This window comes from Bidens hawaiensis, unplaced genomic scaffold, assembly GCF_021521415.1.
Source record: "Bidens hawaiensis isolate Kalapana, Puna unplaced genomic scaffold, B.hawaiensis_p1.1 tig00017496_1, whole genome shotgun sequence".
Classification (NCBI taxonomy): domain Eukaryota; kingdom Viridiplantae; phylum Streptophyta; class Magnoliopsida; order Asterales; family Asteraceae; genus Bidens; species Bidens hawaiensis.
In genome coordinates this window covers 167,208-225,663 of record NW_027492651.1, presented here as the reverse complement: position 1 = coordinate 225,663, position 58,456 = coordinate 167,208, and the positions used below count along the sequence as shown (strand labels likewise).

Genomic DNA, 58,456 nt, shown 5'->3' with positions numbered 1-58,456 from the left:
TCCTCCTTGTGACCACCCTCCGGCGTGAGAATCAGACTAGATTGCTCTGAATATAAGTGTATATTAAGAGAAATAGCTAGAGATGATAAGATAATAACAGATGATATAAGATAATGATACCGTTCCAAGGTGTTGGAGTATTTATAGCCGAAGGTAGGTTTCCAAGCAGGTACGGCCAGCTGTATAATATTCCTTTTCCACAAACTACAGGCTACGCACATGCCACGATGGGAGTTGGTGAGTAGGCAGCGGCTGATAGTGACATGGCCAGCTGTATAATATTCCTTTTTCACCAACCATGGGCTGTGTACGTGCCACGATGGGAGTTGGTGGGTAGGCAGCGGCTGATAGTGACATTTTGTACTAAAGCGTGCTCCTCCTCGTACTGTTGTCGGTGAGCTGTCACCCTGTGATTGGTTCATGGGCTGCTTTGGTCAGATCTTGTCTATTTTGTCCATACCTTGGCAGGTATAGTACAAAAGATCTTCCAGAAGCGTACGGACTGGCTCATTTGGGCGGGAGTATTCCCGCCCTGCTCATTCCTTCTTCAGGTGACATTACTGAATTATTAAGAGTTAGTGCCTTGTGCGTGTAGCCTTACTATTAGTGCGGGTAGCCTTCCCTCATGGCTTGTATCCGCAGCTGCGGGAACAGGCGGGGTACTTTACCACTGGGAGGCTTTTCCTGCGGGAACAGCTGGCGTACTATGCGTAAGGTCTTCATCTCTCTGAGCATGGTGGGTCCTGCGGATCCAGTTGGTCTTTGCGCAGACGTCCCTCTTCAAGGTGAGTCTTGCGGGTCTAACTGGGCTCTGCTGGGACCTACCTCTTCATGCCTGGCCTGGACCTCGACCAGCTGTTAGGAAAAACAAGATAATAGGCCAAAATAACCCTACGCACCTGTAGGGTCGACAACAGGCCGGTAGCCGCCAAACTCATCACCCGAACCTAAGGGATATCCATCCAAGAGGTCAGGGAGATGGGAAGGAGGTAGAGATTGGCTAGAAGCCCCAACCCTGAACATACCTGATGAACCGGCCGGGGACGAGGTAGTTGCCGGTGCCGGAGGCACGGTTAAAGCCGCTGCGGTAGAGACCATCGGAGGTGAACTCACTGGAGGTGAACTCACAAGCGTGGCCGCCGCTGCGGAGGAGCCCGCAGAAAAAATCACCGCCGGCTCAGTGAAGGTTGCAGTGAAGATGGCACTGACAGCCGGCGGAGATGACGTCACAATTGGAACAGTTGCCTCAACGGGATGAGCAACTGAACCAACACTGCAAACAGGCGAAGGTGCCTGGGTCATCGCTGTAACACCCCGACCAAAGGCGGATTATACATCGGGGCGCCACATATTGTTTCATTACTCGTGACACTATTGGGTGTCAATATTTAATAAATACATTCATTCGCGCACGCGCAAAGTAGACATAAGATAACATAAATCATCATAAATCAATATATTATAAATCATAATATTCGAACAGTAAAAACTTGTCTTGATACATTTTAATCTAGGTCCAAAATAAAGAAAACTTCCTATGTGTCCACAAGCTCCAAAACAGCTACTGCAAACCTGAACATGTGTTAAAATAAACGTCAAACACTTGCGTGTTGGTGAGAAATCAAGTTTAATACAATACATAGATAACAATAAATCTGCGCCCAACACGTGTATGTCTGGTGTTTAACAAGGGTGCAATCAGATTGTGATCAAGCCTAGATAGATCATAGCTAATAGTTCATAGTTCAATCCGTGCTCCCAATTGAGCACAAAAACGAGAAAACATCTGTGCAAGTGTAAACAAAGAAAACCGTAAACGATAGGTCTCCCGTGTTCATCTAATGGATCCATGAAAACTTCGGAATAGGCCGAACAAAGCGGTTAATGATACACACATACAAATAAACAGCCAAGTAAACGTCCTCAACACATGGGATACTGCGCGACTAAAGTTCATAAACAAGTTTAAGACTCTAAGTTTGTACGAACACATGAACATCCCAAAACATTAAAAGCAAAAAGGGATTAGGTACGAGATTACTCACTTGATAAACGATGCGGTGTAAGATAAAGCAAGAACCAACTTTAAACAAGCACAAGTTAACCTATAATTAAAGATTATTGTTTTAATGATTGGTTTTAAGTCTTGATTATAAGTTAGCATAATTAATAAGTAAATTATTATATATAATATATATTACCGGAAAAGCAGGGCAGAACAGGGAGGAAGACGGAGGCAGAGAGGGAGGCGGCAGAGAGATCAAGGAGGAGGTTAAAATAAGTGTTTGTGTGTGAAGTGTTAGGAAAATAACATTATTATTTATAGGGAAACCCTAGGGAACACAATCCCTAGAAAAGGGGAAAAGATCTCCAAGGCAAACAGAACAAGACAAACCAAAAGATAACAAAAGATATGACGGCTGCAGGAAAAGAGAAAAAGCAAAAAGGGAAGACTGACAGGGAACAGTAAACAGGCATGGGAGGTGTCAGAAAAAGGTACTGGTCAAGCATGGAAAAAGCAGATCTCAAAAGATAATGTCAGTCACTTTTTCTGCCAACCAATGGGGTTGGCGCGCATGCTACGCCGAAAGTAACTTTTCAGACATAAGATAGGTCAGGTCAACAGCACAGAAGATAAGACAACATAAAAGCAAACGGCTAGATTAAACAGAAGGAAACTCAAAGGGTTTAGCGCGAGAAGGCTCGAGCGCACGCGCGAGGGCGAAGGCTGACAGAACAAACCTTAGCGCGCCGCGGGGAGAACTATTATCCTTAGCGCGCCGCGGGAAGAATTACCATTCTTAGCGCGCCGCGGGAAGAACTTCCGTTCTTAGCGCGCTGCGAGAAGAACTACAATTCTTAGCGCGTCGCGGGAAGAACTACCGTTCTTAGCGCGCTGCGAGAAGAACTACAATTCTTAGCGCGTCGCGGGAAGAACTACCGTTCTTAGCGCGCTGCGAGAAGAACTACAATTCTTAGCGCGCTGCGGGAAGAACTACAATTCTTAGCGCACTGCGAGAACAGTTCGCCTCGCGTATCGCAGGAAACAACTGGTCTTCGCGCAGGCTTCCTTGCAAGGAGTCTGGCGCGTGGAGCTGCGCAGACAACCTTAGGCGGGAAGAAACAAAGGACAAGCAAAGAGTTAAGAGAAAAAGGGGTTCAAGGCGTAAGGGCGGAACGACGACAAGAGAGAGAAAGAGGCGGGACGGCAACAAGAGGGAAAAGAAGGCGGAGAGAAGAAGAGGGACGGGACGGCGGAAAGGAAAAGAGAGGAAGAGGCGGGAAGGAAAACATTATTATTAAAAATAAAGTATAAGTATAAATAAATATTAAATCATAAAAGAAAGAGATCGGATCGGAGAAACGGGTACCTGGGTCGGGTCGGATCGGGTCAGATGTCACAATCGCCTCGGATAGGTTGACCAAACCTACCGTCGTGGGTCCAGAACTGCTCATTCCCGCACCACTTTGGAATGCGGTTGCATCCACGCCTGCATGAAGATAACAAAATATTAAAAACAATGGCGGAAAGAATTGCGGGTAAGGTAAATAAAAAGTATACTTACGGGTTTTCTTAATCTTGAAGGTTCTGATGGGCGGGTACGAACCCGATGGAACTGGCCTCTTCATGCCAGTCACCGTCATAACGCTTGGCTGCTCGGAGGTGACAGCTGTCCCAACCCCCGTGACAATGGTCTCACCAGGGTTCCCCGCCGCCTCCTCACTTTCGGTCTCCGAGTCGGACCGATTTCCCTGATCGGCGGTGGAGGCGACCTTCGCCTTGCCCTTCACGCCGGCAGCTTTCTTCTTCCTCACGAAGAAAGGCCCATCTGCGGATCCCTCATCAGAAGATGATAAAATTAGGGAAACTCCAGCAGAGGTTTGAGCATGAAGAGGGCGAGGGTTAAAGAATCCCTTACCTGGCCGCGTGGCGCTCAAAATCTCGTGGCCCGGCGGGTAGACCTCCACGAACCTATCCACCGTTTGCTCCAAAATGGGCAACTCGTTCTCGTCGAGATCACGTGTACCCAGTCGAGCAGGACCACCAGTCTCCCGCGGTTGCAGAAGCGATTGCAAGTTGTTTCCCTCTAAAAATAAAAGAGAAACAGTTAGAAGAAAAACCCAAAATCAGCAAAAAAGACGGAGCATACCGTAGGGAGTAGAATTCAAACCGTATTCGAGGATGATAGGTACTTGCGGCGTCCCAGAACCGGCATCCTTCCATACCCGGCTCATCCCAAGCATCACCGTCCCAGACTCCGCAAAGCGGTAAACCGGAGTCTGGATCTGGGAGATCTTGGTAAACCATTCAGTCTCCTGGTAGTTGGAGGCGTGAAGGTTGGGGAGTGCTCTCCCGTTCTTAAACGCCATCGCTATGGGGACGACGCGAGCGGAGATATAGAAAAACTCCCGCTTCCAAGACCGAAGACTGCGCTCGGTAGCGCAGATCTTCAAACCCTTGATCCGAGTGACCAAGGTATACCAGCCCTGGATGCACCTCCAGGAATAGAAGGTCATCAGGCGGTCGACGCGGGGCTCAACGCCCAGAATGTGGCACACCCATTCAAAGTGGCGAACCTTTGCGATCGCCATCGGGTGCACCTCCGTCAAATGTATACCGTGTTTCTCCAGAACACGGTATACGAACTTCGTTAATGGGAATATGAGATTCCCATATATGAAGGATGAAGCATAAACCCCTATCTTACCCTTGGGGGCATCATACACCGTCTGGTGAGGCTCCGGAAACTCAGGCTCGTAAGGATCGAGCATGAACTTCTTGACGATATAGTTGTATAGATCGACAGAGAGAGCACACTGGCACTCGCCAGCAGTACTCTTGTCGTCCTTGTCAGACGCGGACATCGGGTTCTCAGGGTATACGTCGGACTCTTCGGCAGTAGCCTCAGGATCATGAGTAGAAGACATTTTGGAGGTATGAAAGAGAACGATTTCAGGAGAATGCTGGAACGGAAAAGTTAGAGTATTCGCCAGAAATCGTTTAGAAGAAGAAGAGTGAAGTGAAGGTGTGAATTAAGATACACCCTCTCCCCCTTTATATACTCATCGCAATGAATGCGATGAATTTAATGCGGAGGAAAGAGAAAGCGCAGGCGCAGTGAGACGATGACACGTGGAAAGCAAGCTGGCAACAGCAGTCGACAGGACGCGTGCCGTAAAATTCGCGCCCACGCGCCTGAAAAAGCGTCTGGAATGACCATATACTGTCACGTCGCCATAACTTCCTGCACGTCCTGAAACTGTCAGAAGAAACCGTCGGACGACGCTAACGTCCCTTCAACAGTTTGGACTGTTATTATCCTTTCACCAACTCTTCGAATTTCAAAAAGATTCAAAAATTCAAAAATTAGAGGGAATATACCCCCTTACCTTGGAAAGCGAGAAACCATAGGACGAGTGCGGGTACAGTGTCAAGGCGAAACCCTTCACATACTTAGCACTTGTAGGGAATCGAAGCTAACAAGATACCTTGGTAACCAAGAAACCGTAAGACAAGTGCGGGTACAGTGTCAAGGCGAAACCCTTCACATACTTAGCACCTGCAGGGAATTGAAGCCAAGAATACCTTGGAAATCAAGAAACTATAAGACGAATGCGGGTACAGTGTCAAGGCGAAACCCTTCACATACTTAGCACTTGCAGGGAATTGATGTGACATCTGCCCTATCCGACCCGACCCAGGTACCCGTTTCTCCGATCCGATCTCTTTCTTTTATGATTTAATATTTATTTATACTTATACTTTACTTTTAATAATAATAATATATTTTCCTTCCCGCCTCTTTCTCTCTTTTCCTTCCCGCCGTCCCGTCCCTCTTCTTCTCTCTATCCGCCTTCTTTTCCCTCTTGTTGCCGTCCCGTCTCTTTCTCTCTCTTGTCGTTGTTCCGCCCTTTAGCCTTGAACCCCCCCTTCTCTTTTTGTTTGTCCTTTGTTTCTTCCCGCCTAAGGTTGTCTGCGCAGCTCCACGCGCCAGACTCCTTACAAGGAAGCCTGCGCGAAGACCAGTTGTTCCTGCGATACGCGAGGCGAACTGTTCTCGCAGCGCGCTAAGAATTGTAGTTCTTCTCGCAGCGCGCTAAGAACGGAAGTTCTTCCCGCGACGCGCTAAGAATTGTAGTTCTTCTCGCAGCGCGCTAAGAATGGTAGTTCTTCCCGCGACGCGCTAAGGATTTTAGTTCTTCCCGCGGCGCGCTGTGGACTGTTCTCTGTCTGCCTTCGCCCTCGCGCGTGCGCTCGATGCCTTCTCGCGCTAAACCCTTTGAGTCTTTTCTTCTGTATAATCTATGCCGTTTGCTTTTGTGTTGTCTTATCTTCTGTGCTGTTGACCTGACCTATCTTGTGTCTGAAAAGCTGACTGACATTATCTTTTGAGATCTGCTTTTTCCATGCTTGACCAGTACCTTTATCTGACCCTCCCATGCCTGTTTACTGTTACCTGTCAGCTTTTCCTTTGCCCCCTGCAGCTGCCATATCTTTTGATATCTTTTGCTTTTGGAATCTTTTACTTTTTGGAGATCTTTTCCCCTTTTCTAGGGATTGTGTTCCCTAGGGTTTTCCTATAAATAATAAATGTTAATTTCCTAACACTACACACACAAAGCACTTAACTCTCCTGTTCTCTCTTACTCCTTGCCGTTGTTCTTCCTCTGCCGTCTCCTCTCTCTTTGCCTTCGTCTTCCATCCTGTTCTGCCTTGCTTTTCCGGTAATATATATATTATATATAATAATTTACTTATTAATTATGCTAACTTATAATCAAGACTTAAATCAAATCGTTAAAACAATAATCTTTAATTATAGGTTAACTTGTGCTTGTTTAAAGTTGGTTCTTGCTTTATCTTACACCGCACCGTTTATCAAGTGAGTAATCTCGTACCTAATCCCTTTTTATTTTTAATGTTTTGGGATGTTCATGTGTTCATACAAACTTAGAGTCTTAAACTTGCTTATGAACTTTAGTCGCGCAGTATCCCATGTGTTGAGGACGTTTACTTGGCTGTTTATTTGTATGTGTGTATCATTAACCGCTTTGTTCGGCCTATTCCGAAGTTTTCATGGATCCATTAGATGAACACGGGAGACCTATCGTTTACGGTTTTCTTTGTTTACACTTGCACAGATGTTTTTCTTGTTTTTGTGCTCATTTGGGAGTACGGATTGAACTATGAACTATGATCTATTTAGGCTTGATCACAATCTGATTACACCCTTGTTAAACACCAGACATACACGTGTTGCGCGCAGATTTATTGTTATCTATGTATTGTATTAAACTTGATTTCTCACCAACACGCAAGTGTTTGACGTTTATTTTAACACATGTTCAGGTTTGCAGTAGCTGTTTTGGAGCTTGTGGACACGTAGGACGTTTTTACTTTTGGACCTAGATTAAAATGTATCAAGACAAGTTATTGTTGTTCGAATATTTTGCCTTATAATATATTGATTTATGTTATCTCGTGTTTACGTTGCGCGTGCGTGAATGAATATATTTATTAAATATTGACACCCAATAGTGTCACGAGTAATGAAACAATATGTGGCGCCCCGATGTATAATCCGCCTTTGGTCGAGGTGTTACAGATTGGTATCAGAGCTCGTTGACTTTAGGATAGGTGGTTAGACGTAACGGCCTAGAATACCTAAGAGTCCCTTCTCGCGCATGAGAGAAATCTCATGTTTGCGCGCTTATTGTTAATTACTCGTTATTTATAAATATGCTTGCGCAGACGCAGTATATGATTTTATGATTTATTCCGCGATATTTCGATTTTTGCTGAATTTCGATTTTTATTGATTTTACTTACATATTCGTTTGTTGGATTTGAAAATCCGAAAAGTAATGGTGATACATGAATAGTTGATTTTCAATTTCCATCTACGATTATGTTCTGAGGTTGGAGACTTGAAAAGTCATGGTGATACATGAATTGTCAACCTCCCATACTCATTTTCTTGTATATTTTATATTGAGGATTGAAAAGTCATGGTGATACATGAATCGTCAATCTCCAATACTCGTTTACTCGTCATTTTAAATTGAGAATTCGGAAAGTCATGGTGATACATGAATTGTCGATTCTCGATTCGAATTTGTTATCTGTATTAAGTTTGCATTCAAATTCATGTTTTATTTTAACTGTTGATGGTATCTAACCCCGCGAAACCAAGCTTTATAAGATTAAAACTTTGCGCTAAGATATTAACTAAAAACTAAAACTTTTATAGAATGCCTCCGCTATCTCGCCGATTTCAGAGAAAAGAAGCCTCGCGCAGGCGTAGACAGCAACGTTCCCAGGAAATGGCCGCCGCAATAGCCCAAGCTTTGAGCCAAAACAATACCTCCGGTTATAACATTAAGTCCTTTAACGCGGGTAACCCTCCAAAGTTCACAGGTCTTGAAGGAGCCACCGTGATGCTTCAGTGGCTTGAGAAAATAGAAAACACTTTCCTCCACACCTAATGCCCCTCAGACAGACGAACCCTATATGCTTCCAGTGTCCTGGAATCTAGAGCGCTTACATGGTGGAATGGAGTAGCTCATGCGCGTGGCGCAGAAGCTGCTTCTAGCATGACATGGGAGGAATTCAAGGAAATTCTGACACGAGAATTCTGCCCTCCCAACGAAGTTAAGCGCCTGGAGGAGGAATTTTGGAATCTTAAGCAATACAGCGGTGAAGCGCGCGAGTACGCGACGCGCTTCCATGAACTAAGCCTGCTTGTCCCTCACCTTGTTACCCCTTCCCGCCGAGCCATAGAGAAATTCCTTGGGGGTCTCCCCATGGAAATTCAAGATTCTGTATGGGCCAGAAACCCAGTTACCCTCTCTGACGCCATCGAATTGGCCGCTGTGCTCAGCGACAACCATGTCAGAGCAGGAACCCTGTTCCTGCGGGGAACTGAGAAAACCAAACTCACCAAAACTGTCCCTGAACCAACAGAAACCAAACCAGAACCCTCAAACCGTAACAACCCAAAGCGTAGGCGCAGACAAGTTTATGCGCTTACCAGCCCGCCCATTGTCCAGCAACCCATCTACCAACCTCCAGTTTACGCGCCTAACCCACTGTCAACCTACCCAACACCTCCTGTAGTCCACAACTATGCCTTAACCAACCCCGCACTCCCTGCCCCGCCAACTAAGAAACCTTACACAGGAACCCAACCCTTTTGCCCAACCTGTAAACTTCACCACCCACCTCAAGTCCCATGTCGACAATGTAACCGATGTGGCCGCGTTGGTCACTCTGCCGAGTTCTGTAGAGTCCCTTCCGCCAATCCAATTGCGCCAACACCACCAGTCTACCCGCAGAACCCACAACCAATCTACCAAAACCCACGACCCAGATCGTGCTTCAACTGCGGTGATCCTAGTCATTTCCGGAACGCGTGCCCGAGACTACAAGTTCAGATTACGCAAGCGAATCCGGTGAACCAGATTTCGAACCAAGTGACGCGTGGACGAGCTTTCAACATAACCGCGCACCAAGCGCAAGCGAATAATGATGTAGTTAATGGTACATTTTTGCTTAACGGATTTTATGCTTCTGTACTTTTTGATACTGGCGCCGATCGAAGTTTTATTTCTCGCGCGTTTGAGCAGAAGCTTGCGCGACCGCGCAACGATTTAAAAGAAAATTTTTCAGTTGAATTGGCTAATGGCGAAACTGTTTTAATTAACTCAGTGATTAAAGATTGGACGCTTAACCTTAACGAAAACGATTTTCTAATCGACCTCATCCCCATGCCTCTTGGAAGCTTTGATGTTATTATTGGTATGGACTGGCTCTCGAAGAATCGCGCCGAAGTTATTTGCGCCAGGAAGCTGATTCGCATTCCTCGAGAAAATGGTGATCTTCACATCTATGGCGAGAAACCCTCCAGTGGTCTTAAGCTTATGTCTTGCGCCGAAGCCCAAAGACTCATGCGGAAGAAGTATATTGCATTCTTAGCCCATGTGGTTAAACCTGCTGAAGAAAAGAAGCTTCGCGATATCCCCGTTGTGCGTGACTTCCCTGAAGTTTTTCCTGATGATCTTCCTGGTATCCCTCCCGCTCGTGAAGTCGAGTTCCGTATTGATCTTGTCCCTGGTGCTTCCCCCGTAGCTAAATCTCCTTACCGTCTTGCACCCGCTGAGATGCAAGAATTGGCAAGCCAACTTCAAGAGTTGACCGCTAAAGGATTCATTCGCCCTAGCTCTTCGCCCTGGGGTGCTCCGGTGTTGTTCGTTAAAAAGAAAGATGGATCGTTTCGCATGTGTATTGATTACCGCGAGTTGAACAAACTCACCATTAAGAACCGGTATCCCTTACCGCGTATTGACGACCTCTTTGATCAACTCCAAGGTGCCTCTTGTTTCTCCAAGATCGATCTCCGCTCTGGCTATCACCAGTTGCGCATCCGCGATGAGGATGTTCCGAAGACTGCTTTTCGAACTCGTTATGGCCATTTTGAATTCTTGGTCATGTCCTTCGGTTTAACCAACGCACCCGCCGTTTTCATGGATCTAATGAATCGGGTGTGTAGGCCTTTCTTGGATAAGTTCGTGATTATGTTTATTGATGATGTTCTGGTGTATTCTAAGACCAAGGCCTAGCATGAGCAACATCTTCGGTTGGTGTTGCAAAAGCTTAGAGCCGAGCAGCTCTTTGCCAAGCTCTCCAAGTGTGAATTCTGGTTTGATAAAGTACAGTTTCTTGGCCATGTTGTGAACAAGATGGGTATTCATGTCGACCCATCCAAAATTGAAGCAATCAAGAACTGGATTACGCCATCCACTCCTACCGAAATCCGTTCCTTTCTGGGCTTAGCTGGTTATTACCGGCGATTTATTTCGAACTTCTCGAAGATCGCTTTGCCTTTAACAGCTCTAACGCACAAAGGTAAACCGTATATTTGGGGCTCGAAGCAAGAAGAAGCCTTTCTGACGCTCAAGCGTTTGTTGTGTGAAGCTCCTGTTCTAGCGTTACCTGAGGGTAATGAAGATTTTGTCGTGTATTGCGATGCATCCAACCAAGGTCTCGGTTGTGTTCTTATGCAACGAGGCAAGGTTATCGCTTACGCATCAAGGCAACTTAAGGTTCATGAAAAGAATTATACAACTCACGACCTCGAACTAGGCGCAGTTGTTTTTGCCTTGAAGATCTGGAGACACTACCTTTATGGTACTAAGTGTATCCTCTACACTGACCATAAAAGCCTTCAGCATATCTTTGATCAAAAGGAACTTAACATGAGGCAACGCCGATGGAACGAACTCATCAGCGATTACGATTGTGAGATCCGGTATCATCCTGGTAAGGCTAATGTGGTAGCTGATGCGCTCAGCCGTAAACCCAGCCAGCTAAACTGTATCTTGCCGTGCACGCAGCTTCACTTCGCGCCGATCCAAAGCAACCTTGAATCGCGCATTCGTGGCGCGCAGCGCGCATCCATCAGTAATGGTAACCTTCGCGCCGAGTTAGCGTGTGGCGCGGAAGCGCACTTTGTCCCTAATCTGAGTGGAATTCTCTGCTATCTCAATCGCATCTGGATTCCCTTTGATGTGAATCTTCGCGCTGATATCCTGAGTGAAGCGCATAAATCTCGGTATTCTATTCATCCAGGCGCTGATAAGATGTACAAGGATTTGCGCATTACTTATTGGTGGCCCGGTATGAAAAAGGATATTGCTGTGTTCGTAGCTAAATGCCTGACTTGTTCCAAGGTAAAAGCTGAACATCAACGCCCATCTGGTTTGCTCGAACAACCAGAAATTCCTACGTGGAAATGGGAAGGTATAGCGATGGACTTTATTACCAAGTTACCTTTGACAGCAAGCAAACATGATAGCATTTGGGTAATAGTGGATCGATTGACTAAGTCTGCTCACTTTCTGCCCATTCGTGAAAACTACCGTGTTGAGCAACTTGCGCAGCTTTATGTCAAGGAAATTGTCTGCCGCCATGGTACTCCTTTGAGCATCATATCCGATCGCGATGGCCGTTTTATATCTCGCTTTTGGAAATCTCTCCAATCTGCGCTAGGAACTCGCTTGGACATGAGTACTGCATATCATCCTCAGACTGACGGACAGTCTGAGCGAACTATTCAAACTCTTGAGGATATGCTCCGATCTTGTGTTCTTGATTTTGGAGGTAATTGGGATTCGCACCTGTCTTTGATCGAGTTCTCTTATAATAACAGCTATCATTCCAGTATTGGTATGGCCCCATTTGAAGCACTTTACGGTCGTAAGTGCCGCTCCCCGATTTGTTGGAGCGAAGTGGGTGAAGCTCAAATCACAGGACCCGAACTTGTTCAAGAGACAACCGATAAAATCGCCAAGATCCGTGATCATCTGCTGACTGCCAGAAGCCGACAGAAGAGTTACGCAGATCGCAGGCGAAAGCCTCTCGAATTTCAAGTTGGTGATCTTGTTCTCCTCAAAGTGTCGCCTTGGAAAGGTGTTGTCCGCTTTGGGAAGAAAGGTAAGCTTGCTCCTCGTTATGTTGGTCCATTCAAGATTCTCGCGCGTGTGGGAAAAGTTGCCTACAGACTTGACCTGCCGCCCGCGCTCAGTAATGTGCATCCAACGTTCCATGTATCCAATCTCAAGAAGTGTTTAGCTGACGAGAACCTTCACATTCCACTTGATGAAGTTCAAGTTGATGAATCTATGCATCTCGTTGAGAAGCCTGTTGAGGTTATGGATCGCGAGGTTAAGCAAACCAAGCGCAGTCGCATCCCTATCGTGAAAGTTCGCTGGGAGTCCAGGCGCGGAGCCGAGTTTACATGGGAAAGGGAAGATCAAATGAAGATCAAGTACCCGCACCTATTCTCTGCGCAACCTACTTCGAGATAAATTTCGGGACGAAATTTCTTAAAGTAGGGGAGACTGTGACATCTGCCCTATCCGACCCGACCCAGGTACCCGTTTCTCCGATCCGATCTCTTTCTTTTATGATTTAATATTTATTTATACTTATACTTTACTTTTAATAATAATAATATATTTTCCTTCCCGCCTCTTTCTCTCTTTTCCTTCCCGCCGTCCCGTCCCTCTTCTTCTCTCTATCCGCCTTCTTTTCCCTCTTGTTGCCGTCCCGTCTCTTTCTCTCTCTTGTCGTTGTTCCGCCCTTTAGCCTTGAACCCCCCCTTCTCTTTTTGTTTGTCCTTTGTTTCTTCCCGCCTAAGGTTGTCTGCGCAGCTCCACGCGCCAGACTCCTTACAAGGAAGCCTGCGCGAAGACCAGTTGTTCCTGCGATACGCGAGGCGAACTGTTCTCGCAGCGCGCTAAGAATTGTAGTTCTTCTCGCAGCGCGCTAAGAACGGAAGTTCTTCCCGCGACGCGCTAAGAATTGTAGTTCTTCTCGCAGCGCGCTAAGAATGGTAGTTCTTCCCGCGACGCGCTAAGGATTTTAGTTCTTCCCGCGGCGCGCTGTGGACTGTTCTCTGTCTGCCTTCGCCCTCGCGCGTGCGCTCGATGCCTTCTCGCGCTAAACCCTTTGAGTCTTTTCTTCTGTATAATCTATGCCGTTTGCTTTTGTGTTGTCTTATCTTCTGTGCTGTTGACCTGACCTATCTTGTGTCTGAAAAGCCACTTTTGGCGCAGCATGCGCACCAACCCCATTGGTTGACAGAAAAAGTGACTGACATTATCTTTTGAGATCTGCTTTTTCCATGCTTGACCAGTACCTTTATCTGACCCTCCCATGCCTGTTTACTGTTACCTGTAAGCTTTTCCTTTGCCCCCTGCAGCTGCCATATCTTTTGATATCTTTTGCTTTTGGAATCTTTTACTTTTTGGAGATCTTTTCCCCTTTTCTAGGGATTGTGTTCCCTAGGGTTTTCCTATAAATAATAAATGTTAATTTCCTAACACTACACACACAAAGCACTTAACTCTCCTGTTCTCTCTTACTCCTTGCCGTTGTTCTTCCTCTGCCGTCTCCTCTCTCTTTGCCTTCGTCTTCCATCCTGTTCTGCCTTGCTTTTCCGGTAATATAGATATTATATATAATAATTTACTTATTAATTATGCTAACTTATAATCAAGACTTAAATCAAATCGTTAAAACAATAATCTTTAATTATAGGTTAACTTGTGCTTGTTTAAAGTTGGTTCTTGCTTTATCTTACACCGCACCGTTTATCAAGTGAGTAATCTCGTACCTAATCCCTTTTTATTTTTAATGTTTTGGGATGTTCATGTGTTCATACAAACTTAGAGTCTTAAACTTGCTTATGAACTTTAGTCGCGCAGTATCCCATGTGTTGAGGACGTTTACTTGGCTGTTTATTTGTATGTGTGTATCATTAACCGCTTTGTTCGGCCTATTCCGAAGTTTTCATGGATCCATTAGATGAACACGGGAGACCTATCGTTTACGGTTTTCTTTGTTTACACTTGCACAGATGTTTTTCTTGTTTTTGTGCTCATTTGGGAGTACGGATTGAACTATGAACTATGATCTATTTAGGCTTGATCACAATCTGATTACACCCTTGTTAAACACCAGACATACACGTGTTGCGCGCAGATTTATTGTTATCTATGTATTGTATTAAACTTGATTTCTCACCAACACGCAAGTGTTTGACGTTTATTTTAACACATGTTCAGGTTTGCAGTAGCTGTTTTGGAGCTTGTGGACACGTAGGACGTTTTTACTTTTGGACCTAGATTAAAATGTATCAAGACAAGTTATTGTTGTTCGAATATTTTGCCTTATAATATATTGATTTATGTTATCTCGTGTTTACGTTGCGCGTGCGTGAATGAATATATTTATTAAATATTGACACCCAATAGTGTCACGAGTAATGAAACAATATGTGGCGCCCCGATGTATAATCCGCCTTTGGTCGGGGTGTTACAATTGAAACCAAGAAGGATCTTCTGGGCCATGCTTGTGGAAAGGGAAATAACATCCCCGCATAGCGGGAACGTTGAGAACTAGATTGTTTGAATCTCCAAGATGGAATTGGTTGTTTAACATAATTGATCACTATGTCTAAAACTGCCAAAACCTCGTGGAGAATCTACACAAGTGAAACTCAACGCTCCTGACTTGCGAGGAGGTTACACACCTACCCGCATCATACCCAAAGATCAAGCAGAAAAGTCGGGAATTTCTACACGTGACATTAGGAAAACCGCGGGAAGAATCCCCACGGAAAACCTTAAAACTAAAAACCCTTTTCAAAACCGCTTGCTTAAGTCCAAAAGTTCACCTCACTTATTAACAATTCATGAGAAGAACAATGGACTGGGGGGACTTGAAGAGGTAGGTCCTAGCAGAGCCCAGTTAGACCCGCAAGACTCACCTTGAAGAGGGAATTCTGCGCAAAGACCAACTGGATCCGCAGGACCCACCATGCTCACAGAGATGAAGACCTTACGCATAGTACGCCAGCTGTTCCCGCAGGAAAAGCCTCCCAGTGGTAAAGTACCCCGCCTGTTCCCGCAGCTGCGGATACAAGCCATGAGGGAAGGCTACCCGCACTAATAGTAAGGCTACACGCACAAGGCACTAACTCTTAATAATTCAGTAATGTCACCTGAAGAAGGAATGAGCAGGGCGGGAATACTCCCGCCCAAATGAGCTAGTCCGTACGCTTCTGGAAGATCTTTTGTACTATACCTGCCAAGGTATGGACAAAATAGACAAGATCTGACCAAAGCAGCCCATGAACCAATCACAGGGTGACAGCTCACCGACAACAGTACGAGGAGGAGCACGCTCTAGTACAAAATGTCACTATCAGCCGCTGCCTACCCACCAACTCCCATCGTGGCACGTACACAGCCCATGGTTGGTGAAAAAGGAATATTATACAGCTGGCCATGTCACTATCAGCCGCTGCCTACTCACCAACTCCCATCGTGGCATGTGCGTAGCCTGTAGTTGGTGGAAAAGGAATATTATACAGCTGGCCGTACCTGCTTGGAAACCTACCTTCGGCTATAAATACTCCAACACCTTGGAACGGTATCATTATCTTATATCATCGTATATCATCTGATATTATCTTATCATCTCTAGATATTTCTCTTAATATACACTTATATTCAGAGCAATCTAGTCTGATTCTCACGCCGGAGGGTGGTCACAAGGAGGAACCCCCTCTTCTCAGTGACGAGCTCACGGTGTCTGTTTTGCAGGTTGAGAAGAATAACCATCTTTGCCGGACCTAACCCTCGTGGGAAACATCTACTTAACCCTAAGATTATCCTTAATCTGCCGGGGTCACTTAGTGTTTCTTCACGAGTCATGCTAAATATATTGTCCTTTTGCCGTTGTTGAATTAATCCAACCAAATATGAACTAAAAAATTTGACATAAACATCAAAATCATGTTAGAGATGTAAGACAAGAGTTTTACGTGTTTGACGCAAACATAATCAATTTTACGAGGCTTTTATTTTATTTTTTTACATACGAATGCTCCAATCTTACCAATCTACAACTTATAATATAAATCATGTAATAACTTTTTTTTTTCATTTATTATTTATAAAATTATATGTCTTTTAGTTTACAAACATAAATGAGTTAAACGTGTTCGTGAGTTTAATTAAACTGATTCATATCAAAAAGTAAACCCAAACCCGTAAATTTTGTTTTAGATTTACGCTGAGTAATCATCTACCTATTGTAATAAAGTAAAATGTTCTGGGACACGTGGCAACTTTCTAGAGCATCTAATGTGTGTTTTCCCGCTAAACTTACAACCCGCTTTGGATGATGCTGGATTAAAACACCCGACCCATGTTTTTTTAACCCACGCCGCTTTCTTTCTCTTCCCTGCTGCCGTATTCAATGTTTTCAGAAAAAAAAAACCCTAACTCCTATCTGTGTCTAACAATCAGATCTCTAATCTTCATGCTTTTGTATTTCGATATCATAATCATCGGTATCTGCTCGAAATATCTCATCAGCCACAGGTATTGTTTTCTTTTATTTTGTTTTCCTTTTTATCATAAACAATTCTTTCTTTAACCCTATTTGTTCTATAATCCGCCACAATCTATTCTTAGGTCAATCAATTAGGGTTACGCTGACATGATTTCAACAACTTCATTCGAAACTCTAAGAAACTCTTCAATGCTCTTCTGTTTAAAGTTAGTGCATTTACAAATAAATTGAGATGGGTGTTGTTGTTTCAATTAAAGATTTGGGTTTTGACTTCTGAGCACGGTTCAATCGATTGGGTGATTTTGATTATTTATACGAATTGAGTATGATTTCTGTTAAATGGAGACGAATCTTTTGACGATTGAATTCACACATTGCATGTAATACATGGGCTGTGACAATAGCATTGTCTAGCTGCAATCTTAACTTCTGTAACATTAAACCATCAAAGTTAGTCAAAAATATAAGCTCTTAATTAAAATTTACAATTTGATGGTTTAATTGCAGCTAGATACCCAATTTTGTTACAACATCGAACCTCAAGCTTCCAGTTGACCCTAAAGTCTTGGTTATCATGATCGGTCCCAAAACGGGATTGGCCCTATTTAGAAACAGACGAGCTCTTATGGATTTTGAAACTGAACTTGGGTCATCTATTATGTTCTTCCGTTTTTGAACCCGTAAATGGTAATTTCAAAATTCTAACTATAAACATTTTGTTCTTTTGTTTCCTTAAATTTTAACTTGCATAATGTTTTTGTATATTTTAGGATCTCATATATGAGAATTAACTCAACAACTTTGTCGAGAATGGCGTGTTATCTGAGCATGAGCACGATGTTGCTTTCTCTCGTGAAGGTCCAACTAAAGAATACGTACAACATAAATAAGCCAAAAGGTAAAAAAAACTATAATTTATATAAATTATCTTTTCACCACATAATATTAATTGTTATGGGATTTACAGGCTTTGGATAATGGAACATGCTTTCTATGGGAGCATAATTATGCATGTGTGGTGATGCCAAAGGCATGGCCAAAGATGTACACTGTATCCTTCACAGTTCACACCATTGTGCTATAACAGGTACCACATATTTGTCTGTATTTTATTTTGAATGTGATGACAATTATTAGGAATTGGCTAATTTTGAAGGATTAGCTTTCAATGTCCGAAGTTTTGGTTTCAGTTATGGCTGCTATTATTAGGAATTAGAACTATGATTGTGGGGTCCTGTTTGCTTTATGTCAACAAACTCCACAAAATAGAAAACAAAGAATGTGAAAATTTGAAGTCCCAAGACAAATTGATATGAGTATTTTGAAAAAAAAAAGCATTATAGGTGCATAAGAAATGAATTAAGAGTAATGAAAAGTAGTTTTCGTTTGTTGTGTTTTTTAGGTTTATGGGCCAAACTGGCTGAGTTGGGTGGTCGGCCGCTTGAATGTTTGAACCAATCCTTTTATTTCTTTAAAACCATTAATTGGCATTAAAGATTTTAAAACATAAATAAAAATGATTATTAAATATTAATACATATACATAATTGAATATTTCACAAATGTGAAAAAAGGGGTCGAGACTATCTGGTTAGCAGTTGCACAGTCGGGTCAAGGATCTAAACCATGGTCGGACCAGTAAACCGTCAAAACCATACCACATAATTCTCAAACTGGCCGACTTGCTTCAAATTTAGCGGTTCAATTGGTTGCAGCTGCTTACGAACACCCCTAATTATAAGAGTTTTGGATTTTGTCTCGGTTAGCTTTTGCAACCATTTAACAGTTTGGTTTCTAACACTAAAGATGGTATCACTTGGATTTTGTCTTAGTTATCTTTTTAATATTTTTGTGCATGATTAAATGGCAGGGTGAGCAGCTTGGGTAACAGGTAATATGATTTAGTAGCAGACTTGATGAGAGCTTTGATTTTAGAAAGATTGTTAAAAAACGAATTGATGAGGTAACCGATGAATGCATATTATTTATTTATTTTTGTCACAACATATAATTTGCGTTCTCATAATCTTTTTAGATTTGTTTTAGAGAGGGTGGCACATAATATACGCCTCAAGTTACTTGATGTCTCTTTTAATAAAATATGGAAGAAGGTAAATGTCAAATCTTTAACACGTGTGTGTGTGTGTTTCGGTTGCAGGCGGAAGGGGCTGGTGATCTGTCTTCTATTGCTGCATTATAAAACATGTTCGATGGCCTCATAACATAAATTGTAATAAAATCCTCAATAATGCACCATGCTATGTAACATGTGGTATGTATATATGTAAAACTAAATCCATTTTAAGATGGCATGTTTATAATTATGCTGGATTGGAGTTTATTACAATTCTCTTGGTTGCATGTTGTGATCGCTTTTATGGATCTTATGTAGCACCCTGTCAAAAAACATGCACACAAATGTTACATTTTAAGGTTTTATCCATGAATTACTCCAGCCAAGAAGCTCATCTATATACAAAGAAATTTTTTCAGAATTTTAAATTATAAATGCAAAACTTCGTTGTACACATATTATACATATGTCATATTTTTTCATATATATTATGTATTACTTTTATTTGTATTTTTATTATTTGCATCAACCGGTGCATTACACGGGTTCTAAATCTAGTATATCTAATAAAATATTAACATCACGAAGACCAAGACGGCTTACAAGTTACAATCCGCAGTTTTAGAAGAAAAGAAAATTCAAAAAAAATACGCGGAAGGGTTGCCTACAATATAATAATTTTCCTTTGGAAAAAAGCATAATATTGTGATGATTATTATTTACCTTTATTATTTTAAATTTGAAAACAACGAATATAAATATAAAAAGAAAATAAACATGGAGTCCACCTCCCATATTAATCAACCCTCGTATCAGTAATCTTCACGCAATTCAACCCCCTCTCTCCTGCTACAACCTATACATACTTATTTTATACACCCATCATATATACTTTGTATTCATAAAATCTTAGTTTTATTTCATTTTCTTATTCTTTTAGCTAGATACATATTTGAAACAAAACATGGAGTGTATTGAAGCCAGAGCATTGAAATCAAGCTTTTTACCGGAAATTATTGGCATGAAGTCATCTCAGCAAGCTTATTTTGATGACTTTTGGCGCGGATTTAACAACGTTGTGAATGTTTCCTCGGATGACTTGTTGGACCTTTCTGATAAAGAATTTAGTAATCCTGATTTGCTTGATGAAGCCTCCGAGGAAGAGTTTGCCTCGGTTTCATCGGATAGCAATTCGATGAATTCTAGCAAGGTTTCGAGCGCCGGCGACCTTGTGTCTCTCGCTGGCGACCAGCTTCCTGTGCCGGTAAGTCGGTTAAAACAACAATCATACCCAGTAAAAATCTCATCAATAGCAAAGCTATTAGCAGGGTCTGAAGAGGGTTAAATATAATTAATTAATTACTGTTTGTTGCATGTAAATTTGTAATTTTAATCTTTTGGTTTAGTTATTTGATTTATTTCATAATTAGGGTTTATTGCATGCATATTAATATGAATTTTAATTTTCATAAATTAAAAAGTATTTTATTGTTGTTTTAATTTTATATTGATTTTAATTTCAGATTGATGATGTGGAAAACCTTGAATGGTTATCACAAATTGTGGATGATTCCGTGTCGGAGATTCCGATATTATATCCGCCGGTGAAACTAGAGGAACGAGTTAACCTGGAGCGAGTTGACCGGGTCGCTATGAGCCGGTTTGAACCGGTGGTTAACGTTTCTGGCCCGAGTTTCACGGTTTTGGGATTACCGTATCCAGTTCCAAGGAGATGTAGAAGCGAAGTGTCGAGAAAACCGGGTCGGTGTGGTCAAGTGGATCGCCGGTCGCGCACACTTACTGAGTCGTCTTCGAGTTCGTCGTCGAGTCATGACTCGTCCATAACTTCTCCTATGCTATTTAGAAACCCGGTTTATTTCACGGAGCTTTTTGAAAAGCCGCCGGCTGCTAAGAAGCAAAGAAAGAGTCCGGCCTACCAGAATGGACCAAGTTCAAGTGACTCGGCGAGTCAACGTTCAAGTTCAAAAGACACCTCAATGGCGAACCGGTCCTTTAGGTCCCAAAACATTATGTAACGCGTGCGGGGTCCGGTTTAAATCGGGCCGGCTTTATCCAGAGTATAGACAGGCTTGCAGCCCTACTTTTTCTGTTGATGTTCATTCGAACAGTCACCGAAAAGTGTTGGAGATGAGAAAGAGAAAGGAAGTAGAAGTTGACATGGGTTTGAACCTGACAATTCAAAGTGGTTCGGGTTCTAATCAATTGATTGAACCGGTTTTGGTAGCCTAGAAGCGGTTCATTTACAATTTTGGTGGGTTGGTTTGAAGACTTTAGTTAGGTTGGTAAAGGTAGGTTAATGATGTATTATTATTTAGGGTTTATTTTTATTTTAAATTTCGGGTTGTCTTAGTTTAAGTTGTGCTATGCTTAGTCGTACTTTTTGCCGTAGAAGTTTTTATATTACTAGTTTTTCTTGTTTAGAAAAATAGTGCGTTGTAATCGTAGTTTGTTAAATCCCCATATGTCCTTTTCGAAATTCAAATTTAAGTCTAGCTTTGAATTATTCAAATACGCTTGTTAGTTTCTTGTCATGTCTCTGTCTTTGTTAATGACATTTGCTTACTATTCTGAGTTAGGTTTAGATACGTTTATTAACAAGATTGTCACGCTTGACCTATATATGGCATGACTTGTTGGTTCTATGATAAGTTAACCTTCATACATAAAAAAGGTTATTGATTCTTATAATTTTCTATATATATAGGTAACAATAGATAAACTTTAATACAAAATCATGCCATGTGTGAACCATGTTTCACTTTTTTTGCTTTGATGAAAATAAAAACACTTTAAACAAATAAGCTTTATAACTTTTTAAAAATCGATACCTTTTACAATTAGACTCCTACTCAAACTACGCTAATAATTTGAAAAAAGAAAATAGATAACTAAACCGATAAGGACACGTCTTATTCGGATAAATCAAACAATTAAAAATAAAATTAAACTAACTGTTGTCCTGATCTCATCTAAGCCTTCTCATGAGATCTAACCATACCACTCTAGTATCGTTTTGTTTATCACCCCCTTTTGGTATTTGCTTCCATTAATATGAGCATACAAAACTTCATAAGCTTATCTTTTGGTGAACTCTTTATGAAGATATCAGCTACTTGATCCAACATATTAATATATTGAAAATCAAGTGCTCTGTTCAACAGCTTTCTCGTATAAAGCAATAACAAACTTCTATATGTTTGTGCATGCATGAACCGTGGTATTCTACCAACAAAATCAAAGACACATTATCTCCATACATAGTCACTTTCTCGTGTGCAACCAGATGAGCCACGCAATCTCTTGTGCAACCATCGTTGTTGCCCAATATTATGCGTTAGTAGTTAAAAATGACACTGTAGGCAGTCTTTTGCCTCGGTAGTTGAAATTGACACTGTAGGCAGTCTTTTGCTACACCAAGTAACAACATTTGAACCGATCAAGAAAACATATCCTATCGTGCAACGCCTTGTTTAGATCTTTTGCATAATCGACATCACACAATTCCATTAATTCCACCTTTGACTCCCTCTTGAACTTAACACCATAACTGTGAGCTGATTTCACATATCGTAATTCTAACTAAACAACCTCGAGATAAGGTTCTCTTAGAGCTTGAACAAATCTACTTAAGACACCGACAACATACGTGATGTCTGATCAAGTCAAAGTCAAATAAATAAGACTTCCCACAATTTCTCTATACATAATCACATATTCGAATGCCTTTTTTGTTGATCAATACTTCAATACAATAATGAAAACATGATAAATAATAAACATGCGATAACGTGCTTACATGTTAGAGCAAAAAGAGTAGCAACAACAGAGGAGCGTAATAATCCAAACTACATGATTGTCAGCTTCGTTGAGTTCTCATTTATGATGTATAGTAAAGGATGGGGATTAGGGTTTATGGCAAAACCGATTTAGAGAGAGGGAGAGACACACAATTTTGGTGTTTGTGAGTTTAGGTTATGATGTTAAAACTTTATCTCTTTTTATATACATCTAAGGGGAATATTTTCCATCAACAATTACCAAACTAATATATAATAAGGTATAAATAATATTTTGATCTATTATCAAATAAATTATTAAAATGATCACACATAAATAAATATATATTAATATTTATTCTTACATTTTTAGCTCAAATTGACGTACTCAGTTCCATGGGTATGCATATCAGTTTACAGCTTTCCATACCGAACTTCATCGAAAGATTAACGGCATACCTATGCTTATGGACTATGAACCCATCAGTCTCATACTCGAGTTCTATACCTAGGAAGTGTTATCACAGTCAATTATGTATTGTTGAGAAAAACATACTAATGGTTAAACCCGATCTCTTTCAAAACCCCCATTAGATCTAATCGTACCACCCTAATATCATCTCGTTCATCATAAATTTTAATAGGTTTCTTGTAAATTTATTTTTTTCCTTTTTCTAGGCTAAATGAAAACATCACGAAAAAGAACATAAAATGTTATTAGGAGGTCACGAGCTAGGAGCCTCTTTGGTTTGGCGAGTCCGAGTTGATGTCACATTTTGTTTGTAATGCATTTGGCGCCATTTGTTTGTGGTGCAGCATTGGTTGTTATGTAAACATATAACACGTGACTAAAAACTGAACAACTTTCAAAATTTCAACATTTTTTTTTCATTTGATTATACACCAACAAGCTAATTACACTTTATACTTTAAAAATGACGAATGTATAGTAGTTTCGAAGAAAGATACAATATAAAAGAAAATATATCATAAAATCCAAAAGCTATGTTAAAGTTAAAAAGAAATGATGGTTATGATAAATACGTATCTAACATCTAAAACAAAAGATTAAATCTATTAATGAATTACAAAATAGCTATAAATTGTATCAATTAATTATAATATGAAACTTATCATAGAGTTAGATTATTTATATTGGACTAACTAGACAGAGACAAGATAAAGAGCTAGAAGTAATGAACGGAAACGGCTCAATAGTCTGGATCATTTGATAATCATCAAAGATTGTTTGCTCTAATTGTTGGACTCAAATCCTAACATCTCGAATCAGGATTTCAACCTCAACCATTTTTCCAATTTTAGCGACTTTTGTTTATGTCTTTCAATTGCAGAAACACGCAATCATTCATGCATTTTTTAAGCAGCTAAATTTTATTCACACACAATAAGTTTTAGTTTTTAAAATTTGACTCTAACTACTAAATTTAGATTTGCCCTATACGAATTACTACAACAGTTTAGTTAATCAACATTACATCGATTTTCTTTGAAAGTTTTCTCTTTTATATTTTATGTGTTACATCATCTACATACATGACAATTACCTAAATAAACTTTTTGCGGCAATAAACTAAAACTATTATTTTGTTAATACCATGTTAAGTAGTAATCATGTGATAGAACTTCACCATGACAATAAAATCAAATATCATTTATGTTATACCAAATTAAAATGAAAAAAAAAAAGTTCATATAAAGGAAAACTTATCATTGACATATTTGGAATACATGTAGTTGATAAATGTACCATGAATTTGTAATATCTTCCACATATGAATAAGAGAGCACAATTCAAAGTGAATATGATTCACCAATCAAGTCACTACTCCAATAACACAATTGTCTCCATGTCCCATTTCCAAATGTTGGCCAAATTACACCACGTAAAATCCATTATTTTTCTATCAAACTATTATAAAAATGAATTTAAAAACTCCGGATAAATGTGTTGAGAATTTGGACCCACCAACATGTTGCACTAAATCCGTTAAAAAAAGCTGTTATAAAAAACATGAAATCAACTATCCAAGCGTTATATGTAACGAGTCAACCAGACAACCAAAACAATAGTAACAATACAACCATATTTAGATTTGTTACGTTTCGTCAGTGTGAGTTAAACACTTACGCATGACTAATCACCATGGAAATGGCTCAAATTAACCTATAGAACTTCAAACCTTTTCTAATTTCCGTGAGACATTTATGGACAATCATCGCCTTTAAGGTCGGACACCGTCAATATACCATTGTGATGAAACATAGGCCATTGGGTCTCGAATATTAATTTTTTCTTAATTCCAAAAAACTTACAGCCCACCATATAAGCCATCAATATATCACACGTACATGATAGGCTATTCGCTATTGTTTTTTTTTTTAATTATTTATTTATTTTTATCATATTTCAAAAAGAAAATTAGTCATAAACTATATATCTTCTCATACTTTCTTTGAAAAGATGGTTAAGCCTTTTATATTTAAAATGCAGGTTTTGGAGAAATCAGATTAATCTGATTTTGTAAGTACTCTAACAAACATGAAATTTAGTTACTAGCCCTAGAACGTAACTTTGTGAGCTCTTGAAAACAAAGTACGTGGCATTAGTTTTTATTTCTTGTGAGATTGTTAGATCAAACTTGGTGATATGAGTTATACACTTATACTAAAATCTTTAACTAATCAGTTAATTATATCTTAACTGAAATAAATTAGATTATTTTCTATAGCATAGCTTTTTAAAGTGTATCTATGCATATTTTCTCGTCTTTTGAAATCTTTTACTGATACCACTATTTATAAAATAACATATAAAAAACATTAGTTTCTTAATTAGACAAAAAAAAATGGTTAAAGAAGACACTTGCAACTTACAAGTTATTCATTTTAACCTTTATCTAACCCATTTGACCATCCCGATTTACGCGTTTAAATAAGTGTAAATGATTTTTCAAATAGCAACTAAATGATCAATGCTCAGGACTAAAGAACATAATATAGAGTTGCTTCCATGTCAAGTCAATATGTAACAATGTTTATGATCTACAATTAACATAAAATTAAGCCATGCATGAATCATGATATCAAAAGAAAGAAAAATCCTCTATATAACAATAAAAGAAATTATTTCACTTTATTTTTTAAAATCTCACTTTAATTTTTAGTGATAGAATTCCAAAAAGCCACTATATTTACAGGATATAAACATTTATAATTATTGTAAAATCCAACATCAATTAGTGACTCATCACCCATACCCTCACCCTAAAAGGACTAGTCATAATTGCTTTATTAATGTCATCAATTGATTGAATTATCAAGAGGGTCCAAACACCAACTAACTTGAATGGCCCATGATGGGCATTTGCCCTCATTTGCGTTTGTCTTGGCCTCTTGACCAGATTGGTGGCAAAGGTAGTGTACATTTGAAGCATGCCATGTGAGAGTGGGTGAGGGACCAACTAACACAAACTTACACCAAAGTGGTTACATATTGTGTCTTGATCAATGCTTAAAACTATTTCAAAAGCTATACAAAGCCTAGAGCGTGATCTTCATTCTTCTTTATGTAAAACTTTAAAAAATATAAAAGATTTCGGGTCTTACTAGGGACACCAAACGCTCCCTACGCCCGTATATCTGGTCATACGGGGGCCTATAGGTTGTTTTTAAGAAAAAACCCCGATGTCTTTAGAAAATCCGTTTAATAAAACATCAATGGACTATAAATTCATGCAAAAACTATTTCTGGGTATTCAGTTTTCATTCAAAGACTTTTTTTTTAAAAATAGATGAGCATATATACCTACAATCCTGATTATTGAGTAGATAATCTTGGACCCATATAACTTTTGCTCATATCCTAAGTTCCTAAGACCTTAAATAGTGTATTCGGCTATGTTTCAATCCTACTAAGCGACGAATCTATCAAGATCATATCTACTCTTCTATTTTATTATACCCTAACATTCTAATATTTCCGATTGTTGTATATTGAGAATTATTTGATTTTAGTAACAATACATTTGCAAAGTATTTTCATGGAAAAGTAACTCTATGTTGGCTCATTTATTTTATATATCGTAAACTTTTAAGTACGACCGGCGATGTTATACGGAACAGATTGTTGGGCCATCAAAAAGACACATGCGCGCAAGTTTGAGGTAGCAGAGATGAGGATGCTAAGGTGGATGTGTGGGCACACAAGGTTAGACCGAATAAGAAACGAGGAGTTTCGGGATAAACTAGGGGTAGCTAGTATATCAGATAAAATAAGAGAGGGCAGATTGAGATGGTTTGGACATGTAAAAAGAAGACAACAAACGGCTCCTGTGAGATCAGTGGAAACTATACTTGTAGAGGGGAGAAGGGGTAGAGGTAGACCCAAATTGACTTGGGACGAGAGGATTAGGTATGATTTATTAGATTTGCATCTCTCTGAGAACATGGTTCAGGATAGAACTTTCTGGAGACGTAGAATTAAGGTTAAGGACCAGTAGGAGGAGGGGTTATCTCTCGTTATAACTTTTTATTATACTATTTTCGTTATTAGTGTTTTCATTTCCTATTTAGGGTTATTATCTTTATCAGAATAGTTATTATTATTATTATTATTATTATTATCATTTAGCCTGTCCACTATAAATGTTGATTAAATGCTACCACTAGTATATTGTTTCTAGTATAGTATTAATATACTACTATTTTCTTTTCTTTTAATACACACACACACACATTATCTATTTATTTTGAGCTGGGGGTCTCATTGGAAGCAACCTCTATATCTTTAGGGATAGAGGTAAGGTTTGTCTACATCTCACCCTCCCTAGACTCTACAGATAGCTTTAGTTATTTATGGGATATGCTGGGTATGATTGTTGTTGTTGTTTGTAAACTTTTTAGTACGATATAAACATTTATTGAATATAATATTAGTAAGAACCTAAACCGGACCACATTATAACTAGTTAAACAACTTGTTAATTGTACGGGGCTTTCAAGGGACATCATACATCAACTAGTTTGGACACCTCCAGTCTGAATCTTGGATTCACCGGTGTATGTAATTCAATAAATATATGGTAAAAATAAATTTTTATAATATAAGCTAATTTTCGAATTATATATCCTTTTGTTTTGTCAATGAAGTTTAAAACTATATATTTATTGAAATGAAACAATAAAAGTCAAATTTGAAACTAGTATGTTGAGAAAGCAATAGAAAGTTATGGAGTCTTAAACATCCTTTTAATAATAATGATTTGAAGTCTCATAAAACACATAATTTAACATTAACATTAACATATTCCCATGTATGGCATGCATTTATAGAAGATAGAATGCGATCTTCGTTTGTGACTTAGTGGTAGGAGGCTTAGGTTTTCTGGTGGATACTTAAGTTCGAATCTCACTTGTGTCATATTTTAATGGATATTGGCAATGAAAGATTTGAGCTAGGCCTTGTGCAAAGGTTGTCAGTTCGAATCCTGAGCCCACCCGGGTTTTCGTCCCACTGTGTGCTACGCCAGAGAGTTCTGCTCTTGTGGTGTCACAACGGCTGTCAAGTGGCAGTTGGCGGTATGGTTTTCCGGGGGAACGCCCAAGCAAAACCCTGAAGCTCAGAGTGGGTTCGGTTAAGACAACATAATCTGGCAAGAATGTGGCATCGAGACTCTCCAAATTTAAAAAATACAGTAACATAAATATAAGAAATTCGACGTTCTAAAAAAAGAATGCGATCTTCACGTATCAAAAGATGTACCACACATTTATTACTTATTTAAGAAAACGAAGCTTGATATAAACTATTTTTAAAGTATGAAACAAATCAGAAATCAAATCCGTTGTAGTCTAGTTGGTTAGGATACTCGAGAGACCCGGGTTCAAGTCCCGGCAACGGAATATATATATTTTACTTTCTTCCCTTTCCCAAGCGCTAAATATATAATTATCACTCGTTTTCTTTCTTTTTCCCAATCAAAAACTCGAAGAAATGATCTCCAAACCCTAGCTCGCTCACTTTGTTTTCAATCTAATTAATTACTGCACATTTTTACTGCTTTCACTTCTCATCTGCAGTCTTCTCCCGTGGCACACGGTAACCGTTCCTTCTTCTTTTTCGCTGCTAAGTTTACCTTCTGCTTTAAAACGTCTATTATTATTTATTTGTGTTGTATGATCTGGTGAGACGGTTTTCGTGATGAAATTCGACTGCGTGTGGTTTTAGATCCTAATTTTGTGTGGAGTAGATATACGATTAATTATAGGTTAGCGAATTTCAGTTTGCATCATTTGTAAATTCATAGTTGGTGCCTGCTGAAGCATTACATGATTACATCCTAGGCCCAGAATCATATCTCGACAGCTTAAGGTTCGCTTTGGACCCGTCGCTCATGGTCTAGGGTCCTTACCGAACCTTATGCATTCTGGTCAATGGCTGTTGGATATTTATTTGGATCATGGGTTAAACGTTTAAGTATATATATGTCGGTTTTGGTTTGTGTAGATTTTTGCCTTTAACAAACTGGTGAGATTGTTATGCGGTTATGCCTGTCCTGCTTGCTAAAGAAGGTGAATCAGAACATGAAGACAGTTTTTGTCCTGTGTTTGATTTGTTCTTGTTTCACTGGCGTTCATAAAATAGCTAGAAATATGATAGATGCATCTCATTTGTGTGTATTTAGGATTCATTTTGTTTTTAGATCTTGGTGTTTAAGTGTCTGGTTAAATGATTCCAGTAGCATCCTTCAATTTTACACTAGAACTTTTTTAACTTTTCTTTGAAGTCTAAAAGAATCGAAGGATGTTATTTTTACCGATTTTGACATGATTATGTACAGTTGATGAAATTTTATCTTGATCTAAGAATTATTTTGGAAGGATAACTTGGTAATGTCGATTTATCTTAATGTTTAAATCAAAACATCACTTTTTGTAAACAAACAATATTGTTATGACTGAGCTGCCTTATTGATATTATTATTATTATTATCCTTTCCCCAAAGGTCTAATCGAGAGATAGGATTTTGATCAAATTTCAACAATAAATAATGGTAAAAAGTTAAAAAAAAAGGTAAAGGACAATTGTGGTAAACTGTTTAACAAGATTTGTTGCGTTGATTTGCAGGTCAAGATCACGCGATTATGGAAGATAATGACATGAATTCTTTTATTTTCAAAAGCGTTGACACCAAGCAAAAGCAAGATCAAGACGCACTCTCTGCTGAAGATTTGGCCTGGGCCGATTCGTGTTTAATTCAAGATCCTGAAATATCCGAAAAAAATATGGATTCTCTAAAAGAAGCTCTACTCCAAATTCTTGATCAACATTCTGAGATCCATGGCCTGCCAAATGACCAAACTGCCCCTGAGAATTTGCATTCCGTCATGGAGGAAGAAGTAACTTCACATGCTGCAGGAAAAAGTGTTGACCAAGACGTAGAACAAGAAAGCTATGATGTTTTATCCATATTAAAAAAACAACCGTTTCTTCCAAATTATCATGATGAGATGATGAACTTTCAATTTCCTAATGATGGTGATGATGATATGGGATTTTTGGTGTCTGAATTTGTGGAACCGCTGCCTGATGAGGATATTTTTAAGGTTTGGGATTTAGATATCCCGGTTGAAGATGATGAAGATGAACTTGATATTGATAAACAGTTGAAGAAGGCGCTTTCTTCAAATGCAGATGATGCTGTTGATAGTCTTGTTGAAAGTATTGCAGATCTTTCTATAAAGTAGAGTGTTGGGTTTATTATCAGTTTTAGACTAATGAATGCTAGTTGAGCTGTTAAAACCATCTTATTTTCATCTCTATGTAAGTGTTTTTCTTCTTTTGAGCTTTGTCACATATGTTCATTTAGAGTGGTCAATGGATCATGACATTAGTTTCAATAAGCACAGCTACTAAGAAGAATCTTGAAACATGGAAGTATGCAATTGCTGCTAACCAACTTTAAGAAGAATCTTGAGACTGCAGAAATAATTTTAGGGACTTAAAACTCTATTTAGTCAAGGCGAGTGCCTTGTGTTATTACAAGGCCATGTTCTTCATCAGGCATTATACGAGGCGACTGTAGAGATACCGTTCACAAATTAAAGCAAAACAATAAACTTTAAATTTCTATTAATATTAATTAGAATACAGAGTGAAGGAAACCAAAACAACTTTACATAAAATTACATAGTTGAATATAGAAAACAGTAGTACAAAATGAAAGCAACATAAAACGGGTGTTGGCTGAGGATTTCTGTTTAACAAAGGTCCCTTAAAACAGATTTCGGGCCACCCAGGTGAACCCGTCTGTCTCCCAGGGTACAACAGCTGAAGCAGTGTGTACTGCCGGGATTAACCTAGCACCCGTACTATACCTGGAGCTAGAGTGTGAAAGTTGGAAACGAACGAACCGAACTATTTCATGGTGCGAGACCGGGTGATGAATGTGTGTTACGAGTTGTGTCGGTGTGTTTTAACTCTGCCCAACAACCCTTCTATTTATAGTAGTTAGAGTGTGATGTGTCATCGGACACGTGTCACTCTCTAGACTGAGGTGAGCTCAGGCGCTGACACGTGGCGCGATGACTCACCACACCAACCAACACTTGTCACGCTCACACACATGGCGCTGCCACACGACGGCACTTGTCACACTACCCGGTCCAACCACACAAAAATACTAAGGCAGCTCTCATTTCTCTTTTTACCAATGTTCAAGTTCTTAACTACACACTTTAGAGTATCGATATCGCATTCATCTTTACTCTTTGGACACGTTACTAATTTATTTATTTATTAGTAACAAGTACTAATAAATATTAATTATTGTCCAAAATTTTCAACAATCCCCCACATGAATGGAGATCGATTCGTACACTCTAGTGTCAAGTATGATTACAGCGGTTGAGCGTTGCAGGAGAAGTAGGTGTTTTCTTTGAACTTTCCCTTGTGAAACATACTTAGTCTCCTAGGGGTTAGTAGACACGATGTCCTTGAACTAACCCCCTTTTACGTAGACGTTATTACATTTCACACAACACTCTTCCTGGTCTGATTAACCCCTCATTGTCGTGTTCGTTCTGGTCATGGAACACTAGCCTGGTTCTGCGAGAGCTCTAGGATTTGCGCACCCCACAAATCCATTTGAAGCGACCTCACTTCTCTCTCACATAGGTGATTTGGTCCTCAAATCATTATGGTTACCATGATTCACATATCCTTAACCATCACTTGGGTGATTTGACCCTCAAATCATTAAAAGCATTATGGTTACTATGATCTCCATATCATTAACCATATGTTATGCTTAGCCTCACCTTTGTCACTGACTTTCTTAGGAATGGACTAGGATGTTTATATAAACACCCTTTATAATTTAGGGGAATATAGATATTAGCTTATGTGCCAAGTTATACATAAGCTATGCCCCCACAGTGACCATCCTTAGTTCATGCAGTTAGGTTGTCCTATTGAACCTAGATCTTGGGATCTCCAATCTCATAGGTTAGGTTTTCCTTTGCACTAACTTACTCCATAGGCTATAGTCCCATTCCTCTTGACGACTTATTATACGACCTCTCTGCTTAAGCCTTTTGTAAACGGATCCGCAATGTTATCCATAGTCAACAGTGATAACCCCCGTTGAGAGAAGTTGTCGTATAGTATTGTGTCTACGGCGTATATGTCTAGATTTGCCATTATACATCGCACTTTGAGCTCTTCCAATAGCCGATTGGCAATCATAATGTATGCAAATAGCCGTAACAGGTTTTGGCCATTTTGGAACATATTCCAAAAACTGGTGTAACCATTCTACCTCTTCACCAGCTTTGTCTAATGCAATAAACTCAGATTCCATCATGGATCTTGCTATAAGTGTTTGTTTGGAGGATTTCCAAGATATAGCAGCTCCTCCCAGGGTAAACACATAACCACTCGTGGACTTGGAATCTTTTATGTCGGATGTCCAATTAGCATCACTATATCCTTCTACAACAGCTGGATCTTGGCCATAATGCAGTCCATAATCCTTCGTGTATCTCAAATACCTTAGTAATCTTGTCATGCTTTTCCAATGCTCAGAGCTAGGATTACTTGTATATCTACTTAGCCTGCTCACAGCGTATGCTAAGTTCGGCCAGGTATATGACATAAGATACATAAGACTGCCAATTATCCTTGAATACTCCAACTGAGCAATTCCCTCACCTCTATTCTTTGACAGATGTTGGGTGGTTTCAATAGGAGTTCGAGCTATACTCGTGTCTCCCGCATTGAAATTTTCAAGGATTTTGTCAATATAATGAGATTGACTTAACACAAGACCGTTTTGGGTTCTATTGATCTTTATTCCAAGAATGATGTCGGCTAAGCCCATGTCTTTCATGTCAAATCTCGCCTTCAACATATCTTTAATAGACTCGATCATCTCGTTGTCACTTCTAATGATAAGCATATCATCTACATAAAGGTACAAAATCACATAACCTCTCGATGTGTCTTTCACATATACACACTTATCGCACTCATTTATTTTGAACCCATAGTTTAGCATGACTTGGTCAAACTTTTGGTGCCATTGCTTTGGAGCTTGCTTCAAACCATATAGGGACTTGACGAGTTTGCAAACTTTACCCTCCTAGCCAGGAGCAGAAAAACCCTCAGGTTGTTCCATGTATATTTCTTCGTCCAAATCCCCATTTAGAAATGCAGTTTTTACATCCATTTGATGTATTTCCAAATTTCTCAAAGTTGCAATCGCAAGCACCAACCTTATTGAGGTTATCCGAGTAACAGGTGAGTACGTATCAAAATAGTCCAGATCTTCCTTTTGTCTAAACCCTTTGATTACTAACCTTGCCTTATACTTGTCAATGGAGCCATCAGGTTTTATCTTCCTTTTGAATATCCAACGATATCCAAGTGGTTTAGAACCCGGAGGAAGATCCACTAATTCCCAAGTATGATTCTGCAGAATAGAATCAATTTCATTTTTGATGGCTTCTTTCCATTGTGGTCTTTCTGAAGAGTTGACCGCCTCTCGATAGGTTTGAGGTTCTCCCTCCATCATGTAAGTAATAAAATCAGGCCCAAAGGACTTCTCAGTCCTTTGCCTTTTGCTTCTTCTTGGCTCAACTTCTTCAGGCTCGGATTGTTCATGAGTTTCATCTAAAACCATCTCATCAACCTGTGAACTGGCATGTGTTGATGAACCAGCATGTGTGTTTCCCAAGCATGGAAACACATTTTCAAAGAATGACGCATTCCTTGATTCCATTATAGTATTTTTTGTGTATTTCGGGATTCTTAGATTCATAAACAAGAAACGGGTATGCACTACTATGATGGGCATAACCTATGAACACGCAATCCACAGTTTTCGGTCCTATCTTTTGAACCTTTGGTGGTGGCACCAACACCGTTGCCAGACACCCCCACACTTTCAGGTATTTATATGATGGTTTTCTTCCTGTCCATAACTCATATGGAGTCACATCTTTTTTCTTGAGGGGTATTTTATTTAAAAGATAGTTAGCTGACAAAACGGCTTCCCCCCACATATCCGGGCTCAATCCGGAACTCAACAATAAGGCATTCAACATTTCTTTTAGCGTACGGTTCTTCCGTTCTGAAATTCCAATTGATTGTGGGGAGTATGGTGGGGTACATTCATGTATAATCCCACTTTGTGTGCATAGATCCGCAAATGGCGCAACATACTCACCACCTCTATCACTTCTTACCGTTTTTATTTTCCAGTTCAGTTGGTTTTCAACCTCATTTTTATACAAGACAAACTTGTCTATGGCTTCATCTTTACTTTTAAGTAGGTATACACAACAATACCTTGTACAATCGTCAATAAAAGTGTTGAAGTACTTATTTCCTCCTCTTGTGGGAATTGATTTAAAATCACATACATCAGTGTGAATCATGTCAAGGGGTTCGGTTTATTCGTTCAACCGATTTAAATGATGATCTTGTTTGTTTGGCTTCAACACATGTTTTACATTTAGTTTTTGAGTTGAAAGTGATAGACGGTATGTAATTTAACTTAACCAATCGACGCATTGAATTAAAATTAACATGACCAAGACGACCATGCCACATATTTTGAGACTTAATCATATAAACAGAAGTCGTAGCATTTTCATTCATATCTTTAGTCACAGCTATTACATTTAGTTTAAACATACCATTAATGGCATAACCCTTTCCAACAAACAAATCACGCTTGGTTAACACAAATTTATCACTTTCAAAAACTAAACGAAATCCATTCTTGTTAAGCAACCATCCCGACACAAGGCTCTTGCGCAACTCGGGAACATACAATACATTGCTTAGTGTCAGCTTCTTTCCTGAAGTCCATTTTAGGATCACTTCACCTTCTCCCTTGACATCAGCTGTAGTCGAATTTCCCAGGTACAGCTTTTCGTCTCCCACAGCCTCTTTAAACTTACTAAAGAGGGTCTTGTTTGGACATACGTGACGAGTAGCTCCAGTGTCCACCCACCATCCTTTTGAGTGGTCAGATATCACATTGACCTCATTCATCATAGCCGTAAGGTCAGAGATCATTGCCACAAGGTTCTCGTTTTCATCAATCATGTATGCCCTCTCCTTTTTGGGCTTGCTGCATTCTCCAGCACGGTGACCAGATTCACCACAGTTATAGCATTTGCCTTTAAAAACTGCAACCTTTTTCTTCACACCACCCTTTCTAGGTCCAAGATTGAACTTAGCCATACCATTGCCTTTCGGTTTTCCTTTGTATCTCTTTGAAGATTAACCATGTTCAATCATGTTGGCCTTTGCATATATATCAACTTGAGATCCATTTAGCTTTGCCCGATTGTCTTCCTCAATTCGAAGACGGACCACTAAGTCCTCTATGTTCATTGCCTTTTGTTTGAGCTTAAGGTAGTTCTTAAACACTACCCAACTTGGAGGCAACTTTTCAATCATAGCTGCCACTTGGAAAGCCTCACCAAGAGCTATTCCTTCAAAGAGTATATCTGCAATCAAGATTTGCAATTCTTCAACTTGACTCATCACAGTTTTAGAGTCAACCATTTTGAAGTCCAAGAATCGGGCCACAACAAACTTCTTTGTTCCCGTATCTTCTGTCTTGTACTTGCGTTCTAACGACTCTTAAAGTTCTTTAGCCGTTGTCATTTTGTAGTACACATTGTACAGTTCCTTAGCAAGGCCACTTAACACATAGTTACGGCACATGTACTCACAATGCTTCCAAGCATCAAGAGCAGCCAATGCGTGAGTGTCGGCATCCTCACCAAGTTGAGGGGGAGACTCTTTTAGAAACCTCGCAAGATTCAAAGCGGTAAGGTAGAACAACATCTTTTGTTGCCATGCTTTAAAGTTTAAACCAGAAAACTTTTCTGGTTTGCAATTGCTTGGGCTGCTTGGGTACCAACTAATGGTCCCATAGTGGTGCAAACCATAGATCCCATAGTGGTGGAAATCATAGATCCCATAGTCGTGGATCCCATACTAACTGTGGTGGAGGCTGCAGTGGTGTCGACCATTTCTGGAACGAGATTAAAATAGAAGATAAGTATTGGTATCCTAAAAACCAGAAAGTTTAAAAGTTTGGTTTACATAAAACCAAAAAACAACTTTATAAGAAATTGCAAATAAAAGTAGTCAATAAAATTTTTATAAACTAAACATGAACAGATGGTAGTTTATAAAATCTGTTTTAAGATTGTAGAGATACCGTTCTCAAATTAAAGCAAAACAATAAACTTTAAATTTCTATTAATATTAATTACAAAACAAGAGTGAAGGAAACCAAAACAACTTTACATAAAATTACATAGTTGAATATAGAAAACAGTAGTACAAAATGAAAGCAACATAAAACGGGTGTTGGCTGAGGATTTCTGTTTAACAAAGGTCCCTTAAAACAGTTTCGGGCCACCCAGGTGAACCCGTCTGTCTCCCAGGGTACAATAGCTGAAGCAGTGTGTACTGCCGGGATTAACCTAGCACCCGTACTATACCTGGAGCTAGAGTGTGAAAGTTGGAAACGAACGAATCGAACTATTTCATGGTGCGAGACCGGGTGATGAATGTGTGTTACGAGTTGTGTCGGTGTGTTTTAACTCTGCCCAACAACCCTTCTATTTATAGTAGTTAGAGTGTGATGTGTCATCGGACACGTGTCACTCTCTGGACTGAGGTGAGCTCAGGCGCTGACACGTGGCGCGATGACTCACCACACCAACCAACACTTGTCACGCTCACACACATGGCGCTGCCACACGACGGCACTTGTCACACTACCCGGTCCAACCACACAAAAATACTAAGGCAACTCTCATTTCTCTTTTTACCAATGTTCAAGTTCTTAACTACACACTTTAGAGTATCGATATCGCATTCATCTTTACTCTTTGGACACGTTACTAATTTATTTATTTATTAGTAGCAAGTACTAATAAATATTAATTATTGTCCAAAATTTCTAACAGCGACTTGGTCCAGACGCCTTGATGCTTGAGCATCTAAACCTGATAATATTACCCAACCCGAAAGATAACCATCGTGGAGACACTACTTTTGGAGTGTGGAGCAGATTTGCAATTATCTTCTAATTATTTATAAAGTTATTATTATTTTTTTAAGGTTATTTGTTACCAAATTATGTTTTCTTTAGTTTCCTACTTTATAGGAAATAAGGTTATCTAGAAGTTATTTAAATTTCGTAAGATGCTTTGATTAGGCTTATTGATACCTTTGGCTCGATTTTACCGTCTTTAATTATCATGCTTGAGTCATTGATCATTTCTAAAACTCCATCACGTCTTAGTCTACTTGGCATGAAAGTAGGCTCGAACTTGACGAAACTAGACAAAAACTGATCTTGAAAAAAGAATTAAAAAAACAAATATTTTTTCCTATATAATCCATTTAATCCACAGTCTAAACTCACTTTCTTTTATATAACTCTATTTAAATTATACAAAAAATTGTACAAAACTCTATGGATTCTCCTACTTCTTTAGATTTATACTACCGGTTTCTGGGAATGCCGACGACGACGTGGAGGAAGAGGCAATTACGAGTGTGATTACGCTCGCGGCACAGGCTATGCAATCTCTTAGTTCTTTTCCACGCATAGGCTAGAAAAGAAAATACATTGAACAAGATCGTTTGGGTGTGAACATTCGTTTGATGACAGATTACTTTAATGACCCGTCAAAATACAAAAACACGAAGACTTTTAGGCGTCGCTTTCGAATGTCAAAACGTTTATTGTTGCGCATTACCGAAGATTTGGAGCGTGATTTTGAACACTTTCAACAAAAACCGAACGCACGTGGGACGTTATGATTCACCGCTATTCAAAAGTGTACTTCAGCCATACACGTGCTCGTCTACAGAAACACGACCGACATCAACGATGGTCGAGAAAACAATACGTGGCATGTTGGAGAACTTTTGCTACGGTATATTTTATCTTTTTGAAAAATTATATCACTTGTTATTTATTAAAACCGATTACAATTAACAATTTAATATAGGAATATTAAAGCTCCACTCTCCATATTATTTGAGAAGACTAAACTGGAATGACCTACAGGCTACAACAGATTTATAAGACGCATTCCCAGGTACATGGTTTATCCGATATAACGGGGAGTGTAGATTGCATGCATTAGGATTGGACTAATTGTCCAACCGCATGACGATGCCAATTAACACGTGGTGACCAAAGTGAACTATTAGTCAATCTTCAAGTGATTGCTTCATATGACCTTTGAGTTTGGTCAGCCTTCTTTGGCAGCTCCTGGTTCAATAACAACATAAACGTTTCGAGGCGTCGCCCGTGGTAGAGGATTACCTCTCAGGTAAAAAAAAAAACAAAAGAAAGAAAGAAAGAAAGAAAAAGAGCGAAAAAAAAATCCTAAAATTGTTTGGCATGTAACGGCGTCGTATATGCGATGGTAGTGTTGAGCTAAAAGTAAAACACACGGAGAGTCGGATCGCAAATCGTGAACCTAACCTAAGGAGTGATGAGCGGCTGCATACCTGGCTCGTGTTTTTCTATCTGTGCTACTTCTTAAAAACTGCCAGTGTTTTTCTATCTGTGCTACTTCTTAAAAACTGTTTTGGCTAACATTCAGTTTTTACAAAGTTATATGTATTTCCTGACTTCCAAAGCATTATAATTTTGAGTTTTTCTAGTAGTACATTTCATTCTACACATCTTTATTGCTAGCTAAGTGCTGATTGTGTTTTTTTTGTTAACCGTCAAAGTTTTCCATTTGTGGCTACTGTACTGATGTTCAGTTCAAACAAAAATAACAGAAGAATGATGGTCATTGCTTTTATACTTATATGTTTAACTTCAAATATTTTATGGTCAAAAAGTCACATTTAAATAAGAATAATTTGTTTACAGTCATAGGGGTGTAAACGAGCCTACTAGTCTAAGGTTGAACTCCGCTTGTTTGACTTATAAGAGCTTGAGCTAAACTCATTTTTATCTCTAATTCTAAAGCTTGAGCTCGGTATGCGTGATTTTTCAAGCTCGAGCCTCGCTCGGAGTCTCGGACTCGGCTTGCTTATTATTTATATGTGTGTGTGTATAATCAGTATACTTATGTATAATTATTTTTATATATATTTATAATTATATTTTTATATATATTTATTATTTATAGTTTTTTATTACAACACAAATTTATGTTATTTTTGGTTATAATTTTATATATAATAGTAAATATCATGTGAATAGATATATTTAATATGTTAAAAAACTAGATAAAAGAAAACTTCATTTAGGTTCCCAAGCCTAATTGAGCTCGATTAGTGAAGCTTTGGGCTCGGGCTTGTTCTTGTTTATTAACAAGCTTATTTTCAACTCAAGCTATGGCTCGCTTATGCTTGGATCGAATTGAGCCATTAGCGAGCCAATCTCGAGTAGCTCATGAACGGCTTGGCTCGTTTGCACCTCCATGTACAGAGTTTGAAGAAAATATATGATTGCTTTCTTATGGGTGAATCACAATGTCAAGAGCTGGCTGAGTTGTGCATTTTATGCATTGTGCTTCATATGGTTGTTACTTGTTTAGTGTCTCTAATGGTCAATTTTTTCGTATGGTGAATGTTTAGGAAGATATAGAAACTATTGATAGAATGATTGCTGATGGTGAAGCACAGTACAATAAATGGCGCCATCCTGATCCTTACATTGGTAAGTGCTAGTAGATAAATCATTTCAATATTTAATATACAGTTACATAATCTTATTTAAAGTTTCAAAACTTAAATAAATTCTTTTCTTTTTATTTGTTTGCAATTAACAGTTCCATGGGCTCCTGGTGGCAGCAAGTTTACTCGCAACCCTACACCACCTGCTGGGGTAATATTATACACTACTTATATTTATACTTAGCCTGAAAAAAGTACATTTCACAAGCCTGCTTCAATTTTCATTAATATATCTTTATTCTAAGCAAGAGGTGAAAACAAATATTTATATGTTCTATCTGGTTTTATTCTGCAACTTAAGTTGCTATGCAGAAGATCTCTCCTTTTGTGTTATATAAAACCTTCTCAACTTGCTTCAGAGTATGCCTGTAAATGAACCAAATGCACATGGCGAGGCAAGCCCATGCTTGATTGTTTAATGTAACAAAGCAAATGATCGGACATGCACACATAGACTAATGGAGTTTTCTTGTACTTGTTCGTGCTCATTCTTTACAAAAATGAACATGTGCATGTTCGTTCGTTAACAGTATCAATGAACGGTTCACGAATGCAAACAAACAGAAACGAATGGACATAATAAATGAACATAACTGAGCGAATAACAATTAAAAGTAAACGTGAACATCAATCTGTTTGGCTAAAGAAATAATAACTAAACTAAATAGTAATCTGTGATATTTTAATTCTACAAAACTAGACTAAATTGTAATGGACCTAAAATTTTTTAATGAGTGTATAAGTGAATGAACTTAAATAAATGTAAACTGGCAAACATAAATAAATGAACTTAAGCAACAAACGTGCACGATCACAAACAAACGAACGAGACGCTTCATGTTTGTTTGTTTATGATAGAACCGAAAAGATTGAAACTTGATTACTAAAAGGGAAGCCCAATTCATGTGGGGCTAGAACTCCAATTACAAATAACTTTACAACTTTACTGTTCCAAAACGTGTTGTTCCAGACACGCAAACCGGCCCACGCCAGACTGTCCCAGGCCCATCACGTGAGAGGTAAATCAACCTCACTCAGCGGCGAGGCGATTGGCGCTTAGGATCGGTTTCGAACCCACGACGTGTAGGTTATTGTTCCAAGTCTTATGCCCCCTTAACCAACTGAGCTACACAGCGGGGACAAATAATAAACTTTAACACCTACCTTAACCTAAAAACAGAATATAAATACGAAAGAATGTGGGCAGTTAAGCTGCACTCCTAATCTTTTGCTAAACCGGTCAGCCATTGACCCCACTTGGTTGGTTACTCTTGGATTGACTCACCCGATTATGACCTGGGTTATGTTGGTTTGTATTACTTTATTTTAAACATGAACATAAACGAACCTCCTGCTGAAGGGTTCACTAAACGTTCGGTTCGTTTACAGGCCGCCCTACTTTAGAAGTCTTAAGTTTGAATTTTGATACTACTTCAGACTAACAATAATTTTTATGATCTTTGTGTGTTCTACAGAATATAGATAGTATAATACTGCGTTATAGTATAACACACACACAGCACACATGTAATATCATTTGCCATAAAGGACTAAATTGTTAGTTAAGCGATTCGCCATTGTTGCAGACACATTCGATTCATATGTGATATGTTTCATGAATTTTGAATATCATTGATAAGAGAAGTTTTAGCACATGGAAAATTGACATACTAGTGTGTTAACTTTTAACCAACTGCGTATGCTAGAAGCCTGGCTTATTATCAACATTTATGTGCCTTTTTACTTAAGCGCTTAAATTTCTGGTTGATGCAGATTGAGATAGTTTATGATTATGGTCGAGAGGATCATTAGCTGAAAGTGTTATGGGCTTCATCTCAATAAATCAAGGTTAGAACCAAGCTTATCAGTGTATACAGATTGTTTTTTCAATACTAAGATTTTGAACTCCAAAAGCAAAATGTCATGTTTTGACAGGTTACTCAAGAAGCAAGTGTCTCTTATGGCCTTTGTCAGTAATGATGGTATAAGATGTTTTTTTCTGAATGTGTGTTAATTGACACCTAGTGTTGATAACTTTCCCTATTTGATGCCCATGACTTTGTAACTGAGTTTTGCAATATCTTTTCCCCCCATTTTGGCAACTTTTCTGCAAACTTACATGCTTGTGTGCTATCAAGAAGTTGATGGATTTAAAAAAAATCTTCATTTGTATCTGTATTCTGGTTAGATGACTAGTCCATGAATCCAGGTTTGCCTGCCCCTTGAAGAGTTATGCATGAAACATAAATACTAACTACTGCAAATGACATAAGCCCCTGTTATTTTGTCGTGATCTCCTCCCTTTCAAAAGCATCCTTGAGCGCAAGGATGAGGATCAAGTGCCTTATGGTACACCATATCCAAAGGCATTAGTTGTTGGGACTTGCATTCACAAAGCTCTCTGTAACCAAAAGCTCCTTTCTTGCATATACTGTCCAATTCATTGCTTGGTTAGGGTCTGACTGGAGGAGATACTTTTAGTTGATGCTGGTAAGAGTGGCAACTTGGTAGCATTAGTGGGCGGTCAACTTTCGGTATGCCAAGTCTTGGTTTATCCTTGGATGTAGATGCTGGTGTCTTTTTGGACCCAGTTTGCTGACGTTAGCATCTTGTAGATGCATGCACATCCCTTGGGTGTTAGGTTTAAACATTTTTGACACGGTCTTTTAACTTCCTACTTCAACCCTTGTAGATGATATAGTCCTTTGATATATTGACCAGAAGGTCCAAAGCTAGGCAATATTTCTTGAGTAAGTTCGTCTGAAAAAGTGAAGCAGGCTCTTCCAATGCGTCTTTATACAATGATGTACGAAACTGATTGTAATGGATTGCACATCGTCACTACCTGGCAAGTCCTACAAACTACATCTCTGTGTCTTCACGTAGAGATGTTCAACGAAACCGGTTCCTGGAACCGAACCGATGGACCCGAACCGGACCCGAACCGGTTCCTACCCGTTTTTTGTAGGAACCGGACCCTATCTGATTCAACCCGATGATCCGTGACCGGTTCTTGCATTTCTGAGTGGGGGCGGGTAGGAACCGGAACCGAACCGGAACCGGTTCTGGAACCGAACCATCCGGAACCGGTTCCTAACCGGTTCTAGCTGTTGGATCGAATATAGCCGTTGGAAATCGTTTTTTTGGCCGTTTTTTGACCGTTGGGGTCAAAAATAGCCGTTTTTTGGCTCCTCCAAGCACCCCACTACTAGTATAAATAGGTATTTGGTGTCATGGGTTCATCACAACACTCAAAACGCAAACCCGAACGCAAAAAAATAAAAAAAAACGCTATTACAACGTTTTGAGTTCTCTAATCTCTTGTTTTCTCTTCTATATTCATATTTGTTGTTATGGCTGCCTCACAATCATCGATTGGTCAAGGTTCCAACGCCGAACCAAGTTTCGTTCGTATTGTACCTCATAATCGTAATCAAGAGATTTGGTGCAATTGGGATTTGGTTGAATTGAGTGACCATTCATTGAAGGCTCGGTGCAAGTTTTGTGGGATTTATTTAAACCCACTTTCGAATTCAAATTTGAAGAAACACATCGAAAAACCGTATTGCAAGGCGTTGAAAAAGAACGTCGATTCGCAACAAACGCAAATGGATAGTGAAGGCGGAATATTTACATACCAAATTGATCGAGTTCAAGATCGTATGGCGAAGTTTGTGATTCAAGAAGCTTTGCCGTTTAGCCACTTCGACAACCCTCGCTTAACCGCCATGATTCGAGATACGCTTCAACCACAATACACTCACGTAAGTCGTCATACTCTTAAACGTTATTGTTTAAAATTGTGGAAGAAGGCCAAAGAGGTACTAATTGCATATTTTGAAAATATAAATACGGGAATAAACTTAACTAGTGATGTTTGGTCGGCTCCACATGGTCTACCCGAATCTTATCTTTGTGTCACCGCTCATTGGGTAGACCCGTCATCGTGGGAAATGATGAAACGCACCATTGCTTTCGAACTCTTTGAGTATCCACATACGGGAGATAATTTGTTTGAAATTTTAGATTATGTTATAAAAACTTATAAACTAGAAAATAAAATATTTTCAATGGCATTTGATAACGCGTCGAATAATACATCGGCGGTTGATAAATTAAAATTAAAATATACGCCGATTTGCAATGGTGTATTTTTTCACTCAAGGTGTGTTGCACATATCATTAATTTAATCGTGCAAGACTGACTTGCTTCGATGAGGTTACATCGGTTATAAACGATTTTAGACTAATGATACATGAAGTTTTTAAGAAAAGTAAAAAAAGACAAATGGAATATAGAAAATTTTGTAAAGATATGGGAAGAAAAGCTTTGGGAGCTAATTGGGATGTACCTCATCGATGGAATTCCACTTGCATAATGTTTCAAAGTGCTTTGAAACAAAGAGAAACTTTAAAAATGTTTCATTCTAGTCTTGCCGAGAATGATTTGGCAATCCCCTTTTCAAATGAGAAATGGGAAATTATCAATGACTTATCGACTTTTCTTGAAGTTTTTAAAACATCAACTACGAAACTATCGGGAACGTATTATCCGACAAGTCCCTTGGTTCTTTCGGAGTTATTTTTAATCGTTAACAATCTTAAAGAATTTGAAAATAAAAGTCCAATGTTTTCAAACATCATATTACCAATGAATTTTAAATTAAAAAAATACTTTCTTGAATTGCCACCGGTTTTTACTTGCGCCGCCGCTTTAAACCCAATGTTAAATGTTACGGGGGTTGAATGTGTGATAGACGAAATTTTTTCAGCCTTAGATATGCATGAAGTTGACCCAAACTTTTCAACAGAGGCAAAAAATGATTTTAACTTGAATCTTAAATTTATGTATGACTTTTATTTAAATAAATATGGGTCAAACATACACATGCCTATGCCGGGGGGGTCTTCATCAAATTCAAGTGCTACTAGAGTACGAGATCCCATGATTAGCCTTATGAACACCGTTCGCAACGTAACGGCTAAAAAACAAAGGGGTAACACCCCTTCAAGCGAACTAGGAAGGTATAGTGCAAATGATTACTCTACCGGTTTATCCGAAGAGGAATATGGCACTTTTGATGTTTTGGCTTGGTGGAAGGTAAAGGAAACCGAGTTTCCGATTCTTGCCACCATGGCCCGTGATTTACTAACCGTCCAAGCTTCTACGGTAGCTTCGGAATCCGCTTTTTCTCTTAGTGGCAGGGTAATATCGGTGAGAAGAACAAGACTAAATTCGGAGTCGGTGGAGATGTGCATTTGCTTAAAGGATCACTTGGACTCAATCGATCGTATTCAACACGTAACCACTCTCGAAGATGAAACACCACTTGATGTTCGAGTGCATGACGAACAAGAAGGCATTTCTACAAGTAATTCCGAGGAAGAAGTCGCAACTGATGAATGTTCCCACTGATGAGTATTCCTCATCAGTGGCAACCTTCAGTAGTTGTCATCAGTGGCAGCTTTCCCACTGATTCAACTGATGATGACTGTTCCCACTGATGAGTATTCCTCATCAGTGGCAGCTTTCCCACTGATGAGTATTCCTCATCAGTGGCAGTCTTCAGTAGTTGTGATCAGTGGCAACCTTCAGTAGTTGTCATCAGTGGCAACCTTCAGTAGTTATCATCAGTGGCAACCTTCAGTAGTTGTCAACTTGTCATCAGTGGCAACCTTCAGTAGTTGTCTTCAGCGGCAAACATCTTCAGTAGTTGTCTTTTCTTCATCAGTTAATTGTTTATTTTTATGTTAATTGTTTTTTTTATTTTTCATGTTATACAAATACGAATCGTAGTTTAGAATCCAAATCGCAAACGAAAAACGGAAAAAAAAAAAAATTTTACACTGTAACCGGTTGGAACCGGTTACGGTACAGGAACCGGGTTAGGAACCGGTTAGATAGGTTAGGGGTCCGAGGGTGGGAGAACCGGTTCGGTTCCCTAACCGGTTCGAGCCTGGAACCGGTTTAAAAGGGGGTTTTGAATATAGGAACCGGTTAGGAACCGGTTCCGGTTCCTAGTCCCAAACCGTTTTGAACATGCCTATCTTCACGTATGACTAGTGTCATTGCATGGAATTTTATCTTCCTAAAATGGGTTGGTCGAGATGAACCATGGTTATCTCTTTAGTAAATTATATATGAAACAACTTGTCGGAAGAAATTGTTACTTCCAAGTCAAAATCTTCATACACACAAACTCTATATCGAACATTTGCATGGTACCTAGTGATCAAGGCTTCACACTAAGTGGTGTGTAGCAATCAAGGCTTAATTTCTAGTGGTGTGTGGTGATCAAGGTCTCAGTGTCATTTATGTTCTTTTAGTATTTGATACGTGTAATAGATGATTTTTGTTGAGGATCTAAAACAAATTTGAAATTTAATTTAGGGGTTGTTATTTAAGGAGTTGAGGTGGCCTTGAGCTTGCCTCACAAAAAAGATGATATCCTCTTATAAAAGCTTGAACATGTTTATCTTAACAGTATTCGTGACAATATCCATAGAAAAAAAAAAGATGAACTAAAAATGTTTGTATTCTTATTGGATAGATGACCACACAACACAACTTGTTCAAATATTTAAATAGCCCATATAATTTGATTTAACATTAAAACCGAGTTTCTAGCTAACACTATTTACGGATCTAGTATCTTGTTGCACTAACCATGCTTCGTTGTGGTACAAGTAAAATAATCAAATTATAGTATTATACTTTATCATTTTTATTTCTTTTATCTTTTTAAGTTTAATTATTTATATTATATTATTAGAATAATATTAAAGACAATGAAAATCCACCTCTAGATCCCTCTTTCTCCCCCACCACCATTGACGATTCTTCCTCCTAATTTCTCTTTAGAACACCGTTTCTTTTGTGATTACAAGAACCCCCCATCTTTAGAACACTTTCTTTGTCTTTCTTGCCATAAAAAAACATTAAAATATATAAATTTCACCAAACATTCACCCATTTTCTCAAGTTCAAAACACATGTCATCAAAAGCCTAACTTTTAGCGCTTGTTATTCTTTTAAGTATTGAATGATGATTGAACTAACCACATAGTATAGGGGCTTCTTAGCAGTTTCTTGGAATTATGTTTCTAGCCATTTTCTTTACTTAAGTCCTAAATCTCAATTTCCGGTTTAAGGCTGACTTGTCATCACATGATTGGTTCCTCGGTCACACCATTTTATTTTAGTTTTAAGCGAATGTACGTCATTTGTGATATTAAAGTTCAACAAAATTTAATAGTAAAAATGTTTGTCGAATGCCAGTTTTTGTGATTTTACCTTCTTTATCTACTTTGTTGTAAATAAGTTAAAACTAAATAGCTACTTGTTATGATATTCTAAGGGTCACAAGGAGGCAAGCTTGTCATATTCCATCTTATCTAACAAGATGCCATAAGAATCAGAATCCCACAACTCAAATCTGGCAAAGCCTGTCAAAATCCTCATCACATGAGCCTAAGCCTTCAAATTTCGAAAACGTATGATGCCCATGCATTGTTGACTTGTACAGTACAAACCAATTACATAAGACAAAACACCCTTCTAGTCACTTGAACCATTTCAATGAAGGCCATCTAACCCAATAGCCATAGGGTACACATATCAATGCTATCTACCTTCTTTGAATTTGGTGTTTGAAAGGCTCAAAATTCAAATGTAACTTGTTCTCACTCATTTCCCTGTGCTCTTGCTTGGCACTTTGCTTTTAACAAAAGAATGTTCAATATATTCTCCAAAACAATATTCCAAAGGCTACTACTTTCACCCACCAAAAAAGAATAAAAAATGCTGTCACAAAGATCAGGACCACATTTATTCTTGTGGCTCACAACCCTTGTCATATACGGGTATCCTAGATGATTAACACAGGATAGGAATATCCAAGATGGGACGACTAAAACCGTGTAAGTGAAAGGGTTAGACTTGTGGACCACGCAACTCACGGGCCATGATCATGCAATGGTTGGAGCGTATCAAACACAAAACAGACGCGTTTTGGCTAATCACACCTTTATTCAAAATATTAAGAAAGTACTAAAATTTTGACTTGTTAACTCGCGGATTAGTCGGCAATTGGCATAGATAGTGACATATGGGGTATACTGACCACCAAAAGAGATCTTATGTTTTCCTACAATTTAACTTTAGGTAAAGAACATAGCCAAAAGATACACGACAAGTAGGTCATCAAAACCATATTCATAAATTTGGGAATTGGGTATCAAAGGTGGCTTTTCACGAATCTTCTTGGCCTACCTTCACATGCTACCCATTGCATACGAATACTTAAAATAGAAGCAAAAGATTCAAATTCATTGAACAAGTTAAACAAATTGTTATTCTATAGATAAGTACCAATAATTTAAAAACAAGTACTGTTATTACCATAGATAATGATGATCAACTACAACATGAAGAAGGATTAGATGGGGAAGACATGACATAGTTGTCCCAAATCTATCTTCACAAACTTATCAAAAAACGATAACTAATTTAACTAAAAACAGAAACATAACAGAACGAGAACGACCTCGGTGACAAACAACCAAACCAGACCAAACGACAACCTTGTTTTTCTCAAGCACAAACGTACGACCACGGCTCATCATCACCAGCAACCGCATCAGACCCACCAGCAAAATCCTCATCCGAACAATAATAATACCCATTATTCCCATTAGCAGCAGTCAAACCGCAAGACGATCCAACGGTCAAATAAGGCATGTTGTTGAAAGACTGCGCAATCCCACCCGTGATCAAACCGCCTTCATCATGAACAAATTCTTCAATCCTGAGTTTTAGTGTCTGAAACATGATCTCGGGCTCGTGCTGCATTGATCGGAGGACGTCACTGCATGACGGCCCGGGTACAGCTCGAGTCACAGCAAAACCAAATGGTCCGTCACTCTGAGCAACACGAACCACACTCGGGCCACCAAACAGATTGTGAACCCCACCAAGCGCCTCCTGATATGCGCCTCCTAAAAACATCCCCAAATAATACTTCATATTTTCTCCTTCCAATTCATGAAGGGGCAAGCTCGATTCACCTCCGATAAACTTATCAATCTTTCCATCACTGTCACAAGTTAAATCCGATAAAACCCCCCTTTTTGTTGGTCGTTCGTCAAGGCGGTGGATTGGTAGGATCGGGAACACTTGCCCGATGCCCCAGAAATCAGGAACTGATGTGAAAACCGAAAGGTTAACATGATAGGTGTTTACCGGATTCGATACACCAATCTCCTTAGCAACAAGATCACACAACCCATCAGTAGCAGCCAACTGTTCAATATCCAATGATCCATCTTTAAACTTCTCAACACATCTCTGTTTCAATTGATCCGCATAAGCCAAACACGATTCATAATCACCTCTAAGTGCAGACTCCGATAAGTTATTGTAGTCTGAATGTGCATCATCCGGAAGCTGTTCGATGAAATGCTGAATATCAAACGACGACATGGTGGGAACCGAGTACTTGCTGGACGAAACCGCTTCGAATATTAAAACCGAATGGTGAGACACGAGCGCGCGCCCACTCTCGCTGCAAATTATCGGATGCTTCACGCTGTTCCTATCACAAACAAACTTAACCGCCTGAACAACCGCGGACGCGTACTCTTCCAAAGTATAAGCAACAGAAACATCCGAGTTCGGGGACTTCGACCCATCATAATCAATCCCTAACCCACCCCCTATATCGATAAACTTCATCGAAGCACCGAGACGGACCAATTCACAATAAATCTGCGCGGCTTCACCGACACCATCAGCCAACAAACCCGTAGACGGGATCTGCGATCCGATGTGAAAATGGAGCAATTGGAAGCAATCCAACATCCCGCATTGATACAGCTTCTTCACAACCCGGAGAATTTGAGTCGTGGTGAGCCCGAATTTACCCTTTTCGCCAGAAGTGGATCCGAAGTGACCCGAATGCTTCGTACGGAGCTTCGCACGTACGCCAACAACCGGGCGTACCCCAAGCTTAATACTAATATCAATAACCGAATCAAGCTCTTCTTCTTGCTCAAGAACAATAACCGTGTTTAACGAAAGCTTACGGGCAATCAAAGCTAACGAAATGTATTCAACATCTTTAAATCCGTTACAGATTAAAAGAGATTCGGAACTACCTTTACACAGACAGCTCATAGCCAGCAAAAGCTCCGGTTTTGACCCGGCTTCCAACCCGAACCGGAACGAGGATCCGAATTTGACAATATCCTCAACGAGAAACCGGTCCTGGTTGCATTTAACAGGATACACGCCTTGGTAATGGGAGGCGTAGTTTAGTGACTTAACGGCGTAATTAAACGCCGTTTGGAGAGATTCGAGTCGGTCTTTTAACACATCCGGGAAGCAGATGATTAACGGCAGCTGGAGGTCTAACCCACCGTATGTTTTCGAATCGGAGGCTTTCTTCACGACCTTTAGCAGATCTATCTCCTGGTGGTCCATGGTTTTGACGCCGTGAGGACGTACGGTGACGTTGCCGGAGGGGTTGACGGAGAAGTACGGAGCACCCCAGCAGTCAACCTTGTAGAGAACGTTCGAACGCGACGGCGTCCAGGTGTCGGTGGAAGTCGGTTGAGGCACGCCGGAGAATAAGTCCGGCGTGGGAAGAGATCTATCCCAGTAGCCGCCGGAGGGAGGAGCGAGAGGAGCCATAGCGGCGTCAACGGAAAACGCAAGGGCCGGCATCTCTGACTGATTGATTGTTTGTTAAAATGAAAGAATTAAGTAAATATGGATTTGTAAAGGTAGGGGCTTTACAACCCGCCGAGGCCGGAGCCCCGGCTACCCCCTCAAAAGAAGCAGAAGGGGATCTGAACCAAACCCTAGCCTGCCGATCAACTCCGATATCCCCACAACTACTGCCGCTCAGAAGAATGGCTTTAAAGAGAAATTGGAGAAATGAAAGATCTGACACGGATGAGCTCTAATGGAATTGAGCAGATTCGACCATGCAGGATTGAGATGGAGGCGGCGGACGGAAACCTAACGGCGGTAGGATGATGAGAAAGAGGGGTTCAGAAATGTGAGTGAGCGAGAATTGCATGGGAGTTGATGGCCTTTTATATACAGGCCGTTGCCGTTTCTTTTGTTTGCCACAGGTGCGCTACTTTCTTTTCTTTTTCCTTTTATTTAATATTAATTGTTTTTTTATTCTAATAAATGAAAAAGAAAAAAAAAACTTAGGAGAATTCTAGTCAACGATATGTAGCCACCCCCGGATAATACTTGCTCGTGTTTGGGTGCAACTTTGAATAATGAAGTTTTTAGCCTTATTAACCCTTAACAGCCAATACCCTAGCTACACATCTAAAGCACTTGTTATAAGTAGCAAATATGATTTTTGATAGCTTGAAAAGGATTAGATAAAGAATTTAGAGGTTTTAAGAATAAAACAAAATATCTGGAATCTCGTTCTTGATTTCGGTATTAAATATTTTGAATATCTGTAGATTCATTCGTCGAAATATCTAGATGTTGACGTGTATCGAGAATTGTTTAAAACTATTAACATGGTAGGTCGTATTTATTCATTTGAGTGATGTTAATGTATATAAAAATGTATAAAAGGGATTGTAAACTTGTGTAATCTTTTAATTATTGCAAGCACCACGAGTCTTTATCTTGTTTTGTTAATTATGTTCTATTTGGATTGTTGTAAATAAGTCCTTAATTTTTCGTTCTCTTTTAAGCAAACTTATAAAGTATAAGACAAACTTTACGTTTCGTTGTTTTCTCTCATGACCACGAACTTAAAGACTCCGTATACGTGTCACATTTCTCACATGTCCTAATACAAATAATAAATAATCAAATATATGCAACATTAATTTCCAATGTGATATAATGAACATATCTTACAAGTTATAGAGACTAAAATAAATCTTTATAAAATAAAATATAGAAGAGGTTTGTTAATCAAAATAAACTGTAAAAGACCTATTATAAAACTTGAGCCCAAATCAATCTTGTTATCTTAAGGTTTTAGATAACATGTTATCTTGAGCCCAAATCAATCATGTTAGCTATGGGAATCGATTTTAGGGGACCTTTTATAAGGTAGACGGGAGCAAGGAATAAAAGTGAATTTTTGAGAGATACATAGGATGTTCGGTTTCATCCCTCAGACATGTTCCGAGATCTTTATGAGATAAAATCAAAGAAGGGTCGCTTAGTCTTGTAGAGGGTTGGTAGGAACTGCTTGGGAGATGTATTTTTAAATTGGTTGTGGCTTATCAAGAATACTAGGGCAAACTATGATGAGGATCTTATAGTCGCAAGTTTTAAGTACAACGATGGCGAAGATGGTTGGTTGTGAAGTAAAGAGGATTCGGGTATTTAGATGTCAAATATGTTAGATCGGTTCTAAATAATCGGGTATTCTTGGAAACTCAGTTTAAAGTCAAATGTGCCCTTTTAAAAGTCGTTTGTTACTTGTGGAGGTTAATTCATGATCAGATTACAATTGCTAATAACTTGAGACGTAGGAGGATTTTGATAAACCTACTTCCACAATCTTTTTAACAATGGGAGAGCTTACCAAGAAGAACATGACAACACAAACTTTCAACGACAATAATCGAATAACTGCTACTGCCGACGGATCACACGAGAAGAGGTGAAGGATGCACTTAGGAGGATGGGAAGGTCTAAGGCGGTTGGCCCAGACAACATACCCATCGAAGGTGGAAGTGTCTGGGGGAGGAAGGAGTCATGTGGTTAACTACTCTGTTCAATAGTATTCTCAAATCAGTTAAGATGCCAGACCAGTGGAGGAGCAGCGTTGTAGTTCCTATCTATAAGAACAAAGGAGACGCCCAATGTTGTGGTAACTACCGAGGAATCAAACTACTAAGTCATACTATGAAGCTATGGGAAAGAGTGATTGAGGTTAGACTTAGACGAGAAACTCAGGTTACGGTCAACCAATTTGGCTTCATGCCGGGGCGTTCCACCACAGAGGCAATACACCTTATAAGAAGATTAATGGAAAAGTATAGGGAGAAGAAGCGTGATCTACATATGGTGTTTATTGACCTAGAAAAGGCCTACGACAGTGTGCCACGACAGGTGCTCTGGGAGTGCTTGGAGGGTAGAAGAGTGCCCAGGAAATACATAGAGATAATTATGGATATGTATACCAGGAGTGAAACAAGTGTCCGTGCGCCAGTGGGGGATACTGATTTCTTTCCTGTAGAGGTAGGTCTTCACCAGGGGTCAGCGTTGAGCCCGTTTCTTTTTGCAGTAGTCTTGGATGAGTTGTCAAAGTCGATTCAGGGGACTCTCCCGTGGTGCATGATGTTCGCAGACGATATTGTGTTACTTGCTGAGAAAAAACAAGATCTAAACATGAGGCTTGAGGAGTGGCGAACAACCTTAGAGACAAAAGGTTTAAAGATTAGCCGATCTAAGACGGAGTACCTCCACTGTGATTTTAGTGGGATAAACGACAATGAAGACGCACAGATCACAATTGAAGGGCAGGTGGTCCCGCAGGTAACGAAGTTCAAGTATTTAGGATCATTTGTACAGAGCGATGGGGAATTAGACAGTGATGTGACCCACCGAGTTCAGGTAGGATGGTGTAGATGGAAAGCAGCCATAGGTATATTGTGCGTCAAGAGTTTCCCGATTAAACTAAAGGGAAAATTCTATAGGGTGGCAGTTAGACCTACAATGCTATATGAAACAGATTGTTGGGCCATCAAGAAGGCACAAATAGTGAAGATGGAGGTAGCAGATGTAACACCCCGACCAAAGGCGGATTATACATCGGGGCGCCACATATTGTTTCATTACTCGTGACACTATTGGGTGTCAATATTTAATAAATACATTCATTCGCGCACGCGTAAAGTAAACAAGATAACATAAATCATCATAAATCAATATATTATAAATCATAATATTCGAACAGCAAAAACTTGTCTTGATACATTTTAATCTAGGTCCAAAATAAAGAAAACTTCCTACGTGTCCTCAAGCTCCAAAACAGCTACTGCAAACCTGAACATGTGTTAAGATAAACGTCAAACACTTGCGTGTTGGTGAGAAATCAAGTTTAATACAATACATAGATAATAATAAATCTGCGCGCAACATGTGTATGTCTGGTTTTCAACAGGGGTGTAATCTGATCGTGATCAACTCTAAGATTCATAGACTGCCAGTGCTCACAATTGAGCTCACAAACAAGACAAACTGTGCATGTGCAAACAAAAGAGAAAACCATAAACGATAGTTCTCCCGTGTTCATCTAATGGTACCATGAGAACTGCGGAATAGACCGACAAGACGGTTAATGATCCACACATACAAATAAACAGCCAAGTCTACGTCCTCAACACATGGGATACTGCGCGACTAAAGTTCATAAACAAGTTTAAGACTCCAAGTTTATATGAACACATGAACATCCCAAAACATTAAAAATAAAAAGGGATTAGGTACGAGATTACTCACTTGATAAACGATGCGGTGTAAGATAAAGCAAGAACCAACTTTAAACAAGCACAAGTTAACCTAAAAATAAGATTATTGTTTTAATGATCTGTTTTAAGTCTTGATTATAAGTTAGCATAATTAATAAGTAAATTATTATATATAATATATTACCGGAAAAGCAGGGCAGAACAGGGAGGAAGACGGAGGCAGAGAGGGAGACGGCAGAGAGAGCAATGAGGAAGTTAAATTAAGTGTTTGTGTGTGATGTGTTAGGAAAATATTATTATTATTTATAGAGAAACCCTAGGGAACACAATCCCTAGAAAAAGGGGAAAAGATCTCAAAAAGTAAAAGATTCCAAAAGCAAAAGATATCAAAAGATATGGTAGCAGGGAAAAGAGAAAAAGCTGACATGGAACAGTAAAAAGCATGGGCGGATCAGATAAAGGTACTGGTCAAGCATGGAAAAAGCAGATCTCCAAAGATAATGTCAGTCACTTTTTCTGCCAACCAATGGGGTTGGTGCGCATGCTGCGCCGAAAGTAACTTTTCACACATAAAGCAGATTAGGTCAACGGCTCAAAAGATAAGACATCACAAAAGCAAACAGCTAGATTAAACAGAAGAAAAGACTCAAGACATAGCGCGAGAAAGCTTGAGCGCGAAGGCAGACACAGAAGGTCAAGAGTGCGCGAGCGCGAAGGCAGACAGAATCAACCTTTGCGCGCCGCGGAAAGAACTACAATTCTAAGCGCGTCGCGAGAAGAACTATATTCCTTAGCGCGTCGCGGGAAGAACGGTATCCATAGCGCGCCGCGGGAAGAACTAAAATCCTTAGCGCGCTGCGGGGACAGTTCGTCTCGCGTATCGCAGGAACAACTGGTCTTCACGCAGGCTTCCTTGTAAGGAGTCTGGCGCGTGGAGCTGCGCAGACAACCTTAGGCGGGAAGGAACAAAGGACAAGCAAAGAGTTGGAAGAAAAGAGGGAAACAAGGCGTAAGGGCGGGACGGCGACAAGAGGGAAAAGAAGGCGGAAAGAGAGAAGAAGAGGGACGGGACGGCGGAAAGAAAGAGAGAGAAAGAGGCGGGAAGGAAAATATATTATTATTATTAAAAGTAAAATATAAGTATAAATAAATATTAAATCATAAAAGAAAGAGATCGGGTCAGAGAAACGGGTACCTGGGTCGGGTCGGATCGGGGCAGATGTTACAGTCTCCCCTACTTTAAGAAATTTCGTTCCGAAATTTATCTCGAAGTAGGTTGCGCAGAGAACAGGTGCGGGTACTTGATCTTCATTTGATCTTCCCTTTCCCATGTAAACTCGGCTCCGCGCTTGGACTCCCAGCGAACTTTCACGATAGGGATGCGACTGCGCTTGGTTTGCTTAACCTCGCGATCCATAATCTCAACAGGCTTCTCAACGAACTGCATAGATTCATCAACTTGAACTTCATCAAGTGGAATGTGAAGGTTCTCGTCAGCTAAACACTTCTTGAGATTGGATACATGGAACGTTGGATGCACATTACTGAGCGCGGGCGGCAGGTCAAGTCTGTAGGCAACTTTTCCTACACGCGCGAGAATCTTAAATGGTCCAACATATCGAGGAGCAAGCTTACCTTTCTTCCCAAAGCGGACAACACCCTTCCAGGGCGACACTTTGAGGAGAACAAGATCACCAACTTGAAATTCGAGAGGCTTTCGCCTGCGATCTGCGTAACTCTTCTGTCGGCTTCTGGCAGTCAGCAGATGATCACGGATCTTGGCGATTTTATCGGTTGTCTCTTGAACAAGTTCGGGTCCTGTGATTTGAGCTTCACCCACTTCGCTCCAACAAATCGGGGAGCGGCACTTACGACCGTAAAGTGCTTCAAATGGGGCCATACCGATACTGGAATGATAGCTGTTATTATAAGAGAACTCGATCAAAGGCAGGTGCGAATCCCAATTACCTCCAAAATCAAGAACACTAGATCGGAGCATATCCTCAAGAGTTTGAATAGTTCGCTCAGACTGACCGTCAGTCTGAGGATGATATGCCGTACTTATGTCCAAGCGAGTTCCTAACGCAGATTGGAGAGATTTCCAAAAGCGGGATATAAAACGGCCATCGCTATCGGATATGATGCTCAAAGGAGTACCATGGCGGCAGACAATTTCCTTGACATAAAGCTGCGCGAGATGCTCAACACGGTAGTTTTCACGAATGGGCAGAAAGTGAGCAGACTTAGTCAAACGATCCACTATTACCCAAATGCTATCATGTTTGCTTGCTGTCAAAGGTAACTTGGTAATAAAATCCATCGCTATACGTTCCCATTTCCACGTAGGAATTTCTGGTTGTTCGAGCAAACCAGATGGGCGTTGATGTTCAGCTTTTACCTTAGAACAAGTCAGGCATTTAGCTACGAACATAGCAATATCCTTTTTCATACCGGGCCACCAATAAGTAATGCGCAAATCCTTGTACATCTTATCAGCGCCAGGATGAATAGAATACCGAGATTTGTGCGCTTCACTCAGGATATCAGCGCGAAGATCCTCATCAAAGGGAATCCAGATGCGATTAAGATAGCAGAGAATTCCACTCAGATTAGGGACAAAATGCGCTTCCGCGCCACACGCTAACTCGGCGCGAAGGTTACCATTACTGATGGATGCGCGCTGCGCGTCACGAATACGCGATTCAAGGTTGCTTTGGATCGGCGCGAAGTGAAGCTGCGTGCGCGGCAAGATACAGTTAAGCTGGCAGGGTTTTCGGCTGAGCGCATCGGCTACCACATTAGCCTTACCAGGATGATACCGGATCTCACAATCGTAATCGCTGATGAGTTCGTTCCATCGGCGTTGCCTCATGTTAAGTTCCTTTTGATCAAAGATATGCTGAAGGCTTTTATAGTCATTGTAAAGGATACACTTAGTACCATAAAGGTAGTGTCTCCAGATCTTCAAGGCAAAAACAACTGCACCAAGTTCGAGATCGTGAGTTGTATAATTCTTTTCATGAACCTTAAGTTGCCTTGATGCGTAAGCGATAACCTTGCCTCGTTGCATAAGAACACAACAGAGACCTTGGTTGGAGGCATCGCAGTACACGACAAAATCATCATTACCCTCAGGTAGCGCAAGAACGGGAGCTTCACACAACAAACGCTTGAGCGTTAGAAAGGCTTCTTCTTGCTTCGAGCCCCAAATATACGGTTTACCTTTGTGCGTTAAAGCTGTTAAAGGCAAAGCGATCTTCGAGAAGTTCGAAATGAATCGCCGGTAATAACCAGCTAAGCCCAGAAAGGAGCGGATCTCAGAAGGAGTGGTCGGCGTAATCCAGTTCTTGATTGCTTCAATCTTGGATGGGTCGACATGAATACCCATCTTGTTTACAACATGACCAAGAAACTGTACTTCATCAGACCAGAATTCACACTTGGAAAGCTTAGCAAAGAGCTGCTCGGCTCTAAGCTTTTGCAATACCAATCAGAGATGTTGCTCATGCTCGGCCTTGGTCTTAGAATAAATCAGAACGTCATCGATAAACACAATCACGAATTTATCCAAGAAAGGCCTACACACCCGATTCATTAGATCCATGAAAACGGCGGGTGCGTTGGTTAAACCGAAGGACATGACCAAGAATTCAAAATGGCCATAACGAGTTCGAAAAGCAGTCTTGGAAACATCTTCATCGCGGATGCGCAACTGGTGATAGCCAGAGCGGAGATCAATCTTCGAGAAACAAGAGGCACCTTGGAGTTGATCAAAGAGGTCGTCAATACGCGGTAAGGGATACCGGTTCTTAATGGTGAGTTTGTTCAACTCGCGGTAATCAATACACATGCGAAACGATCCATCTTTCTTTTTAACGAACAACACCGGAGCACCCCAGGGCGAAGAGCTAGGGCGGATGAATCCTTTA

The 58,456-nt window shown here is 39.8% G+C and overlaps 2 protein-coding genes, 1 long non-coding RNA gene and 1 pseudogene across 4 annotated transcripts; 3 read left to right on the top strand and 1 right to left on the bottom strand.

The window, feature by feature from the left end:
• The first annotated feature begins 19,960 nt into the window (after window positions 1–19,960).
• Window positions 19,961–21,327, top strand: LOC143554085 (GATA transcription factor 7-like; annotated as a pseudogene). The gene is made up of 2 exons (XR_013138934.1): window positions 19,961–20,262; window positions 20,522–21,327. The product of XR_013138934.1 is annotated as a GATA transcription factor 7-like (transcript).
• A 7,569-nt stretch (window positions 21,328–28,896) lies between these two features.
• Window positions 28,897–30,562, top strand: LOC143554103 (uncharacterized). The gene is made up of 2 exons (XM_077043959.1): window positions 28,897–28,919; window positions 29,949–30,562. The coding sequence occupies exon 2, from the start codon at window positions 29,960–29,962 to the stop codon at window positions 30,560–30,562; it is 603 nt and encodes a 200-aa protein (XP_076900074.1). The 5' UTR covers window positions 28,897–28,919; window positions 29,949–29,959.
• A 9,281-nt stretch (window positions 30,563–39,843) lies between these two features.
• On the top strand, window positions 39,844–41,909 carry LOC143554084 (uncharacterized). Its single transcript, XR_013138933.1, has 3 exons — window positions 39,844–40,044; window positions 40,157–40,212; window positions 41,835–41,909. It is a non-coding gene; the product is annotated as an uncharacterized LOC143554084 (long non-coding RNA).
• Window positions 41,910–48,586: 6,677 nt separating this feature from the next.
• Window positions 48,587–50,784, bottom strand: LOC143554096 (arginine decarboxylase-like). The gene has a single exon (XM_077043951.1). The coding sequence runs from the start codon at window positions 50,782–50,784 to the stop codon at window positions 48,655–48,657; it is 2,130 nt and encodes a 709-aa protein (XP_076900066.1). The 3' UTR covers window positions 48,587–48,654.
• Window positions 50,785–58,456: the final 7,672 nt, after the last annotated feature.

What these genes read in the sequence shown, in the direction of transcription:
- LOC143554096 (XM_077043951.1), bottom strand. Translation starts at nt 50,784, where the DNA reads ATGCCGGCCCTTGCGTTTTCCGTTGACGCCGCTATGGCTCCTCTCGCT.
- LOC143554103 (XM_077043959.1), top strand. Translation starts at nt 29,960, where the DNA reads ATGGAAGATAATGACATGAATTCTTTTATTTTCAAAAGCGTTGACACC.